General features: G+C 46.8%; 4 protein-coding genes across 5 annotated transcripts in view; 2 read left to right on the top strand and 2 right to left on the bottom strand.

Annotated features, from left to right (window-relative positions):
- The first annotated feature begins 15,141 nt into the window (after positions 1 to 15,141).
- Positions 15,142 to 30,583, top strand: LOC121533225 (E3 ubiquitin-protein ligase TRIM35). Of its 2 annotated transcripts, none has more exons than XM_045226734.1 (8): positions 15,142 to 15,489; positions 27,466 to 27,561; positions 27,852 to 28,088; positions 28,169 to 28,191; positions 28,452 to 28,570; positions 28,724 to 28,908; positions 29,160 to 29,345; positions 29,825 to 30,006. In XM_045226734.1, exons 1-8 carry the CDS (start codon positions 15,235 to 15,237, stop codon positions 29,903 to 29,905), a joined length of 1,182 nt encoding a protein of 393 aa, XP_045082669.1. In that variant the 5' UTR covers positions 15,142 to 15,234; the 3' UTR covers positions 29,906 to 30,006. The 2 variants fall into 2 exon arrangements, with proteins under 2 accessions (XP_045082669.1, XP_045082667.1); XM_045226732.1 differs by having other exon boundaries at positions 15,145 to 15,489; positions 29,737 to 30,583.
- LOC123493058 (zinc finger protein 709-like) lies at positions 17,118 to 24,622 on the top strand. Its single transcript, XM_045226739.1, has 3 exons — positions 17,118 to 17,231; positions 17,389 to 17,619; positions 22,436 to 24,622. Exons 1-3 carry the CDS (start codon positions 17,204 to 17,206, stop codon positions 23,206 to 23,208), a joined length of 1,032 nt encoding a protein of 343 aa, XP_045082674.1. The 5' UTR covers positions 17,118 to 17,203; the 3' UTR covers positions 23,209 to 24,622.
- A 1,507-nt stretch (positions 30,584 to 32,090) lies between the features above and the next one.
- LOC121532650 (long-chain fatty acid transport protein 1-like) lies at positions 32,091 to 53,282 on the bottom strand. The gene is made up of 15 exons (XM_045226994.1): positions 53,265 to 53,282; positions 52,055 to 52,220; positions 51,768 to 51,906; positions 50,291 to 50,434; positions 49,930 to 50,041; positions 49,574 to 49,747; positions 43,975 to 44,044; positions 43,572 to 43,663; positions 43,266 to 43,375; positions 41,419 to 41,628; positions 41,131 to 41,257; positions 37,095 to 37,232; positions 33,498 to 33,662; positions 32,350 to 32,496; positions 32,091 to 32,248 (listed from the first exon to the last, which is right to left on the bottom strand). The coding sequence occupies exons 1-15, from the start codon at positions 53,275 to 53,277 to the stop codon at positions 32,091 to 32,093; spliced, it is 1,965 nt and encodes a 654-aa protein (XP_045082929.1). The 5' UTR covers positions 53,278 to 53,282.
- A 15,183-nt stretch (positions 53,283 to 68,465) lies between these two features.
- Positions 68,466 to 71,369, bottom strand: part of LOC121564738 (adhesion G protein-coupled receptor E5-like) — a 65,764-nt gene continuing 62,860 nt past the window's right edge. The window contains exons 17-21 of the mRNA XM_045227041.1: positions 71,061 to 71,156; positions 70,337 to 70,495; positions 68,967 to 69,138; positions 68,787 to 68,888; positions 68,466 to 68,679 (exon numbers count right to left, since the gene is read on the bottom strand). Coding sequence (XP_045082976.1) covers positions 68,581 to 68,679; positions 68,787 to 68,888; positions 68,967 to 69,138; positions 70,337 to 70,495; positions 71,061 to 71,156 — 628 coding nt within the window. The 3' untranslated portion in view covers positions 68,466 to 68,580. The remainder of the gene's footprint in view (positions 68,680 to 68,786; positions 68,889 to 68,966; positions 69,139 to 70,336; positions 70,496 to 71,060; positions 71,157 to 71,369) is intronic.

Below are 71,369 nucleotides of genomic sequence, written 5' to 3' on the forward strand. Positions count from 1 at the left end.
CTCACTATCCCTCTCTTCCTCACTCCCCCCTCCCCTCACTATCCCTCTCTTCCTCACTCCCCCTCTCCCCTCACTATCCCTCTCTTCCCTCACTCCCCCTCCCCTCACTCCCCCCTCACTCCCCCTTTCCCTGTCTCGCCCTCTCTCCCTCACTCTCACTCTCCCCCTCACTCAGTCTTTCTTTCTGTTATTCCATGATTCTTTATCTTGTCTTCACAGTGTTTTCCCTCCCTCTCTCTCTTTATCTCTCTGTCCCTGTGTCTGTCTCCCTGTCGCCTCCTCTCTCCTCCCCCTAGAGTGGGAGAACAGCCGGGTGAGAACAGTGGGGTGAGTCAGACACTGAGAATATTACCTGTGTGGGAGACAGAGAGAGAGAGAGAGAGAGAGAGAGAGAGAGAGAGAGAGAGAGAGAGAGAGAGAGAGAGAGAGAGAGAGAGAGAGAGAGAGAGGGATAGATGGACAGAGAGAAAGAGAGAGACAGAGAGAGGTTAGTCAGCTAAACCCCAGCGGATCAATTACACTAATCACATTATATCAGGAGAGGGGGAGAGAGAGAGAGAGAGAGAGAGAGAGTGAGTGATGGGTGGTGGTGCTTTGTCCAGACTGTGTGTGTGCGTGCGTGCATGGTCCTCTGTAGCTCAGCTGGTAGAGCACAGCGCTTGTAACGCCAAGGTAGTGGGTTCGATCCCCGGGACCACCCATACACAAAAATGTATGCACGCATGACTGTAAGTCGCTTTGGATAAAAGCGTCTGCTAAATGGCATATTATTATTATTATTATCATGCATGCTGTCTGTCTGTGTTGTTAAGTGATTACAATGAAGTGTGTTAATGTTAATCCATTAAGAAACACAGGCTGAAAATACCTGCACACTAATCTCAAATAGAGAGAGGAGAGAGAGAGAGAGAGAGAGAGAGAGAGAGAGAGAGAGAGAGAGAGAGAGGAGAGAGAGAGGGATCCACCCTTCCCTTGGCTTGCTCTTGGACTCAAAAGAGGACGCCCCCTGTAGGCCCTGCAGGGGAAGGCAACTAGATTCAACTGCGAGACGATTTTTGCAATACAGACTCAAAAGAGATGAAGCGCCTCCATGTGGTGTGATATGGGATTGCAGAGCGAATAGTGTGCAAAGCTGTCATCAAGGCAAAGGGTGGCTATTTGAAGAATTTCAAATATAAAATATATTTTGATTTGTTTAAAACTTTTTTGGGTTACTACATGATTCCATAAGTGTTATTTCATAGTTTTGATGTCTTCACTATTATTCTACAATGTAGAAAATAGTACAAAATAAAGAAAAACCCTTGAATGAGTAGGTGTTCTAAAACTTTTGACCGGTAGTATGTATATATACGTACATTGTGTAGTGTACATTGCTTGCTTACTTGCTCTCTCTGTCTCACACACAAACTATCACACACACACACATACACACACACACACTCTCTTCCCTGTGTTCCTAGACTGTAGGAGGGTTGGCAAGGTGAGCTGCAGCAGAGACTCCAGAACCAACTGGGTCCGAACCGTCCTCAGCTCCAGATCCAGTTTCTATGTGCGTGTGCATGTGTGCGTGTGCATGTGCGTGTGCGTGTGCGTGCGAAAGACAGAGAGTTTCAATGTTAATGTTAATGTACACTTTAGAGGAAGTTAAACACAGACACACACACACACACACACATCTTGCCCACTCTGTCTCGGACCCTACATAGGACACCAGTCAGTTCTGCTTGGTCGAGAGAAAAACAGATATGACGAGAAACAAGCCTCCGGAACATCAATGCTGAACTGTCAATCACCTGAGATAGATAGAGAGAGAGAGAGAGAGAGAGAAGGAGAGAGAGAGAGAGAGAGAGAGAGAGAGAGAGAGAGAGAGAGAAATAAGGGGGGAGAGAGAGAGAGAGAGAGAGAGAGAGAGAAATAAGGGGGAGAGAGAGAGAGAGAGAGAGAGAGAGAGAGAGAGAGAGAGAGAGAGAGCGGGAGCGGGAGCAATAGTGAGAGAGGAGATTAGAACGGAGGAATATAATGGGAGTAAGCGTTTGTGTCTATACCAATGTCCTCTCTCGGTCTCGGTCTCGGCTCGGTCTTTGTCTTTGTCTCTGTCTCTGTCTCTGTCTCTGTCTCTGTCTCTGTCTCTGTCTCTGTCCCGTCCCGTCCTGTCTTGTCCTGTCCTGCAGGTGTGTGTATACTCTGTACCCTGTAGAGAGCACTCTGACCTCCAGCGGTCTCCAGGAACCTCCATGGACCCCTCAGCTATCCTCCAGCCATGCCCGCCTTGCAGGCCCCATCTCCAACCTCCTGAGGTACTGCCACACCCTGGCTGAGCCCAGGGCTAGGCTGCACAAAGGCCTTAGCAGCTAGAGCACAGACACACACACACACACACACACACACAAAATAGTTCAACCATAAAACCAAAAATAGCTCCATGTCACCTTCTCTCTGTCTCTCTGTCACCTTCTCTCCCTGTCTCTCTGTCTCTCTGTCACCTTCTCTCCCTGTCTCTTTCACCTTCTCTCCCTGTCTCTCTGTCACCTTCTCTCCCTGTCTCTCTGTCTCTCTGTCACCTTCTCTCCCTGTCTCTCTGTCACCTTCTCTCTCTGTCTCTCTGTCACCTTCTCTCCCTGTCTCTCTGTCACCTTCTCTCCCTGTCTCTGTCACCTTCTCTCCCTGTCTCTCTGTCACCTTCTCTCCCTGTCTCTCTGTCACCTTCTCTCCCTGTCTCTGTCACCTTCTCTCCCTGTCTCTCTGTCACCTTCTCTCCCTGTCTCCCTGTCTCTCTGCCACCTTCTCTCCCTGTCTCTCTGTCTCTCTGTCACCTTCTCTCCCTGTCTCTCTGTCACCTTCTCTCTCTGTCTCTCTGCCACCTTCTCTCCCTGTCTCTCTGTCTCTCTGTCACCTTCTCTCCCTGTCTCTCTGTCACCTTCTCTCCCTGTCTCTCTGTCACCTTCCCTCACTGTCTCTCTGTCTCTCTGTCACCTTCTCTCTCTGTCTCCCTGTCTCTCTGTCACCTTCCATCCCTGTCTCTCTGTCTCTCTGTCACCTTCCCTCCCTGTCTCTCTGTCTCTCTGTCACCTTCTCTCCCTGTCTCTCTGTCACCTTCTCTCCATGTCTCTCTTTCACCTTCTCTCTCTGTCTCTCTGTCACCTTCTCTCCCTGTCTCTCTGTCTCTCTGTCACCTTCTCTCTCTGTCTCTCTGTCACCTTCTCTCCCTGTCTCTCTGTCTCTCTGTCACCATCTCTCCCTGTCTCTCTGTCACCTCTCTCCATGTCTCTCTGTCACCTTCTCTCCCTGTCTCTCTGTCACCTTCTCTCTCTGTCTCTCTGTCACCTTCTCTCCCTGTCTCTCTGTCACCTTCTCTCCATGTCTCTCTTTCACCTTCTCTCTCTGTCTCTCTGTCACCTTCTCTCCCTGTCTCTCTGTCTCTCTGTCACCTTCTCTCTCTGTCTCTCTGTCACCTTCTCTCCCTGTCTCTCTGTCTCTCTGTCACCATCTCTCCCTGTCTCTCTGTCACCTCTCTCCATGTCTCTCTGTCACCTTCTCTCCCTGTCTCTCTGTCACCTTCTCTCCCTGTCTCTCTGTCACCTTCTCTCCCTGTCTCTCTGTCACCTTCTCTCCCTGTCTCTCTGTCACCTTCCTCCCTGTCTCTCTGTCACCTTCTCTCTCTGTCTCCCTGTCTCTCTGTCACCTTCCCTCCCTGTCTCTCTGTCTCTCTGTCACCTTCTCTCCCTGTCTCTCTGTCACCTTCCCTCCCTGTCTCTCTGTCTCTCTGTCACCTTCTCTCTCTGTCTCTCTGTCACCTTCTCTCTCTGTCTCTCTGTCACCTTCTCTCCCTGTCTCTCTGTCTCTCTGTCACCTTCTCTCCCTGTCTCTCTGTCACCTTCTCTCCCTGTCTCTCTGTCTCTCTGTCACCTTCTCTCCCTCTCTCTGTCACCTTCTCTCCCTGTCTCTCTGTCTCTCTGTCACCTTCTCTCTCTGTCTCTCTGTCTCCTTCTCTCCCTGTCTCCCTGTCTCTCTGTCACCTTCTCTCTCTGTCTCTCTGTCACCTTCTCTCCCTGTCTCTGTGTCTCTCTGTCACCTTCCCTCCCTGTCTCTCTGTCTCTCTGTCACCTTCTCTCCCTGTCTCTCTGTCACCTTCTCTCCCTGTCTCTCTGTCACCTTCTCTCCCTGTCTCTGTGTCTCTCTGTCACCTTCTCTCCCTCTCTCTCTGTCTCTCTGTCACCTTCTCTCTCTGTCTCTCTGTCACCTTCCCTCCCTGTCTCTCTGTCTCTCTGTCACCTTCTCTCCCTGTCTCTCTGTCACCTTCTCTCTCTGTACCTCTGTCACCTTCTCTCTCTGTCTCTCTGTCACCTTCTCTCTCTGTCTCTCTGTCAGACATGGCTCATTTAACTCATTAGTATTCTACCATATTGACTGTAAACACTCAGCCTGTATCTCAAATGGCCTGTCTCTTCCTTATATAGTGCACTACTTTTGACCAAGGTGTACAGGGCTCTGGTAAAAAGTAGTGAACTCTATAGGGAATAGGTTGCCATTTGGGGGGTAGACAGAGCATCCTTCGTACAACAACAGCCTCCAGCAACACACTGTTAACTACACACTGCTATTTCTGTCCTGCTCTTGACACACACACACACACACACACACACATTCATCCATAACATGTTCCTACCGTGCAAGTAGGTACTGTGTACTGTATGTTCGAAAGCACGTATCACTTTCCAAATGTCATAGCTCTAAGGTGCATCCCAAATGGCACCCTGTTCCCTTTATAGTGCCCTAATTCAGACCAGGGCCCATAGGGATGCCGGCACTAATCCTTGTTTTGACTGGCTAACATCCTCAGCTAGTAAACTGTATGATGTGTGAGGTAGGAACAGACCTGGGTTCAAATAGTATTCAAAATCACTTCAAACACGTCACCTGGGCTTGGTTGAGCTTGTCTGGTGCAGCGCAACCAATGAACCAGTTCCCCAAAGTGCAGACCCACTAAACCAGGCAGGCTAGGGGAAAATGTCAATCATTTATTTTTTAAAAGATTTAGAATAGAGTTTGAACCCAGGTGTAAATAGGAGACAAGGGTTTTAATGGGTATAATGGTTATTGATTTACTGTTGGCTCTCTTTAAACATAGAAGCTACAGTCAAACTAAGTTAACAGTCGGATAGCGACAGGTTTGGACTTTTATTTTGACTTGATACTTTGAGTTGAACATTTCTCAATACACTCTTTATAGTGCAATCTATGGACATATAAACCCCCTTATTTCCATACACAGTATATTCTGATTGGTCAGACAGACGACTACTGTAAGGTGATGGATGATCTGGTGACTGAGTTTTGCATCCCAAATGGCACCCTATTCCCTATATAGTGCACTACCCTATGGGTCCTGGTCAAAAGTAGTACACTGCATAGGGAATAGGGTGCCATTTGGGACGAAACCTACAGTGAGTTTTGCTCAGCTCAGATCACAGCCCTGCCACTGTATCTGGTTGATGTACATTTGGGTCATGCAAACTGTACATTGAGTCCAGCCACTGACATATGGTACACACACACACACACACACACAGAAACATACTCACACACACTCACACTGGCAGACAAAGGCACTATCAGACACAGACAAACAAACACACACACACACATACACACACACATACACACACACACACACACACTGGCAGACAGACACACACAGAAACATACTCACACACACTCACACTGGCAGACAAAGGCACTATCAGACACAGACAAACAAACACACACACACACATACACACACACACACACACACTGGCAGACAGACACACACAGAAACATACTCACACACACTCACACTGGCAGACACAGGCACTATCAGACACAGACAAACAAACACACACACACACACATACACACACACACACACACACACACACACACACACACACACACACACACATACAGACACACTAAAACTTGATTTCCAATGTCTCCACCCCCTGGTATCTTTGAACTTGTTTTTCTACGTGTCTGCCCAACCACACCCTGTTATCACAAGCCCTACCCACAAGCCAGCAATGAGGAAATACCCTGTTATCACAAGCCCTGCCCACAAGCCAGCAATGAGGAAATACCCTGTTATCATAAGCCCTGCCCACAAGCCAGCAATGAGGAAATACCTTTGCAGCCCTCTTTGAAACAATATCTATCGTCTCTCATGCCCACAATTCAGACAGACACAACTTCTGGGAAGGAAAGAGTTGATTTGAGTACATTTTGTGTTGCTTTTGTTGCTCAGGGGTTTCTGTGGTTTGATCGTCAGGGAAAGTCAATATTCTGGGGGTATTTTAAGTTTCATTTCTGTGAAAAGTGAGAGAGTGTATTGTTCGACGGAGTTGCTCTGACGCGGACTTTGACACACACACACACACTCCGGCACACAGCTTTGAAACAGCCATGGCAACCAGCAGTCTCTCTCCCCTAGAAGAGGACCTGTCCTGTCCTGTGTGCCATGGCAACCAGCAGTCTCTCTCCCCTAGAAGAGGACCTGTCCTGTCCTGTGTGCCATGGCAACCAGCAGTCTCTCTCCCCTAGAAGAGGACCTGTCCTGTCCTGTGTGCCATGGCAACCAGCAGTCTCTCTCCCCTAGAAGAGGACCTGTCCTGTCCTGTGTTCCATGGCAACCAGCAGTCTCTCTCCCCTAGAAGAGGACCTGTCCTGTCCTGTGTGCCATGGCAACCAGCAGTCTCTCTCCCCTAGAAGAGGACCTGTCCTGTCCTGTGTGCCATGGCAACCAGCAGTCTCTCTCCCCTAGAAGAGGACCTGTCCTGTCCTGTGTGCCATGGCAACCAGCAGTCTCTCTCCCCTAGAAGAGGACCTGTCCTGTCCTGTGTGCCATGGCAACCAGCAGTCTCTCTCCCCTAGAAGAGGACCTGTCCTGTCCTGTGTGCCATGGCAACCAGCAGTCTCTCTCCCCTAGTAGAGGACCTGTCCTGTCCTGTGTGCCATGGCAACCAGCAGTCTCTCTCCCCTAGAAGAGGACCTGTCCTGTCCTGTGTGCCATGGCAACAAGCAGTCTCTCTCCCCTAGAAGAGGACCTGTCCTGTCCTGTGTGCCATGGCAACCAGCAGTCTCTCTCCCCTAGAAGAGGACCTGTCCTGTCCTGTGTGCTGTACTATCTTCAGGGACCCTGTCCTCCTCTCCTGCAGCCACAGCTTCTGGAAGACCTGCCTGGAGGAGACCTGGAGGTCAGGGGGGAGCCAGGACTGCCCCGTCTGCAGACGGAGGTCCTCCAAGGTAATAGCTAATACTGTCATGTAAACACCATTTATTTTGCCTTTGAATTCTCATCATATCGTTTTGGTATTTTTCTTATGTGCAAATAAATAAATACATTAAATAAATAAAGGTGCATACATGTGCCATCTTATCCTTCACCGTAGATGATTTTTTATTAGTACTTAACTATCTGCTTTTGATATTATAAGATATTTGTCAAGGGCTGAGGTGTATGGAGTGTGGAAGTCAGGCGCAGGACACCGAAGTTTAGTCCAACAAAGTTTACTGTGAAAACCACTGGGCAAAAATACAGTAAACGGCCTCAACAACAAAACCGAGGCGAGCAATACGCAAACCATGCGTATAACAAATAAACAAGAAAACAAATACAAAACACGCAGCACTACGGACAGGCGGAAAACAACACACAACCTAACCAATACAACACAGGCAACTTATAGGAACACGTAATCAGACACAAACGGACATAGGTGTGACAGACAGACAAAAGCAATCACACATAGAAACATTCAACGGTGGCAGCTAGTACTCCGGGGACGACAACGCCGAAGCCTGCCCGAACCAGGAGGAGGAGCAGCCTCGGCAGAATCCGTGACAGTACCCCCCTTGACGCGCGGCTCCAGCCGTGCGCCGACCCCGGCCTCGGGGACGGCCAGGAGGACGCGGACCCGGGCGCGTGGGTTGCCCACGGTGGAACTCCGTCAGGAGGGATGGATCTAGGATGTCCCTCCTAGGCACCCAGCACCGTTCCTCCGGACCGTACCCCTCCCACTCCACGAGATACTGGAGACCACCCATCCGGCGCCTCGAGTCCAAGATGGTCCGGACTCTGTACGCCGGGACCCCCTCGATGTCCAAAGGGGGCGGAGGGGTCTCTCCTATCTCATGTTCTTGGAGTGGGCCAGCTACCACCGGCCTGAGAAGAGACACATGGAACGAGGGGTTAATATTATTGTACTCAATAGGCAATTGTAACCTGTAACACACCTCGTTCAATCTTCTCAGGACTTTAAAGGGCCCCACAAACCGCCGACCCAGCTTCCGGCAGGGCAGGCGGAGGGGCAGGTTTCGAGTCGAGAGCCAGACTCGATCTCCCGGTGCGTATACCGGTCCCTCACTGCGGTGGCGATCGGCGCTCGCCTTTTGTTGACGGATGGCCCGCTGCAGATGGACATGGGCAGCCTCCCACGTCTCCTCCGAGCGCCGAATCCACTCATCCACCGCAGGGGCCTCGATCTGGCTCTCGTGCCATGGTGCCAGGACCGGCTGATAACCTAAAACACACTGGAAAGGTGTTAAATTGGTGGAGGAGTGGCGGAGAGAGTTCTGGGCCATCTCTGCCCAGGGGATATACCTAGACCACTCCTCCGGCCGGTCCTGGCAATAGGACCTCAGAAACCTACCCACATCCTGGTTGACTCGTTCAACCTGCCCATTGCTTTCTGGGTGGTACCCCGAGGTAAGGCTCACCGAGACCCCCAAGCGTTCCATGAACGCCCCCCAGACTCTGGAGGTGAACTGGGGACCTCGGTCAGACACTATATCCTCGGGGACCCCATAGTGCCGGAACACGTGGGTAAATAGGGCCTCAGCGGTCTGTAGGGCAGTAGGGAGACCCGGCATTGGGAGGAGACGACAGGCCTTGGAAAACCGATCCACAACGACCAAAATGGTGGTATTCCCCTGGGAGGGGGGTAGGTCGGTCACAAAATCCACCGAGAGGTGGGACCATGGTCGTTGTGGAACGGGCAGGGGATGTAACTTTCCCCTGGGCAAATGTCTAGGCGCCTTACACTGGGCGCACACCGAGCAGGAGGAGACATAAACCCTCACATCCCTAGCTAACGTTGGCCACCAGTATTTCACGCTAAGGCAGTGCACTGTCTGGCCAATACCTGGATGTCCAGAGGAGGGTGATGTATGAGCCCAATAAATAAGGCGATCACGAACCTCGAGCGGAACGTACGTCCGCCCCACCGGACACTCGGGGGGAGTAGGGTCGGTACGCAGTGCCCGCTCGATCTCCGCATCGACCTCCCACACCACCGGAGCCACCAGACAAGACTCCGGCAGTATGGGAGTAGGCTCAATGGACCTCTCCTCTGTGTCATACCGCCGGGACAGGGCGTCTGCCTTACCGTTCTGGGACCCTGGGATGTATGTGATCTTAAAAACAAACCGGGTCAGGAACATGTTCCACCTAGCCTGACGAGGGTTCAATCTCCTAGCTGCCCGGATGTACTCCAGGTTACGGTGATCAGTCAGAATGAGGAAAGGGTGTTGAGCCCCCTCAAGCCAATGCCTCCACACCTTTAGGGCCTGGACTACAGCTAACAGCTCCCTGTCCCCAACGTCATAATTACGCTCCGCCGAGCTGAGCTTCTTAGAGTAGAACGCACAGGGGCGGAGCTTAGGTGGCGTGCCGGACCGTTGCGACAGGACTGCCCCAATTCCGGCCTCGGACGCGTCTACCTCTACTTGGAATGGTAAAGAGGGATCCGGATGCGCCAGCACCGGGGCCGAGGTGAACAGGTTCTTCAGTTTGACAAATGCCCTGTCCGCCTCAGCTGACCACTGCAAACGAACCGGACCCCCCTTTAGCAGGGACGTAATGGGAGCTGCAACCTGTCCAAAGCCCCGGATAAACCTCCGGTAGTAATTAGCAAAACCCAAGAACTGCTGCACCTCTTTTACAGTGGTTGGAGTTTGCCAATTACGCACGGCCGACCACGGTCTACCTCTATCTCCACACCAGACGCGGACAACCGATAACCCAAAAAGGAGACGGACTCCTGGAAGAACAGGCATTTCTCTGCCTTGACATACAAGTCATGCTCCAACAGTCTTCTCAACACTCGGCGCACCAGGGCTACATGCTCGGCTCGTGTAGAAGAGTACACTAGGATGTCGTCGATGTATACTACCACACCCTGCCCATGCATGTCCCGGAAAATCTCGTCAACAAAGGATTGGAAGACTGAAGGAGCATTCATTAACCCGTAAGGCATGACGAGATACTCGTAATGACCCGAGGTGGTGCTAAATGCAGTTTTCCATTCATCCCCCTCCCTAATGCGCACCAGATTGTACGCGCTCCTGAGATCCAACTTTGTGAAGAACCGCGCTCCGCGTAATGATTCTGTCATAGTCGCAATCAGTGGAAGAGGGTAGCTGTACTTAACCGTGATCTGATTGAGACTACGGTAATCAATACACGGGCGCAAACCCCCGTCCTTCTTCTTCACAAAGAAGAAACTCGAGGAAACCGGGGAAGTGGAGGACCGTATGTATCCCTGTGCCAAGGACTCGGCTATGTAAGTCTCCATAGCCGCTGTCTCCTCTTGAGACAGGGGATACACACGGCTCCGCGGAAGTGCCGCTCCTGTTTGGAGATTTATCGCACAATCCCCCCTGTCTATGAGGTGGTAGCCGTGTTGCCCTCGTTTTTGCTGAACACAAGTGCTAAATCCTCATACTCAGGGGGGAATGCGCATTGCGGGCACTTGGTTCGGGCTCTCTACCGAGGTCGCCCCTAAGGAAACACCTAGACATCTCCCTACACACTGGGCAGACCACTCCATAAGAGCCCTCTGTTGCCACGCAATGGTAGGATCATGGGAGCTTAACCAGGAAGCCCCAACACCACGGGATACGCAGGAGAGTCAATCAGATAAAACTGAATGATCTCCTCATGACCCCCTGCGTAGTCATCTTAAGTGGTGCTGTGACTTCTCTGATCAGCCCCGACCCCAACGGCCGGCTGTCTAGGGCGTGAACAGGAAAGGGGGCTTCTACCGGCCGAAGGGGAATTCCTAACCTAATACAAAATGCACGATCAACAAAATTCCCAGCTGCGCCTGAATCTACTAGCGCCTTATGCTGGGAATGAGGTGCCACCTGTGGAAATCTCACAGGTATACTCATGTGACCAACAGAGAGCTCTGGGTAAGTGGGGCGCCTACTCACCTGAAATGACTCCCCAGTGCGTGACCTGTTGTCCCCTCTCCCAGGAGACCCTCCCCAGCACCTGGCCGTGGTGTGTCCTCCACGGCCACAGTTGGTACAGGGGATGGCCCCCTCGGGTTCTCTCTCCTCCTCTCTCTAGCGCCAGCACCCCGAGCTCCATGGGAATCGGCTCGGAGGTGCTGGAGGGTGGAATGGACGACCCCCCACTCGGGGACGTCCGCGGGTAGCCAGCAGGGTGTCGAGCCGGATGGAGATGTCCACCAACTGGTCGAAGGCTAGGTTGGTGTCCCTGCAGGCCAGCTCACGACGAACGTCCTCTCGTAGGCTACACCGGTAATGGTCGATGAGGGCCCTCGCATTCCACCCCGCATCCGCCGCTAGAGTCCGGAACTCCAGGGCGAACTCCTGTGCGCTCCTCTTCCCCTGTCGGAGGTGGAACAGACGCTCCCCCGCCGCCTTCCCCTCAGGTGGGTGATCAAAGACAGCCCTGAAGCAGCGGGAGAACTCCGCATAGGTGATGGTAGCTGCATCTATTCCCCTCCATTCGGCGTTGGCCCACTCCAACGCCTTGCCGGATAGACAGGAGATGAGGGCGGAGACGCTCTCGTATCCCGAGGGCGTAGGGTGTATGATAGCCAGGTAGAGTTCCACCTGCAGGAGGAACCCCTGACACCCTGCTGCAGAACCGTCATATGCCCTCGGGAGCGAGAGCCGAACGCCACTGGGTTCCGGTGCTGAGAGAGGAGGACTGGCCGTTGGTGATGGGATGGTGTGAGAAGGCGTGGGCACCTCTCCAGTAACCAACCGGCGCAGAGTGTTGGACACCTCGTTCATGGCGGCCCCAAGTCGCCGGATCATGGTGTCTTGGTTGCTGATCCGATCCTCCAGCGACTTGGGTGCCGCCACTGTTCCTGCTGACTCCATAAAGGTGTGTTGTTCTGTCAAGGGCTGAGGTGTATGGAGTGTGGAAGTCAGGCACAGGACACCAAAGTTTAGTCCAACAAAGTTTACTGTGAAAACCACTGGGCAAAAATACAGTAAACGGCCTCAACAACAAAACCGAGGCGAGCAATACGCAAACCATGCGTATAACAAATAAGCAAGAAAACAAATACAAAACACGCAGCACTACGGACAGGCGGAAAACAACACACAACCTAACCAATACAACACAGGCAACTTATAGAACACGTAATCAGACACAAACGGACACAGGTGTGACAGACAGACAAAAGCAATCACACATAGAAACATTCAACGGTGGCAGCTAGTACTCCGGGGACGACGAACGCCGAAGCCTGCCCGAACCAGGAGGAGGAGCAGCCTCGGCAGAATCCGTGACAATATTAGAATATGTACACTACCGGTCAAAGGTTTTAGAACACCTACTCATTCAAGGGTTTTTCTTTATTTGTACTATTTTCTACAATAATAGTGAAGACATCAAAACTATGATATAACACATATGGAATCATGTAGTAACCAACAAAGTGTTAAACAAATCAAAATATATGCTATATTTGAGATTCTTCAAATAGCCACCGTTTGCCTTCATGACAGCTTTGCACGCTCTTGGCATTCTCTCAACCAGCTTCATGAGGTAGTCACCTGGAATGCATTTCAATTAACAGGTGTGCTTTCTTAAAAGTTAATTTGTGGAATTTATATCCTTCTTAATGCGTTTGAGCCAATCAGTTGTGTTGTGACAAGGTAGGGGTGGTATACAGAAGATAGCCCTATTTGGTAAAAGACCAAGTCCATATTATGGCAAGAACAGCTCAAATAAGCAAAGAGGAATGACAGTCCATCATTACTTTAAGACATGAAGGTCAGTCAATACGGAAAATGTAAAGAACTTTTAAAGTTTCTTCAAGTGCAGTCGCAAAAACTATCAAGCGCTATGATGAAACTGGCTCTCATGAGGACTGCCACAGGAATGGAAGACCCAACGTCACCTCTGCTGCAGAGGATAAGTTCATTAGAGTTACCAGCCTCAGAAAATGCAGCCCAAATAAATACTTCACAGAGTTCAAGTAGCAGACACATCTCAACATCAACTGTTCAGAGGAGACTGCGTGAGTCAGGCCTTCATGGTCGAATTGCTACAAAGAAACCACTACTAAAGGACACCAATACGAAGAAGAGACATGCTTGGACCAAGAAACACGAGCAATGGACATTAGACCGGTGGAAATTTGTCCTTTGGTCTGGAGTCCTAAATCTTGAAATGTCCTATATCTTGAAAACTTGACTGCTGACATGCAAAACATGTTGGGGCTGAATCAACAGTGGACTAGTTAAAAAAACACAAAAATATTTTTCCTTTAGGTTGAATGAATGAACTGAAAGTCCCTCTAGATAGGAGCGTCCACTAACGACTGAAATGTAAACGTAACGTGCCAGTCAGGTGAATCCGGAAAACTTTATTCTCTTTTTACATTTTATGCCAATGATGTGTGTGTGACACCGTGACCCTGTCACTAGCATTTAAAAAACGATCTATGTGAAATATGATATTATAATATGAGTACATTACTATTACATTACAGTACATTACCATTACATTTATATATTATTAATATTATGTGATAATTGTATCTTAAGTATATGGTATAGTAATGCACTTACTGTAGAGCACTTACTGTATAGACATACGTATACGCTGTAGTGCACTACATAGGGAATAGGGTGCCATTTGAGTGCACAGACTTTCAGTTGCAACGAAGTCACGTCCGTGGTTGGTATCTGTGGGTTGAATCCTAATTTAAGCAGGAGACTCGGACTGACACTCATGCTTGATTTAAGGGTATGTTCAGGTTACAAGCGACCATACCTGGGTTCAAATAGTATTTCCTTTCTTTCAAATACTTTGGTTGGTTGCTTTAGCCTGGCTGGAATGCCAGATGGGCGGGGTTCATATTTTTTTTTAGGCTAGCCTGTGCGTTCCATTGCTGTCAGGCAAGCTCAATCAAGCCCAGATAAAGTATTTGAAAGAAAGGAAATACTATTTGAACCCAGGTATAGTTGCTCGTAACCTGAACAAGCATTAAATCAAGCATTAAAGTCAGTTTGAGTCTCCAGTTATGTGTGCATGTGAGGTATAGCTTCCATGTGCACTGCTTAAATTAGGATTCAACCCACAGATACCAACCACTGACGTGGTAAGGATTGGGGCCCTATGGATTGGTTTGTCTGGTGAGAGAGAGAGAGAGAGAGAGAGAGAGAGAGAGAGAGAGAGAGAGAGAGAGAGAGAGAGAGAGAGAGAGAGAGAGAGAGAGAGAGAGAGAGAGAGAGAGAGAGAGAGAGAGAGAGAGATGGGGAGAGAGGGAGAGAGAGAGAGAGATAGAGAGAGAGATGGGGGAGAGAGAGAGATGGGGGAGATAGAGAGAGAGAGAGAGAGATGGGGGAGGGAGAGAAGAGGAGGAGAGAGAGAGAGTGGGAGGGGGAGAGAGAGACAGAGAGTGAGAGAGAGTGAAGGGGGGAGAGAGAGAAGAGGGGGGGTTGTAACTTGACCTACTCTGGATTCAAAACATCTTTATCTGTGATTGCCTGGCGTTAAGGACCAATAGAATAGTCCCAAAAAGGTCAACCCCGCCCATCTGGCACATGTAGGCTAATGCAAACGCTCAAAGTATTTGAAAGAGTTCAGATACTATTAGAACCCACGTCTGGATTTGACCTCTATGGCACACATACATCTTACATTCATTTCATGGAGTTGTACACAGGTACTGATATAGACACACACACTCAAACACACACAAACACACACACACACCCATACACACACAAACACATGTATACGCACACACAAACACACATGAACACAAAATACCAACGCAACGTATACACACATACTGCTTTCCCTCCCCTCTCCCTCCCACTCTCTCTCTCCCTCCCACTCTCTCCCTCTCTCTCTTTCTCTCCTCCCCTCTTTTCATTCCTCTCGCTACCTTCTTCCACTCTTGCTCAGAAAAAGAATCCATGATGGCTCTCAGACTAGAAGCTCCAGCCTTAGGGTCCCTCTCAGGGGATTCCACCTCGCTCAAGGCCCTTCTCCCTGGGGCAGAGGACTCCGTCCTTCCCCCTGGAGATCCAGAGCTGTGCCGGGAGCATGGAGAGAAGTTGACCTTGTTCTGTGTGGATGACCTGGAGCCGGTGTGCAGTCAGTGTGGACCGACTGAGACCCACGAGGGGCACAGAGTCTACCCCATAACGGAGGCTGTACCTGACTGTAAGGTAGGAGACAGACTAACGGACGGACGGACAGACAGGCAGACAGACAGACAGAAAGGCAGAAAAACAGACAGAAAAACAGACAGATAGATAGACAGACAGTCAGACAGGCAGACAGGTTTTAACATTCAGTCCATAATGTTGCTTGATCGGTGGTTTGGCTATTAGCTGGCCAAAATTAGGCTACATGAAAAGTGTGATACTGTTAATATAACCCTGTGTATGTGCAGGTTTTCAGTGAATTTATGTAAATCATTAAGCTCATCTGCATTTCCTGTGGTGCAGGAAAATTCTCAGCAACAAAAGAGTTATGAAATTAAGATCCTACACCTGTAGATGTTTGACTCATGAAGTGTTATTTTGGTTCCTGTCTCCATGTGCTTGACACCTTACTGACATAGAGTAACATGACCTAGTCCATGAGGCCACACAGAACCACAAGCAGGGGTGGACTGGCCATCTGGCAATTCAGGCAAATACCAGATAGGCTGGTCCACTTTTAGCCCAGTGGGCCAGTCTAACTTGTTCGTTTTTTAGCAAAATGATCATTATCTGGGTAATAATGGGGGGTTCACAAAAAAGGCTTCAAGGTAAAAAAAAAAAAAAAATGGGCCAGTGTGGGGGCCTTAAAGAAAAATATAACTCAAAAACGATATTTTGGTATTTGTTTCATTAGTCCACTGTTGATACAGTCCCAAAATGTTTTGCATGTCATCAATCAAGTTGTCAAGAACTTTCTAAATGTGTGAAGCAAAACGGATCATACTGTGACACTTTTTGTATTTTGAAAGTTCTTCAGTAGATAGTTTTTGAGTGCAATTCCACCACTTTGCAACCTCATTTTCATTATCTCCAGCACAATACCAGTGTCTACATATGTGAAAACGGCAAATTTCTACGTTTTGCAGAAGAAAAAAAATAAAGTAAGAAATGTCTATTGATGACATCATCAATAGTTTAAACATTTTAAAAACAGTTATTTTCAAACACTATGAGATTCGTGGTGACCTGGGGAGTAGGAGAATACCCTCCCTCTGGCTAGAAACTCTTTGCAGGTTTTGAAAATCACAGTTTTTCTTACTTTTAATCATTTACATTTACATTTACATTTTAGTCATTTAGCAGACACTCTTATCCAGAGCGACTTACAGTTAGTGAGTGTATATATTTTCATACTGTGATGTAATCCTACCCTGTGATGTCACAGAGAAGCATTTTTTTTTAAAATCACAGATCATAGAGAATATCATTCACGATTGACAATGATGATGGCCTATTTTGAAATTAGGTAGACCTAATTTGGTATTTGAGGGTATTAAAAATACAAACATTTCTTCAAGTCAATGTGTGTAGGCATAGGATGATATAAAATTTTATTATTCAATAGGCTATGGTGCAAACTTTGATTCAGAAATTATGACACCATTTATTTATTTTTTTGTGCGCTGGCAACTAAAAAAGTTGTCACTAAACCACTGTTTAAAGAGCATACTAAGTAGAACATAATGATATACAGTCTCCAATCTTATTTTTAAAGGGCCGGCAGGATTTAATTCCTCCCGGTCTCTGGCCCACACTCCAGTACAGTAGGTGGCGGTAATGCACCATTAACGTTGGATGCCAACCGCCTATAAACCCCCGAAGAAGAAGAAGAAGCAGGTCATGCTCCTCCGTAGCTTGCTAGCCAACATAGCAGCTCTTTAGACGGTTTCGGTGTATGGGAAGTCGCTGTATTTTAAACACAGGTCTGTCGTATCTACTAGTTACCCTGTTTAATTTCGTATTTACGTTGTTAGTCATCTAGCTGGCTGGTTAAGTTAGCACTAGGCTAGTTGTTTATGCTAACTAGCTAGCTAACATCCACGACCATGAGCTCACTAAGCTACTCCCCCACTGCTAAAGAACAGGAGGTCTGCTGGACGGAGAAAGAGGGTCTGTGGCTTAATATTGTCGTGAAAGAAGAGGAGGAAGAGGAGGACGTCACAGTGAAAGGAGATAAAGAAGCGCTCAGAGTGAAAGAGAAGGCGGGGGATGAGAAAGAGGAGGATGTCGTTTTTGGAGTGAAGGAGCAGGGGGAGGTTACTGTCACATTGGAAGACGAAGAAGAAAAGACAGGAGATGTGATTAACACCGGTAAGTAAAGTTAGCTAGTGGAGTGATAGCCCAATAATGAGCTAAATGAGCCTGACCTTTAATGTTCTGTTTAGAGGCGAATTGGCTCTGGCAGCCAAAACAGCCAAAAACGCCATCTAAACGTGAATCGGTTCTCAATTTCTGTACGGTTCTAGAAACATAAATCCCAATAGTTTCATATCACATCAAAATCATTTCACAAATGCAAAATATACACTTACTGTACACCAGAAGAGGCTGTTGGGAGGAGCTATAGGAGGACAGGCTCATTGTAATGGCTGGAATGGAATTAATGGAATGGGCGGCAGGTAGCTTAGTGGGTAAGAGCGTTGTGCCAGTAACCGAAAGGTCGCTGGTTCTAATCCCCGAGCCGACTAGGTGAAAAATCTGTCGATGTGCCCTTAAGCACTAGCCGCCGAAATTGTCGCAACCCCTATTACTAGCCTGTTCAACCTCTCTTTCGTAACGTCTGAGATCCCCAGAGATTGGAAAGCTGCCGCGGTCATCCCCCTCTTCAAAGGGGGTGACACTCTAGATCCAAACTGTTACAGACCCATATCCATCCTGCCCTGCCTTTCAAAAGTTTTTGAAAGCCAAGTCAACAAACAGATCACCCGACCATTTGAATCCCACCGTACCTTCTCCGCTATGCAATCCGGTTTCGAGCTGGTCATGGGTGCACTTCAGCCACGCTCAAGGTCCTAAACGATATTATAACCCGCGTTCGATAATAGACAGTACTGTGCGCGTTTTCATTGACCTGGCCAAGGCTTTTCGACTCTGTCAACCACCGCATTCTTATTGGCAGACTAAATAGCCTTGGTTTCTCAAATGACTGCCTCGCCTGGTTCACCAACTACTTCTCAGATAGAGTTCAATGTGTCAAATCGGAGGGCCTGTTGTCTGGACCTATGGCAGTCTCTATGGGGGGTGCCACAGGGTTCAATTCTTGGGCGACTCTTTCTCTGTGTATATCAATGACGTCGCTCTTGCTGCTGGTGACTCTCAGATCCACCTCTACGCAGACGACACCATTTTGTATACATCTGGCCCTTCATTGGAAACTGTGTTAACAAACCTCCAAATGAGCTTCAATTCCATACAACACTCCTTCAGTAGCCTCCAACTGCTCTTAAACACTAGTAAAACTAAATGCATGCTCTTCAACCGAACGCTGCTTGCACCCGCCCACCCGACTAGAATCACTACTCTCGACGGGTCTGACCTAGAGTATGTGGACAACTACCTAGGTGTCTGGTTAGACTGTAAACTCTCCTTCCAGACTCACATTAAGAATCTCCAATCCAAAGTTAAATCTAGAATCGGTTTCCTATTTCGCAACAAAGCCTCCTTCACTCATGCTGCCAAACATGCCCTCGTAAAACTGACTATCCTACCGATCCTTGACTTCGGCGATGTCATTTACAAAATAGCCTCCAACACTCTACTCAGCAAATTGGATGTAGTCTATCACAGTGCCATCCGTTTTGTCTCCAAAGCCCCATATAATACCCACCACTGTGACCGTGTACGCTCTTGTTGGCTGGTCCTCACTACATATTCGTCGCCAAACCCACTGGCTCCAGGCCATCTATAAATCACTGCTAGGCAAATCCCCGCCTTATCTTAGCTCATTGGTCACCATAGCAACACCCACCCGTAGTCCGCTCCAGCGGGTATATCTCACTGGTCATCCCCAAAGCCAACACCTCCTTTGGCCGCAATTCCTTCCAGTTCTCTGCTGCCAATGACTGGAACAAATTGCAAAAATCTCTGAAGCTGGAGACACTTATCTCCCTCACTAACTTTAAGCATCAGTTGTCAGAGCACCTTACCGATCACTGCACCTGTACACAGCCCATCTGAAATTAGCCCGCCCAACTACCTCATCCCTATATTGTTATCTATTTTGCTCATTTGTACCCCAGTATCTCTATTTGCACATCATCTCTTGCACATCTATCATTCCAGTGTTAATACTAATTGTAATTATTTTGCACTATAGCCTATTTTATTGCCTACCTCCATAACTTGCTAAATTTGCACACTGTATATTATATGTATTTCTGTTGTATTTTTGACTTTGTTTTGTTTTACCCCATATGTAACTCTGTGTTTGTTTTTATCGCACTGCTATGCTTTATCTTGGCCAGGTCGCAGTTGTAAATGAGAACTTGTTCTCAACTGGTTTACCTGGTTAAATAAAGGTGAAATAAAATAAAAATAAATAAACTTAACCCTAATTGCTCATGTAAGTCGCTCTGGATAAGAGCGTCTGCTAAATGACTAAATTGTAAATTGAATGGAAACCACGTTTGGCTCTGTTCCATTAATTCCATTCCGGCCATTACAATGAGCCCATTCTCCTATAGCTCCTCCCACCAGCCTCCACTGCTGTATACTGTTTTAACCATAGAGAGCGATAGAGGCCTCTAGTGGCCAAAAGGCTGTATTAGCATGGATAGCGCCATTGACGGCTTCCACCATTTTTTATGTAGTCAACTGGGTGGGACTTCCAACTTCATTGGCTGATCCCTCCTGGTGACCCAGTTGGGGTCATGTCCAACCGGGTCATCAGGAGGGATCAGCCAATTGTGAAGAAGAAAATGGACTACTTCAAAATGGATATAGACGCTATAATGGCACAGATACTAAGATGAGTCCTCCGTCTATCTCTGTAGTTTAAACAGTTGCAGCCAACAGTCTTTTTCAGTGACAACACGTTTGTGGCGTCCGTCTTCTGTTCACACACAGGTGTTAGGAGACACGGATGGCTAATTAGCACAAGTAGTCGACTCTGTCTTCCGTCTGTTATCTGTGACCACGCGCTGTAACCATGGCGATGGCCATGTGGGAACCCTAACCCTATAAAGGTGTGTCAATGGAACCTTAAAAAAAAAAAAATATATATATATATAATTTCTTGCTGATATGAAAAATAAGGTCCTTATGCTTCCAAAACCGTACCTCAAGTGATGCTTGTTAATGTTCAGACCGAGCGTCGGGGCTCTTAACAAAACTCCCCCATACAGAAGACGCCTTCGTCCAATGATTCTTTATCAAATAAAATAAAATGTTATTGGTCACTTACACACATTTAGCAGATGTTATTGCGGGTGTAGTGAAATGCTTGTGTTCCTAGCTCCAACAGTGCAGTAGTATCTAACAATTCACAACAATACACACATCTATAAGTAAAATAATGGAATGATGTGTAATGTAATGGAACTGAGAGTCATGATTAAGGCCTTGGCGGTTGATAAAGATAAAGAAAACAATACATTATTCAAATACTGAGCTAGCCTATAGTGTATGCTCACAAAATGGAGGAATTATTTGATACAATTGCTCAGAGAAAGTGATTTCTCAAAGGTAGTGTTCATTTTATTCGCAAAAAGTTAGGGGTCAAAATGATGGACACCTCTGTTTTCATTACCTTTCAATACTTCACCTTGTGAGAATAACAGCACTAAGCCTTTAAAAAAAATGTGTTTCTATAAAGTGTTGGCGAGCACGTTGTGAGGGATCTTAGACTATTCCTCCATACAGAATCCTTCCAGATCTTTGAAATATTTTTATCTCTTATGGACTGCCCTTTTCAATTCAAACCACAGCTTTTCAAATGGGTTTCAAGTCATTGAGATGGCCATTGCAAAATGTTGATTTTGTGGCCAATTATCAATTTCTTTATGGATTTTGATGTGTGCTTGGGGTTATTGTCTTGCAGGAAGATCCACTTGCGGCCAAGTGTCAGCCTCCTGGCAACCAGGTTTTTGGCTCAAATATCTTGGTACTGGGTAAAGTTCATGATACCGTTGACCTTAACAAGGGCCCCAGGACCAGTGGAAGCAAAACAGCCCCATAACATCAAAGATCCACCACCATATTTTACAGAAGGGATGGGGTTATTTTCTGCTCATGCATTCTCATTTCGACGCCAAACCCACCACTGGTGTGCGAGGTCAAAAGGCTCTATTTTCATGTCATCCAATACATGTAAAGGCCTGGAGTTTTCTAACCAGTATTGGCACTTGGATTGGAACCGGTGCTTTGGCCAGATTACGTTAAAATAGAGCTCTTTGGCCATGCACACCAGTGGTATTGAGAACAGAGGAGTCCATTTCAGGAATTGAAAACCAAGATGTCCATAATTTTGACCCCTTCCTTTTTGAGAACGTTTTATTACTTGTTAAACAAAATCAATTGTAATAGTATAAAATAATATAATTTCCCAATTTTTTGGAGCAGACAATATAGCTCAGAATTGTAATTATTTATTATAGACAGTCATTTTTCTTCATCTTTATCAATGGTGTACACACTTTAACAGGGGCTCAAACCTTAAATAATTAGTTTTTAAAATCTCAATTGTGTTATCATTATCTACTTCCCCAGTGTCAGATGAACTTGTGAATACAATTTTTATGTCTCTGTGTCAAGTATGAAGGAAGTTGGAGGTAGTTTCTGCAATCATGTTAGCAGATACCATAGACTTCTAGTCATTATGCTAACACTAGTTAGCAATTCTGCTAGGGCTAGTTAGCAACTTCCTTCAGACTGCACACATAGACAAAACAATGGTATCCATGAGTTCATCTGACTCTGGGGAAGTAGATATTGTGAAAATCCCGAAATATCCCTTTAACAGGCATTACCTGTGGATTATTGTGAATAACTAACGGCTATCAACCAATCAGCATCCAGGATCCAAATTTACCATTTGGGATCTAGTCTGGATTAAACCTCATAGGAAGATAGTTTAATAATGTGGCGGTTTCATTTCTGTTTAACTAAATACTCTGTTTGTCTTTGGCAGGAGAGAGGCCAGACTCTCCCTCTGACAGTGGGAAGTGTCCTTCAGGGGAACCAGACCCAGAGACGCCTAAACCAGTGAGACCACACCACTGCTCCCACTGTGGAAAGAGTTTCACCTGGTTATCAAAGCTGAAAGAGCATGAGAGAACACACACTGGAGAAAAGCCCTACCAATGTGCCATTTGTGGAAAGACTTTTACCCAGTTAGGGGGCTTTCAATATCATGAGCGGACACACAGAGAAAAAAATGCCTACCACTGCTCTCAGAATGGAAAGACATTTACCCAGTTAGGGAACCTGAAAAATAATGAGAGAATACGCACACAGGAAGAGAAGACAAACCACTGCTCCCAGTGCGGAAAGAGTTTTAAATGGTTATCAAAGCTGAAAGAGCATGAGAGGACGCATACAGGAGAAAAGCCTTTCCAATGCTCCCATTGTGAAAAGAAATTTAACCAGTCATCCCATCTGAAAGAGCATGAGAGGACGCACACAGGAGAGAAGCCTTTCCAATGCTCCCAGTGTGGAAAGGGTTTTACCTGGTTATGGAACCTGAAAACACACGAGAGGACACACACAGGAGAAAAGCCCTACCAGTGCTCCCTGTGTGGAAAGACTTTTACCCAGTTAGGGGGCTTTAAATATCACGAGAGAACACACACAGAAAAAAAGACCTACCACTGCTCTCAGTGTGAAAAGATATTTACCCGGTTAGGGAACCTGAAAAAGCATGAGACAATACACACACTGGAGGAGAAGACATTAGTCAGTTAGGGAACCTGAAAGAGCATGAAATAACACATACAGGATAGAAGCCAGATTTATTTTGTTGGGTGGGCTGGTTGAAATTGACACACACATGTATATTGTTTTTTATATAAAAATACAAAAATGAAAAGGGTGACATGGCCTGCGGCCCATGGACCTGTTAATACACATATATTTTTACCATTTTTGCACAATTTCTCAGTTATACTAATGAGCCTTTGGCTGATCAGTGCAATGGACCCTTCTCGATCAGTGGGCAACAGCTGGCCCCCCTACCAAGTTGGGCTGGCCCATTTTCTGATAGGCTGAGCTGAGGTCAAACTCACATTCAAAGTCAAACGCGCCATCAACAAAGAGATGTGCTCCGACTGTCATCAGTTAGACAGCCAATATAGACTGTCATCAGTTAGACAGCCAATATAGACTGTCATCAGTTAGACAGCCAAGATCATGGGTCGTAATAAAGGATAAACGCTACAACCTTCTCTGACTGTTGTAACTAAGGATATTACAGTAGCAGAAGGCTACAACCTTCTCTGACTGTTGTAACTAAGGGTATTACAGTAGCAGAAGGCTACAACCTTCTCTGTCTGTTGTAACTAAGGATATTACAGTAGCAGAAGGCTACAACCTTCTCTGTCTGTCGTAACTAAGGGTATTACAGTAGCAGAAGGCTACAACCTTCTCTGACTGTTGTAACTAAGGATATTACAGTAGAAGAAGTATACAACCTTCTCTGACTGTTGTAACTAAGGATATTACAGTAGAAGAAGGCTACAACCTTCTCTGTCTGTCGTAACTAAGGATATTACAGTAGCAAAAGACTACAACCTTCTCTGACTGTTGTAACTAAGGATATTACAGTAGAAGAAGGCTACAACCTTCTCTGACTGTTGTAACTAAGGATATTACAGTAGCAGAAGGCTACAACCTTCTCTGACTGTTGCAACTAAGGATATTACAGTAGCAGAAGGCTACAACCTTCTCTGTCTGTTGTAACTAAGGATATTACAGTAGCAGAAGGCTACAACCTTCTCTGACTGTTGTAACTAAGGATATTACAGTAGCAGAAGGCTACAACCTTCTCTGACTGTTGTAACTAAGGATATTACAGTAGCAGAAGGCTACAACCTTCTCTCTGTCGTAACTAAGGATATTACAGTAGCAAAAGGCTACAACCTTCTCTGTCTGGTGTAACTAAGGATATTGCAGAAGCAGGGCGTTGCATTGGGGCAAAATAATCTGCGTTTTAACCACACGTTTACCTTTGTGATTATGTAATCTTTATAGTAATGGTGTCATATCTTAGCCTGAGATGCTGAAAAAGAACACTACTATTTTGACTGCTTGTCTGTCCCCTGCTTAGCCAGTGTTTGTAATGATGCTGAAATCAGAACATTAAATTGCTGTGTAGACTGCCTGTCTGTGTCTTGCTTGTGTGGAATATGCTGCCGAGATAGCTGCATGTAACTCCCCACCTGGCATGAGTTTTGCATTGGGGGAAAAACAGTCTGTGTAACCTAGGCTACAACTGTTATTTTGCTTCTCAAGTGAAGTACCACACGATTTGATAGACGGCACATGATTTAAATTGTCCACCTCTGGGCAGCCACTCCGTATCCAGTAGTAAGCAGAGTCTTACAGTGGCGAGTTGGTTCTGCATGGCCTGGTGCCCTGGATGGGTGGAGTTAGTACATTTTAGACCATTCCATTGGTCCTTAAGTGAAATCTCCACCCACCTGGGGTTCTACTAAACTAACATATGGAATTGTGTTAAGATGGTCACACCATGGATCAAATAGCTATTTGATTTGGAATTGTAGGACCCCTGTAGGTATATATATAAAAAAATATATATGCAAAGATTACTTGATAAAATATGGAATTTGTCCTTTGCTACAAAAGCCCATAGAAACACATTGAATAACACATTTTTAAATGGCAAAAAAGACAGTCCAAAATGACATCATAATGAATAAGGTTTTGAAGTGTCTGTCCTATATCTAGGAGCAAAAAAATGTGGGACACATTTAACACCTTTTTTTTTGTTGCCACAAAACTACCATACATTTTTAAAACCGGTATTGGGTTACCTTTAGACGACTCCCATGACACTGGTGGGGTCATATTAGTCTGGAGCCCAAATGGTTTGGATGCTACAGACCGAAGTTGGCACATCGATGGTACCGACTTCAGACGAGTCCCCGTGGGGGTCGTAGAGCATAGAGTGGTCAATCTTTCCATAAAGTGGTCGTATTAGTTCATAGTTCTCACGTTTTCTGTCTTCTCACGATTTTCGGGATGTCTCGTGGTCTGACAAACACTGCTGTAGCTCGGCCACCTTTCACCACAGATGCTGAAGGCCGACATCGGCGGATGGGGTGGATTGAGACGCAGCCCATTAAATAAAAACAGATATCTGTAGCTTAAACAGACAGATTTTGATGGGGAACTCGTCTGAGGTCGGTACCGCCGATCTGCCAACTTCTGTCTTTAGCGTCTGAACAGTTTGGGCTATATAGTAATATGACCCCTCTATGGAAAGGTGAGACTCACGGACACGTACATGACGGTTGTTTCGCTCTGGGACAGCGACAAGCCTCACAAGACTCGTCTGAAGGTACCCCAGTACCAGTTTTAAAAAAATGAATGGAAGTATACATGGAAGTAGTTTAGTGCCTAAAAAAGGGGGTAAATATGTGTAAAAAAAAAAAAATCCTGATCTCTCAGATATAGGACAGACACTTCAAAACAAACTTATTTTAGATTTTTTTGTGGGGGACTGTCTGTATGAATTCAATGTATTTCTATGGGCTAATAGCAGTAAGGCCAAATTCAACGTTTAATCAAATAGTTTCTCCCCGGCTTAGACTCTAGGAGGATAACACTTAGGGGAGGCGTTGATTCAGGGGAACACATAACTGGCACTCATTGGCAATATAGCCTATGTCATTAGCGTGACTTTTATAACATACAGGCAGAACAAGAAGAAGCACAGAGTGACAGCAGAGAAGATGCTGAGACAGGTAGACGCCACAACAGGGAGGCAAACAAAATAAGTAGAGCAGAGGCACAGTGATAGTGGTGAGTTGTAGCTCCAGCAGTGGAGGCTGGTGGGGAGAGCTATAGGAGGACGGGCCCATTGTAATGGCTGGACTGGAATAATTGGAACGGAGTCTAACACGTGGTTTCCATATGTTTGATGCCGTTCCATTTATTCCATTCTAGCCATTACAATGAGCCCGTCCTCCTATAGCTCCTCCCACCAGCCTCCAGTGATGTTTTTACATATTGTATATGTTTTAAACATGAGCTGGTTAAACAAGAGGAGGAGGACCCTGTCTCTGCCAGTCACTGGTACAGAAATGGTTTAGAAACACAATACTGTACTGCCAATATTGAATATGGCCTGTCAAGTGACCGGGCGAACCCGTAGCATGGGTCAATGACTGTAAAAAGAATGGGCAAAGCCATCGAGTGACACCATTCATTCCTATGGGAAGAGTCAATAGCACATTGAAGCCAAATGAAGTCAGTTAAGATGGCATTTCATGGAGACATAACATGTGCAGTTTGCTACTCCAGGAAGTGACGTTGCAGGCTAGCTCAGTGCTGCCCCCTCTGAGTAACTCAAGTTGAAGGCCGACCGGGGTACTGCAGGCTTCCAGTATCAACCAAAAGATCCTTATAACTTCTTATGTGTACGATTTTAAAATAGTCGGTTCAAGGACATACATCTGGTGTATTAGAAGCAATTATTGGTACCATGATTGTCCTCAATTTTTTTTTTTTTTTGGTGGGGGGGATTGACCATGAAGATTGCTATTTCCCCATTCACTATAATGGAGGATCCTGTTTTCTGCTAACAATGTCTGCGGTGCCGCGGTCGAACTTCCGTGGCTTCAATGAGAGGGAGTAGTTCTCCCCTGGGTATGGTGCGTCGTTCAGAAACGTACCAAAACATATATTTTCCACAAAATATATGTTCACATTTTTTAACTAGTTTGCATTGGGGAGGCAGATAAAGCGTTTATCATAATCAATCACTTTTTTTGGGGGGGTTTATTTGGACAGGGACAAGTACAAACACATTGACACGTTGCACAAAAAATCGTCCGATGCATTGCGCTTTAGTATTACTAGCAAATGTTCAACACCAGTCCCTATATGGGCTTTTATGGACACAAAAATAAAGAACGAAAACATTTTATACATGTATTGTATTGTGATACGCTCGTTGTCATTCTTCCTGCTGCCCACCAGGGGGAGCTGAACTCTTCACTGGGTAAGCTGCTAGGGAAGAGCAGGAGGTTTGAGAAGGTTACGCGGATCTTTGAACACGCCTCCCAACACAACCAGGTACGACTTGCATTGTCGGTCTGTCAATTAATCAATCAAAATTAAACAATCAATGTATTTATAAAGCCCTTTTTACATGAGTTGCCACAAATGCAGCTGTCAAAAAGTTATCACATTTGTGCACCTCTCAACAATGTGTCCTCCCTCTCCCTGCCTCCCCCTCCTTTCCTCCACTCCTCCCTCCCTCTCCCTGCCTCCCCCTCCATTCCTCCACTCCTCCCTCCCTCTCCCTGCTTCCTCCCTCCCTCCCTCTCCCTGCCTCCCCCCTCCATTCCTCCCTCCCTCCCCAGAGCCACGCCCAGCAGACAGAGAGGCAGATCAAGGAGGAGTTTAAACAGCTGCACCAGTTCCTGAGAGAGGAGGAGGAGGCCAGGCTAGCCAGGCTGAGGGAGGAAGAGGAGGAGAGGAAGAAAGGGATGAAGGAGAAGAGAGAAAGAATGAGAAAAGAGATGGAGTTCCTGGCTAAAACCATCCGAGAGATTGAGGAGGAGATCAAGGAAGAGGGGGATGACATCACCTTTCTGCAGGTGTGTGTGTGTGTGTGTGTGTGATGGCATACTGTGCATTGGCGTAATTGTGATAATAAGACATTGCTTTTGTCTTACAGAATTACCAGGAGACAGTAAAGAGGTATGCAGACTCTATCTCTCTATTTATCTCTGTCTATTTCTCACTCTCTCTGTATGCCTCTTTCATTTTCCTTTTGACACACACACACTCACACAGACACACACACACACAGACACACACACACACACACACACACACACACACACACACACAGACACACACACACAGACACACAGACACACACAGAGACACACACACAGACACACACACACACTGAGCCCTGTAACAGAATAGAGCGTGTGTGTGTGTGTGGTGTGTAGGACGTGGCAGAGTCATGGGGAGCCAGAGAAGGTGTGTGGTCCTCTGATAGACCCGTCCAAACACCTGGCCAACCTCCGATACACCGTCTGGAACAACATGCTGCACATAGCCCCCTACAGTGAGTCTGGGGGGAGAGGCGGAGTGGTGTGTGTGTGTGTGTGCATGTGTCCTATCTCCCCCCTCTCACTTTCCCCTCCCCATTCCCCATCTCTTCCCCCCCACACACCTCCTCCCCCCACACCACTTCTTCCCCCAACCCCTCCCCTTCCAGCTCCAGTAACCCTGGACCCGACCACGTCCTGCCCGTCTCTGGTCCTCTCCCCTGGGCTAACCTCTGTCCAGCTGGGCAAGGAGATGATCCAGATCCAGCCTGCTAACCCGGAGAGATTCGACCCGTACGCCTGCACTCTGGGCTGGGAAGGATTCAGCGCCGGCACCCACTGCTGGACCGTGGAGGTGGGGCACTTAATGACTGAGGATGCATCCCAAATGGCACACTATTCACTATTTGGTGCACTACATTTGACCAGGGTCCATACACGCACACTGATGGAGGTTCTTGCAGTTTTATTGATGCAATAGGAGGAATATTCAACAGTGTGCAGGTATCAGGGCTGTTACGTTTGTCATTACAATTCAAAATATAATTTTAAATATACATGAGTATAATAATACTATTAAAAATAACAAATATATCCTGCTTCAAGGTTGGCGAGAGCAGCAACTGGACAGTTGGTGTGGCCAGCCAATCGGTGCGTAGGAGGGAGGAGTTTGAGGCGTGTCCGGAGGAGGGGCTATGGACCCTCAGCCTACGGAACGGAACGTACCGTGCCATGACCACACCCTGTACCACCCTCCCTCTGGACTGGTCCCGCCCCTTTCACAGGATCAAGGTGGGGCCATAGTTAGATAGAGGGGGCACTTGAGGGGGTGGAGAGGCACATCCACAAGTATTAGAATATAATAAAATAGATTTACTTAATGAACTGTTGACCCTGTGTGTCTAACTTAGTCTTCTGCCTGTTTCTGTCTGTTGCTGTAGTTTTACCCTGTAAACCAGAGCGCCAACAACAGATGTCCTGTTTCTGTCTGTTGCTGTAGTTTTACCCTGTAAACCAGAGCGCCAACAACAGATGTCCTTTTTTCTTAATTGATCATTTGTTACAGAAAAGTCCATCATCTCCTAGCCTGGAGGGGACACACAAGAAAAAATGTCAACTTCATTTCAAATAACCAGTTTCCATTTAGTGGCTAATGGACAATGACGTTTTATGTTATCTTTAGGTGTTACTGGACTGGGAGGAGGGTCAGGTGGAATTCTGGGACGCGATGAGGGACAAACTCCTGTTCACCTTTACTCACCGCTTCACAGAGACGCTGTACCCGTACTTCGAGAGCAGCTGTTCTAAGTGCTGGCTGGTGGTGTTACCCCAGAGAGTGTGTGTGGAGGTAGAGCTAGATCCTATCCCTGGGGAGGACGATGGAGACCAGATCCCACACGACGGATCATCCAATGGGGGAGAGGATTCCGGGACTAGATCCACTGATGACAGCAAGCTGACAGAAACCGGATCCCCTGTCAAAGCTCACATCCCAATGACCGAATCTCCCAAGATCCCAACCACTGACCAGAACCAAGAGGCAAGATCCCCTGACAAAACGTCAAATACCGGATCCGCTCAAAAGATGGTCCGGATCCCAAAGACTAAATCCACCGGAAAGGGAAAGGGCAAGATCCCACAGACTGGATCCACTGTTCCAAAGCAGATCACCAACACCAGATCCAATGGAAGCTACCACATCACGAAGGACAGGCCACTAGTCCAGGTCCGGAGGACAGGATCCACTGAGAGATCCAAAAGCAACAACACAGAGATCAAGTCGCCCTGCAGCCCAGCCCAGATCATCCGACACACGAGATCACCCAACACAGACTAGATCCCCTACCTCCACAGACTAGATCTCTGATCTGCTGTCATTGATTAGATCAACACACTATATTTGGTATGTCTTACAAGCATTTCTGTGTAATGTTGTAATACACACATTGTTGAGTGTATTATAGTGGAGGTAATGTTGCATCTCAGGTCTCCCAATGTAATGTGTTTTGAATAAAGACAAAATAAATGTATATTGTTTGAGTGATTAACACATACAAACACTATGCTTTACAAATTCACACACAAATTAATACATCCCAATAGTCACTTTTTTTATACAAACATTTATTCATATCAAATTCATAATTCTCCCCCCAACCCAACCCAAGACAAGACAAAACAGACTACTAGACACTACAGTAAAGTGCAGTGTAGTGTCTCACAAGCACAGCTACAATGGCACCCTATTCTCTATTGGGCTAAGATCAAAAGTAGTGCACTATATAGGGAATAGGGTGCCATTTGGGATGCAGTCATGTAAGAAATAGACAAGCCCTAGAAGACCTGTATCGGTTCTTCCATCACATTATAGTCAAACAAAATGGCCACCGATTTCCGTGCCCTTAAAGGGACATCTGCAGTTCAAACAACGATGAAGCGGCCGCCACTGTTTTCTGTGAGGAATGGAACCATTCTCAAATTCAAAAGACAAGGACTGACCATCCATGATATCAACATTATAGTTTGAACCATGTTATGAGGCTATACAGTGTTTAAATTAACATTGTTTACTAACACTGGAGTCAAACAAGCTTATATTTTGGGTTCTGATGTGGGTTACACAGTTAGACTAAGCATTTGTAAGTTATATTCTTCAAGGATCAATGGCTATATGTCATGAATTTAAAAGCACAAAAATGGATGTAGCAATCGCAGATTGCCCCTTTAAACATGGCAAACACTGAATATGGCCATGATCAGAAGGTAAGGACGTTAGACACAAGTGGCACCCTATTCCCTATATAGTTCACTACTTTTGACCCAGCAGAGCCCTATGGCCCCTGGTCTAAAGTAGTGCACTACATAGGGAATAGGGTGCCACTTGGGTCTCCCCCTGAGCCTTACGAAGGCACATGTTAGCTGAGTATAAGGCTGCGTTTACACAGGCAGCCCAAATCTGAACTTTGGCCAATTATTGACAATAGAGCTGATCTGATTGGTCAAAATACCAATTAGTGGGAAAAGATCAGAATTGGGCTGCCTGTGTAAACGCAGCCTATGAAGGCAGGCATTAGCTGGGTACACGTGTGTAGATATCTCAGAAAGAACTTAAAGAAGGCAGGTGTTCACTGGTAGAGAATCTCTATTGGATTGTAATGACAGCTGCCTAACGCTGACTTTCAGTTTATTATGGCTTTCTGAAGTACGTTAAGTCTCATATTTTATATTGTCCATTTATGTGCCTACCCAGACTACTAGACTCAGGCCAGCAGTAATAGATTCATTCTAGCAGCAACACACGCATGGGCACACACACACACACACACACGTACGCAGACACACACAGCTTTTTGGACTCGTAAGGCCATTGACCTTAAGTACATCACAATCTGGTCTCACTATTGCCATAGCAACGAAGACCATCCTGAGTCAAGGTGTTCAGTATATCCCCTCTCCCCAAAAGTTCACTACTCCCTCCCTCCCTCCCTCCCTCCCTCCCTCCCTCCCTCCCTCCCTCCCTCCCTCCCTCCCTCCCTCTCATAGAGACATTCTTCCCTCTGTAATGGCAATATACAACTCCTCAGTAACAACCTCATAACATCCTGCACGGCTGTTGAGGAAGTAGATCCGGTCAGCAGAGTGCCGAGGGTCGTATCCCTCCTTCTGCAGACGGGTCTTCTGGATTTTGAAGGTGCCTAAAGAGAGAGGGGGGGGGGGAATGAGGAAGTGTGTGTGTGTGTGTGTGTGTGTGTGTGTGTGTGTCCACTGGACTGCATGTTGCGTGCGCCCGTCTCACCTGTGGTGTCGACCTGGGGAAGGAGCCGGAGGAAGAGTGGGCGTGCGTAGGGAGGCAGGGCTTTCTGCACCGCCCCCAAGAACACATCAAAGTCAAACTGATCCGCACCCTCAGCAATGGCTGCCATCCCAGCCTTTCCCTCCACACCTGTAGACAGACACAGGTACATTTAAAAAGAGGTCAGTATAGTGTCTTTTTTTTACCATCTCATGTTTATTACCTGGCAAAGGGACTTCATTGTCATGTTTCTTTGTCATATTTAGTATATAGCCTGGTAGTATATAAAGTACAGGGACTGTCTTGTTTTAACTATACTATGTATATAACCTGACACAGGCACTACATAGACCATATGTCATGTATATAACCTGACACAGGCACTACATAGACCATATGTCATGTATATAACCTGACACAGGCACTACATAGACCATATGTCATGTATATAACCTGACACAGGCACTACATAGACCATATGTCATGTATATAACCTGACACAGGCACTACATAGACCATATGTCATGTATATAACCTGACATAGGCACTACATAGACCTTATGTCATGTATATAACCTGACACAAGCACTACATAGACCTTTTGTCATGTATATAACCTGACACAGGCACTACATAGACCATATGTCATGTATATAACCTGACACAGGCACTACATAGACCATATGTCATGTATATAACCTGACACAGGCACTACATAGACCATATGTCATGTATATAACCTGACACAGGCACTACATAGACCATATGTCATGTATATAACCTGACACAGGCACTACATAGACCTTTTGTCATGTATATAACCTGACACAGGCACTACATAGACCATATGTCATGTATATAACCTGACACAGGCACTACATAGACCATATGTCATGTATATAACCTGTCACAGGCACTACATAGACCATATGTCATGTATATAACCTGACACAGGCACTACATAGACCATATGTCATGTATATAACCTGACACAGGCACTACATAGACCATATGTCATGTATATAACCTGACACAGGCACTACATAGACCATATGTCATGTATATAACCTGACACAGGCACTACATAGACCATATGTCATGTATATAACCTGACACAGGCACTACATAGACACCTATGTCATGTGCATTACCTGGCAGAGTGACTCCATAGACTGCTACGTCAGTCTGTCCCAGCAGACCGCTGAGTGTTGCCTCGACCTCCGTAGTCGAGACGTTCTCTCCTCTCCAGCGATACGTGTCTCCACTACGGTCCCGGAAATACATGTACCCCAAATCATCCATCACCAACACATCACCTAGAGGGAGGGAGAGAGAGAGAGAGAGAGAAAGAGAGAGAGAGAGAGAGAGAGAGCGAGAGAGAGACAGAGAAAGAGAAGAGGGGGGCAGAAAGAGTGTTTATACGTGAGATGTGTAACCCTCTCCACTACGGCCCCAGAAGTAAATATAACCCAGATCATCCATCATCAACACATCACCTAGAGAGAGGAGAGAGGAGGGAGGGGAGAGGAGGCAGGGGAGAGGAGAGAGAGGAGGGAGGGGAGAGAGGGGAGAAAGGGAGAGAGAGAGGGAGAGAGGGAGAGAGAGAGGGGAGAGGGAGGAGAGAGGGAGGGGAGAGAGGAGGGATGGGAGAGGGAGGAGAGAGATGTGTGGGGACCAGTGGAGGCTGCTGAGGGGAGGACGGCTCATAATATTGGCTGGAATGGAGCAAATGGAATGGCATCAAACACCTTGACACCATGTGTTTGATGTATTTGATACCATTCCACTGATTCTGCTCCAGTCATTACCATGAGCCCGTCCTCCCCAATTAAGGTGCCACCAACCTCCTGTTGTGGGGACAGGTGAAGGTGGGATAGAGAGGTTTAATTCAGTACAGAAAACCAACATTAGTGTGTGAAGATGTAGAGGAGGGTGTCATGGAGCTGGTGTCAGTCTGATACCTTACTGTTTAATAGCCCCAGACACCGAAACGATTTCTGGCTTTCTGAAAAGGCAGTTTATTGAATATGTCTATGATGTCATGTGTTTATGATGTCATGTGTTTATGATGTCATGTGTCTACGATGTCATGTGTTTATGATGTCATGTGTTTCTGATGTCATGTGTTTCTGATGTCATGTGTTTATGATGTCATGTGTCTATGATGTAATGTCCTTCTGTGGTGTGTTATTTAGTCTTTCCATTCATGTCTTTTCATCAGTTTGCCTTCCAAAGTGCACATCGTATTGACATCACTATTTCTACTGGAATATATATATGTTACAAACTTCCCTGTTTACTTCCTCATTTATTGAAGAGGTGAATTATTTCTTCCTGCTGCGTTAGGGGGTGCCAATTGTCAAACGAGGTCCGTGGTCTGAAGCACGATTTATCCTGTTGTTGGGTTATGTTATTGTTGGCCATTCCCAGGGGGACAGGTTGCTACAGGCATGGTTCAAGCCTGGTTCATTTGAGAGCTCAGTAATTATTGGATGTATTCATTCATCCCCAGTTTTCCTGTTCAGTCATGGTTTATGTTTGTTATTGTACACTGCTCAAAAAAACAAAAATTATCAATGGAAATCAAATGTATCAACCCATGGAGGTCTGGATTTGGAGTCACCCTCAAAATTAAAGTGGAAAACCACACTACAGGCTGATCCAACTTTGATGTAATGTCCTTAAAACAAGTCAAAATTAGGCTCAGTAGTGTGTGTGGCCTCCACGTGCCTGTATGACCTCCCTACAACGCCTGGGCATGCTCCTGATGAGGTGGCGGATGGTCTCCTGAGGGATCTCCTCCCAGACCTGGACTAAAGCATCCGCCAACTCCTGGACAGTCTGTGGTGCAACGTGGCGTTAGTGGATGGAGCGAGACATGATGTCCCAGATGTGCTCAATTGGATTAAGGTCTGGGGAACGGGCGGGCCAGTCCATAGCATCAATGCCTTCCTCTTGCAGGAACTGCTGACACACTCCAGCCACATGAGGTCTAGCATTGTCTTGCATTAGAGGAACCCAGGGCCAACCGCACCAGCATATGGTCTCACAAGGGGTCTGAGGATCTCATCTCGGTACCTAATGGCAGTCAGGCTACCTCTAGCGAGCACATGGAGGGCTGTGCGCCCTCCCAAAGAAATGCCACCCCACACCATGACTGACCCACCGCCAAACCGGTCATGCTGGAGGATGTTGCAGGCAGCAGAACGTTCTCCACGGCGTCTCCAGACTCTGTCACGTCTGTCACATGTGCTCAGTGTGAACCTGCTTTCATCTGTGAAGAGTGGCAAATTTGCCAATCTTGGTGTTCTCTGGCAAATGCCAAACGTCCTGCACGGTGTTGGGCTGTAAGCACAACCCCCACCTGTGGACGTCGGGCCCTCATACCACCCTCATGGAGTCTGTTTCTGACCGTTTGAGCAGACACATTCACATTTGTGGCCTGCTGGAGGTCATTTTGCAGGGCTCTGGCAGTGCTCCTCCTGCTCCTCCTTGCACAAAGGCGGAGGTAGCAGTCCTGCTGCTGGGTTGTTGCCCTCCTACGGCCTCGTCCCACGTCTCCTGATGTACTGGCCTGTCTCCTGGTAGCGCCTCCATGCTCTGGACACTACGCTGACAGACACCGCAAACCTTCTTGCCACAGCTCGCATTGATGTGCCATCCTGGATGAGCTGCACTACCTGAGCCACTTGTGTGGGTTGTAGACTCCGTCTCATGCTACCACTAGAGTGAAAGCACCGCCAGCATTCAAAAGTGACCAAAACATCAGCCAGGAAGCATAGGAACTGAGAAGTGGTCTGTGGTCACCACCTGCAATACCAGTCCTTTATTGGGGGTGTCTTGCTAATTGCCTATAATTTCCACCTGTTGTCTATTCCATTTGCACAACAGCATGTGAAATGTATTGTCAATCAGTGTTGCTTCCTAAGTGGACAGATTGATTTCACAGAAGTGTGATTGACTTGGAGTTACATTGTGTTGTTTAAGTGTTCCCTTTATTTTTTTGAGCAGTGTATATAGCATGGCACTGTGATTTCCCCATTAAAAGCCCTCACCACGGGCAATGCACTGGGTCCATTTGTCTACCTCCTCACTGAAACCTCCAACAGTACCTCCAGTACTGGTCTCTATTACACAGGGGTCCTCAAGTGGTCCGGTCATACAAATGTCCTAGGTGGCAAAGGTTCAGATTGAACCCCAAACTGTTCACACCACTCTTGTTGGTGGAGAGAAGATTTTGCTGTTTTAATGCTCATTTCCTACAATGCTACACATTTTGCCATGCGGCAGAGAGAACATTGTGAAGTTTTAAAGCTCATCTCCTGCAACTCTACACTTTGAGATGGAGCGTTAGTTTGAGAGAGAGACCGCAAGAGGGAACGAGATGGAGAGTGACACAGAAAAAGAGAAAAAAGAGAGAGGGGAGAAGAGAAAGGAGGAGATGTATCTCTGTGTATCTAAAGAGGAGATGTATCTCGATGTATCTAAAGAGGAGATATATCTCTGTGTCTCTAAAGAGGAGATGTATCTCTATGTCTCTAAAGAGGAGATGTATCTCTGTGTATCTAAAGAGGAGATGTATCTCTATATCTCTAAAGAGGAGATGTATCTCTATGTCTCTAAAGAGGAGATGTATCTCTGTGTATCTAAAGAGGAGATGTATCTCTGTGTATCTAAAGAGGAGATGTATCTCTATGTATCTAAAGAGGAGATGTATCTCTATGTATCTAAAGAGGAGATGTATCTACCTGAGAGATATGCCATGTCTCCCTTCCTGAAGACGTTGTGAGCTATCTTCTTATTGGTGGCGCTCTGGTCGGCATAACCATCAAACCTCCTCAAAGGATCATTCTGGTTTATACAACCAACCAGGAGACCTGGTTCACCTGGGGGGGTATAGAGTTAGATACAGAGCATTCAGAAAGTATTCAGTCCCCTTCCCTTTTTCAAAATGTTGTTATGTTTACAGCCTTATTCTAAAATGTCCTCATAAAAAAATGTATATATTATTTGCAAATTTATTAAAAATGAAAAACAGAAACACCTTATTTACATAAGTATTCAGAGCTTTTGCTATGAGACTCGAAATTGAGCTCAAATGCATCCTGTTTCCATTGATCATCCTTGAGATGTTTCCAACTGTGGTAAATTCAATTGATTGGACATGATTTGGAAAAGGCACACACCTGTCTATATAAGGTCCCACAGTTGACAGTATATGTCAGAGAAAAAACCAAGCCATGAGGTCGAAGGAATTGTCCGTAGTGCTCCAAGACAGGATTGTGTCGAGGCACAGATCTGGGGAAGGGTACCAAAAAAAAATCTGCAGCATTGAAGTTCCCCAAGAACAATGGCCTCCATCATTCTTAAATGGAAGAAGTTTGGAACCACCAAGATTCTTCATAGAGCTGGCCTCCCGGCCAAACTGAGCAATCGGGGGAGAAGGGCCTTGGTCAGGGAGGTGACCAAGAACCCGATGGTCACTCTCACAGAGCTCTAAAGTTCCTCTGTGGAGATGGGAGAACCTTCCAGAAGGACAACCATCTCTGCAGCACTCCACCAATCAGGCCTTTATGGTAGAGTGGCCCGACGGAAGCCACTCCTCAGTAAAAGGCACATGACAGCCCGCTTGGAGTTTGCCAAAAGGCACGTAAAGACTCTCAGACCATGAGAAACAAGATTCTCTGGTCTGATGAAACCAAGATGGAACTCTTTGGCCTGAATGCCAAGCGTCACGTCTGGAGGAAACCTGGCACTATCCCTACGGTGAAGCATGGTGGTGGCAGCATCATGCTGCGGGGATGTTTTGCAGTGGCAGACAAGTCAATATCGAGGGAAAGATGAATGGAGCAAAGTACAGAGAGATCCTTGATGAAAACCTGCTCCAGAGCGCTGAGGACCTCAGACTGGGGTGACAGTTCACCTTCCAACAGGACAATGACCCTAAGCACACAGCCAAGACAACGCAGGAGTGGCTTCGGGAAAAGTCTCAATGTCCTTGAGTGGCCCAGCCAGATCCCGGACTTGAACCCGATTGAACATCTCTGGAGAGACCTGAAAATAGCTGTGCAGCAACGCTCCCCATCCAACCTGACAGAGCTTGAGGATCTGCAGAAAATAATGGGAGAAACTCCCCAAATACAGGTGTGTGTCACGCCCTGGCTCTGGGGGCTCTTAAATGTTGAGCCAGGGTGTGGATTTTCATTGTTTAGTTTTCTATGTTTTTGTTCTAGATCGTGTTGATCTATGTTGGCCAGGGTGGTTCCCAATCAGAGACAGCTGTAGCTCGTTGTCTCTGATTGGGGACCATACTTAGGCAGCCTGTTGGCACCAGTTAGTTTGTGGGATCTTGATCCGTAAAGGTTTGGTGTGTGTAACCTCAGGACTTCACGTATCGTTGGTTTGTTGTTTTGGTTTTGTTCGTGTGTTAAGTACTAATTAAAGATGTACGCTTATCACGCTGCGCCTTGGTTCCACGAGTCATCAGTCAACGTGCGTGACAGAAGATCCCACCTAAAGTGGACCAAGCAGCGTGTCCAGGAACAGACAGCCTGGACTTGGGAGGAGATCCTGGACGGGAAGGGTTCCTGGACTTGGGAAGAGATTCAGGCCGGAATGGATCGCCGTCCTTGGGAGGAGACTGTGGAGGCGCGCTACAGAGAGGAGCAGCGGCAACGCAGAGGGTACCCGGCCGAGGAGGAAGCCCGAGAGACAGCCCCAATAATTTTTTTTGGGGGGGCTAAAAGGGTGGTTGGCGGAGCCTAGAGTTAGAGCAGAGCCAACTCCCCGTACTCAGGCTAGGAAGCGTGAGACTGAGCAGGCTCCGTGTTATGCGGAGCCACGTACTGTGCCGCGAGTGTTCCGGCACAGTCCTGTACGTCCGGTGCTAGCACCACGCACGTGTCGTGCTAAGATGGGCATGCAGCCAGGACGGGGTGTGCCAGCTCAACGCTCGTGGCCTCCAGTACGCCTCCTCGGTCCCGTATATCCTGCGCCAGTGCCACGTGCTGTAGCGCCAGTACGAGTGCACAGCCCTGTACGTCCTGTGCTGATGCCTCACACATATTGTGTGGAAATAGGCATTCAGCCAGGACGGGTTGTGTCAGCTCTCCGCTCCAGACCTCCAGTCCGCCTCCACAGTCCGGCCCGGCCCGTTCCGGTTCCCCGCATCAAGCCAGTGGTGCGTGTTCCCAGTCACGGCCCGCACCAGCCAGTGGTGCGTGTCCAGCCACCCGGCGTTGTCCCGCGCACCAAGCCAGTGGTGCGCGTCGCCAGCCCGGTCCGGCCTGTTCCTGCCCCTCGCACCAAGCCAGTGGTGCGCGTCGCCAGCCCGGTCCAGCCTGGTCCTGCTCCCCGCACCAAGCCAGTGGTGCGCGTCGTCAGCCCGGTCCGGCCCGTTCCTGCTCCCCGCACCAAGCCAGTGGTGCGTGTTCCCAGTCCAGCCCGGCCTGTTCCTGCTCCCCGCACAAAGCCAGTGGTGCATGTTCCCAGTCCAGCCCGGCCTGTTCCTGTCCCTCGCACCAAGCCAGTGGTGCGCGTCGCCAGCCCGGTCCGGCCTGGTCCTGCTCCCCGCACCAAGCCAGTGGTGCGCGTCGTCAGCCCGGTCCGGCCCGTTCCTGCTCCCCGCACCAAGCCAGTGGTGCGCGTCGTCAGCCCGGTCCAGCCCATTCCTGCTCCCCGCGCCAAGCCAGTGGTGCGTGTGTCCAGTCCGGCATGGCCCGTGCCTGTTCCACCGGTGCCTGGTCCGGCACCGGTCAGCTGCTCCACTCCGGAGTCAGAGCAATCCGCTCCACCGGTGTCCAGTCCAGCTCCGGCCAGCGGCTCCAGTCCGGAGCTGGTAAGGTTTGGTCCACCGTCGTCGAGTCCAGCTCCAGTCAGCGGGGCCAGACCAGACCAGGGGCGCAACGGGGAGGTGGAGAAAAGGTGGTGGTCATGCCCGGAGCCGGATCCGCCTCCGAGGCAGAATGCCCACCCGGCCCCTACCCTCTTGTGTTTGTGTAGCGCGGTCGCAGTCCGTGCCTTTGGGGGGGGGGTACTGTCACGCCCTGGCTCTGGGGACTCTTAAATGTTGAGCCAGGGTGTGGATTTTCATTGTTTAGTTTTCTATGTTTTTGTTCTAGATCGTGTTGATCTATGTTGGCCAGGGTGGTTCCCAATCAGAGACAGCTGTAGCTCGTTGTCTCTGATTGGGGACCATACTTAGGCAGCCTGTTGGCACCAGTTAGTTGGTGGGATCTTGATCCGTAAAGGTTTGGTGTGTGTAACCTCAGGACTTCACGTATCGTTGGTTTGTTGTTTTGGTTTTGTTCGTGTGTTAAGTACTAATTAAAGATGTACGCTTATCACGCTGCGCCTTGGTTCCACGAGTCATCAGTCAACGTGCGTGACAGTGTGCCAAGCTTGTAGCGTCATACCCAAGACTCGAGGCAGTAATTGCTGCCAAAGGTGTTTCAACAAAGTACTGAGTAAAGTGTCTGAATACTTATGTAAATGTTCTATTTCAGTTTTTTATTTGTAATACATTTGCAAACATTTATAAAAACCCATTATGGGGTATTGTGTGTAGATTGATGAGGGGAAAAAACAATTGAATCCATTTTAGAATAAGGCTGTAACGTAACAAAATGTGGAAAAAGTCAAGGGGTCTGAATACTTTCCGAATGCACGACAGACAGACAGACAGACAGACAGACAGACAGACAGACAGACAGACAGACAGACAGACAGACAGACAGACAGATAGATAGATAGATAGATAGAAAGATAGATAGTGTGTGTTCTCACCAGGTTGACAGGGTATACAGAGCCCGTGTCTGTCCCGTACTAGCTCCACCGTCCCCTCGTTCACCTGAATCAGTCTGATGGGGTACACACTGGGCAGGATGCGACTGTTGAACCCACACGCACCCACCTGGCACACACACACACACACACACACACACACACACGGATGGACACACGCCCAGAGGGCCACATGCCGAAACACACAACACACCATTACATTTACATCACAGATAATAATGACATGACATAACATAAGAACACACACACACCCCCCCCCCACACACACACCTTTCCGTCCATATTTGCGATGCTACAGTTACACTCGGTGGCGCCGTAGAACTCTGCCACCTGGTGAATCCTGAAGCGCTGTGTAAACTCCTCCCACACGGCGGGGCGGAGCCCGTTACCCACGGCAACACGCACACGGTGACACACCTGGGAGGGACGTTCTGGCTGGGCCAACAGGTACCTGCACATCTCACCTATATACTGAACCACCTGTGGATGGAGAGAAACACCCTGGTGGGAGGAGCTATAGGAGGACGGGGTCATTGTAATGAGCCCATCCTCCTATAGCTCCTCCCATCAGCCTCCACTGATACACACACAAACACACATACACTGAGTATACCAAACATTAAGAACATCTAATATTGAGTCGCCCCGCACCCTCCCCTTTTGCCCTCAGAATAGCCTCAATTTGTCGGGGCATGGACTATGCTTCCCATAGTTGTGTCAAGTTGGATGGATGTCCTTTGGGTGGTGGACCATTCGTGATGCACACAGGAAACTGTTGAGCGTGCAAAACCCAGCAACGTTGCAGTTCTTGACACAAACCGGTGCGCCTGGCACCTACTACCATACCCCGTTCAAAGGCACTTCAATCTTTTGTCTTGCTAATTCACCCTCTGAATGGCACACGTACACAATCCATGTCTCAATTGTCTCAAGGCTTAAAAATCCTGCTTTAACCTGTCTCCTCCCCTTCATCTACACTGATCGAAGTGGATTTAACAAGTGACATCAATAAGGGATCATAGCTTTCACCTGGTCAATCTATGTCATGGAAAGGGTTCTTAATGTTTTGTACACTCAGTGTATATGCATACACACACAAAGTAGAATTGAAGTGGGCACAAATCTCTTGCACAACCACACCATCTTGTGGCAAAAGGATACACTTGGAGCAGTGGTATTCAAACCTTTTCAGCGGGGACCCCATTTTTTTCACCCCAAACCCCAAATCTAATGACAACCTTAAATCTCTCGCTCATACATATATATATATATATATATATATATATATATATACAAATAAAAATGTAATAAATTGAAGGTTCTCTCTTTTCAAAATTAAGATAACCAATAAATAAATGTACTCAATAAAATTGTATTTTTCTAATTATCTTTCAAGAAACTTTGTATATTGTCCGATGCAAAAATTAAGAATACAGATTATTGTAATTCTCCCGCCACCCCACTATAAATCAATCAATCAAATGTATTGATAAAGCCCTTTTTACATCAGCAGATGTCACAAAGTGCTATACACGACCCCAACCACTGACTGGTATTAAAGGCCCAGTGCAGTCAAAAACGTGATTTTCCTGTGTTTTATATTTCCACACTATAAAGTTGGAATAATACTGTGAAATTGTGATAATGCCCTTTTAGTGTAAGAGCTGTTTGAAAAGACTGGCTGAAATATCAGCTTGTTTTAGTGGGATGGAGTTTTGGCCTGCCTGGTGACATCACCATGCGGTAAATTAGTTAATAGACCAATAAGAAAGAGAGTTCCAAACCTCTCTGCCAATAACAGCACGTTTTCAGTTTTCCCCTCCCCACTCAGACCACTCCCAGACAGTCCTAGCAAAGTTCTTGCTTGAGAAAGTTCCCTTTGCTAAGAAGCTATTTTTGTTCCTTTTTGACCATTTTAATTGAAAATTGTTACCCAGAAATGATTTGATATTGAGAAAAATGGCTGAATTGGACCTTTAACAAAACAATTATGTTACATCAACAACAGAAAAACAACCTATTAAACAAAACCCTGTCTGAACGGCTCATTCACCTCAGTTGGGTTCAAGGTCTCAGACCTCCCATTGTTGTTGTGTGTGATTGGCTGATAAACTCACCGTGCAGTTGTACTTGACACAGTCGTCCCAGAAACGGCTAGCAGAGAATTTACTCCTCACTACAACAGTTAACCCATGGAGCAGACACTGTCCCACACCCATAATGTTACCTAGAGAGAGGTCACACACACACACACACACACACACACACACACACACAGAGACAGAGACAGATAGTGATGGAGGGGGGTAGAGGATGACATGCAAGAGCTTGCTACTGTAACTCTATAGCTGTTCTCTGTTGCTATGAGCATGTTGTAATAATACTCCAAGATCCTATCACACACACACATGATGAGTACATACCAGCGGAGTGGTAGAGAGGCAAACAGTTGTAGATTATGTCATCGTGACGCAGGCCGAAGGAATGGAACCCAAAGGCAGCGATGCGATAGTACCTGATAACATACACACAGAACAATCTAGAACCATTCTAGAACAAACTACACACATTTCTAGAACACACTAACACCATTCTAGAACACTCTAGAACACACTAACACCATTCTAGAACACACTAGAACACACTAACACCATTCTAGAACACACTATAACACACTAACACCATTCTAGAACACACTAGAACACACTAACACCATTCTAGAACACACTAGAACACACTAACACCATTCTAGAACACACTAGAACACACTAACACCAATCTAGAACACTAGGTGTCACTCACTAGAACACACTAGGTGTCACTCACCTACTATGCACCACAATAGCAGCCTTAGGCATTCCTGTTGTACCAGAGGTATAGATATAGAATAGTCTATCTGGAGGGAGGGAGGGGAATGGTTATTACAGCAGTTGTAAGATGTTAATCACAAAGTTAACACACACACACATTTTCATGTTATTATTCTACCTTTTCAGACTCTTACTCACTCAGACAAGTATATCACATTATGAGTCATAGTGACTCATTATCATTGAATTGAATGATTCATTCGTAGTCACAGATCCAATTGTCAGTGTGTGTTTGTGTTTGTGTGTGTGTTTGTGTGTGTGTGTGCGTTTGCGTTTGCGTGTGCGTGTATGTCTGTGTGTATGTCTGTGTCTGTGTGTGTCTGTGTGTCTCTGTGTCTTTGTGTCTCTGTGTGTGTCTGTGTCTGTGTGTCTGTCTGTCTGTGTGTCTCTGTGTGTCTGTCTGTGTGTCTGTCTGTGTGTCTGTGTGTTTCTGTCTGAGTGTCTGTGTGTCTTTATGTCTGTGTGTCTGTCTGTGTGTCTGTGTGTCTGTCTGTGTGTCTGTGTGTCTGTCTGTGTGTCTGTCTGTGTGTCTGTGTGTTTCTGTCTGAGTGTCTGTGTGTCTGTGTGTCTCTGTGTCTGTCTGTCCGTCTGTCTGTCTGTGTGTCTCTGTGTCTATGTGTCTGTCGGTGTGTCTGTCGGTGGGTCTGTCTGTGGGTATGTGTGTCTGTGGGTGTCTATGTGTCTGTCTGTCTGTCTGTCTGTCTGTCTGTCTGTGTCTGTCTGTGGGTCTGTCTGTGTGTATGTGTGTCTGTGTGTCTCAGTGTGTGTCTGTGTGTCTCTGTGTCTGTGTGTCTCTATGTCTGTGTGTCTCTGTGTGTGTCTGTGTGTCTCTGTGTGTCTGTGTGTCTCAGTGTCTGTCTGTCTGTGTGTCTGTCTGTCTGTGTGTCTGTGTGTGTCTGTGTGTGTCTGTGTGTCTGTCTGTCTGTGTGTCTGTGTGTCTGTGTGTGTGTGTCTCTGTGTGTGTCTGTCTGTGTGTCTGTGTCTGTGTGTGTGTGTCTCTCTGTGTGTCTCTCTGTGTGTCTCTCTGTGTGTCTCTGTGTGTCTCTGTGTCTGTCTGTATGTCTGTGTCTGTGTGTGTGTCTGTGTGTGTGTCTGTGTGTCTCTGTGTCTCTGTGTGTCTCTGTGTCTATGTGTCTGTCTCTGTGTGTCTGTGTGTCTCTGTGTGTGTGTTGAACTCAAACCCACTACATGACATATTCTGAGGGTGAAGAGGGTACACCCACACACACACACAGACACAGACACAGACACACACACAGACACACACACACAGACACACACACAGAGAGAGAACTGGTCCAGTCTGAATGCTTGTTTGAAGTCAGTGTGTGTTTGTCCTTTAGATAACACTATACAAACACTGAGAACCCATGTGTGTGTTTGTGTGTGTAGGGAGGGAGGGACATCTAGGGTAAACATACAGAAATACAGACAGAGGGAGAGAGGGGAGAGAGAGAGAGATACAGGAAGAGATTTGGGGTGGGGGGGGATAGGCAGGCAGAAAAATACGGAAATACAAACAGAGGGGAGAGAGAGATTGAGCGAGAGAGCGGGAGACCGAGAGAGACAAGCTGTTCACAAACAGAAATAGACCCCACGGAGCCCCAGGACAGCAACACAATTAGACCCAACCAAATCATGAGAACAAAAAGATAATTACTTGACACATTGGAGAGAATTTACAAAAAAACAGAGCAAACTAGAATGCTATTTGGCCCTAAACAGAGAGTACACAGTGGCAGAATACCTGACCACTGTGACTGACCCAAACTTAAGGAAAGCTTTGACTATGTACAGACTCAGTGAGCATAGCCTTGCTATTGAGAAAGGCCACCATAGGCAGACCTGGCTCTCAAGAGAAGACAGGCTATGTGCACACTGCCCACAAAATGAGGTAGAAACTGAGCTGCACTTCCTAACCTCCTGCGATCCACAAAGAATTCGAAAACAAACCCAATTTTGATAAACTCCCTTATCTACTGGGTGAAATACCACAGTGTGCCATCACAGCTGCAACATTTGTGACCTGTTGCCACAAGAAAAGGGCAACCAGTGAAGAACAAACACCATTGTAAATACAACCTATATTTATGTTTATTTATTTTCCCTTTTGTACTTTGTTACAACACTGTATATATACATAATATGACATTTGAAATGTCTTTATTCTTTTGGAACTTCTGAGTGTAATGTTTACTGTTAATATTTATTGTTTATTTCACTTTTGTTTACTATCTACTTCACTTGCTTTGGCAATGTTCACATACATTTCCCATGCCAATAAAGCCCTTAAATTGAAATTGATACAGACAGACATAAAGGGGAGGGGCCTAGGGAAGTGGGGTAAAGGTTGCATACCAATCAAGTGTGGGCCAGTACAGAATGAATGAGAGAGAGAGAGAGAAACTGGGAGGGAGAGATGGGTAGAGAGAGAGAGAGAGAGAGAGAGAGAGAGAGAGAGAGAGAGAGAGAGAGAGAGAGAGAGAGAGAGAGAGAGAGAGAGAGAGAGAGAGAGAGAGAGAGAGAGAGAGAGAGAGAGAGAGAGAGAGAGAGAGCGAGAGGGAGAGAAAGAGAGAGAGAGAGAGAGAGAGAGAGAGAGAGAGAGAGAGAGAGAGAGAGAGAGAGAGAGAAAGGTATATATCCAGTATGTGTCAAAGGTCAAGACCCGGTCTGTCACGCTACACAGTGTAGTGTGTGTGTGTGTGTGTGTGTGTTGACCTAAAGGTCCTCACAAGGATAGTAAAACAAGGAAAATTGTCCCTTGTGGGGACATTTCCCACCTCCCCATGAGGAAAAAGGCTAGTTTAAGCTTAGGGGTTAGGGTTAGGGTTAGGGTAAGGGGGTTAGGGTTAGGGGGTTAGGGGAAATACCATTTTGAAAATCTATTTTACGAGGATAGAAGAACAAAACATGTGCATGATACAGTGAGGGAAAAAAGTATTTGATACCCTGCTGATTTTGTACGTTTGCCCACTGACAAAGAAATGATCAGTCTATAATTTTAATTTAATTTGACCCCCTCTCAATCAGAAAGATTTCTGGCTCCCAGGTGTCTTTTATAAATCAAATCAAATCAAATCAAATCAAATCAAATCAAATTTTATTGGTCACATGCGCCGAATACAACAGGTGCAGACATTACAGTGAAATGCTTACTTACAGCCCTTAACCAACAGTGCATTTATTTTAAACAAAAAAGTAAGAATAAAACAACAACAAAAAAGTGTTGAGAAAAAAAGAGCAGAAGTAAAAATAAAGTGACAGTAGGGAGGCTATATATACAATAGAATAAAGTGACAGTAGGGAGGCTATATATACAGGGGGGTACCGTTGCATAGTCAATGTGCGGGGGCACCGGCTAGTTGAGGTAGTTGAGGTAATATGTACATGTGGGTAGAGTTAATGTGACTATGCATAAATACTTAACAGAGGCAGACCTGGCTCTTAAAGGGAGTGCTCCTAATCTCAGCTTGTTACCTGTATAAAAGATACCTGTCCACAGAAGCAATCAATCAATCAGATTCCAAACTATCCACCATGGCCAAGACCAAAGAGGATGTCAGGGACAAGATTGTAGACCTACACAAGGCTGGAATGGGCTACAAGACCATCGTCAAGCAGCTTGGTGAGAAGGTGACAACAGTTGGTGCGATTATTTGCAAATGGAAGAAACACAAAATAACTGTCAATCTCCCTCGGCCTGGGGCTCCATGCAAGATCTCACCTCGTGGAGTTGCAATGATCATGAGAACAGTGAGGAATCAGCCCAGAACTACACGGGAGGATCTTATCAATGATCTCAAGGCAGCTGGGACCATAGTCACCAAGAAAACAATTGGTAACACACTACGCTGTGAAGGACTGAAATCCTGCAGCGCCCGCAGGGTCCCCTTGCTCAAGAAAGCACATATACAGGCCCGTCTGAAGTTTGCCAATGAACATCTGAATGATTCAGAAGAGAACTGGGTGAAAGTGTTGTGGTCAGATGAGACCAAAATTGAGCTCTTTGGCATCAACTCAACTCGCCGTGTTTGGAGGAGGAGGAATGCTGCCTATGACCCCAAGAACACCATCCCCACCGTCAAATATGGAGGTGGAAACATTATGCTTTGGGGGTGTTTTTCTGCTAAGGGGATAGGACAACTTCACCGCATCAAAGGGACGATGGACGGGGTCATGTACCATCAAATTTTGGGTGAGAACCTCCTTCCCTCAGCCAGGGCATTGAAAATGGGTCGTGGATGGGTATTCCAGCATGACAATGACCCAAAACACACACGTTCAAGGCAACAAAGGAGTGACTCAAGAAGAAGCACATTAAGGTCCTGGAGTGGCCTAGCCAGTCTCCAGACCTTAATCACATAGAAAATCTGTGTAGGGAGCTGAAGGTTCGAGTTGCCAAACGTCAGCCTCGAAACCTTAATGACTTGGAGAAGATCTGCAAAGAGGAGTGGGACAAAATCCCTCCTGAGATGTGTGCAAACCTGGTGGCCAACTACAAGAAACGTCTGACCTCTGTGGTTGCCAACAAGGGTTTTGCCACCAAGTACTAAGTCATGTTTTGCAGAGGGGTCAAATACTTATTTCCCTAATTAAAATGCAAATCAATTTATAACATTTTTTATATGCGTTTTTCTGAATTGTTTTGTTGTTTTTCTGTCTCTCACTGTTCAAATAAACCTACCATTAAAATTATAGACTGATCATGTCTTTGTCAGTTGGCAAACGTACTAAATCAGCAGGGGATCAAATCCTTTTCCCCCCACTGTACAGACAGGCTGCTACCTGTAGATAGTTGGAATACAGTAAGAGTGTCAGCAAATGAACATGAACAGGCTTGATCATCATCACCTTAGGAATGATGGGGAGATAGAGTCAACACACAGAGAGAGCGAGAGAGAGGGGGAGAGAGGGAGAGAGGGGGGGAGAGGGAGAGAGAGAGAGAGGGGGAGAGGGAGAGAGAGGGGGGGGAGAGAGAGGGGGGGAGAGAGAGAGAGAGAGGGGGGAGAGAGAGAGAGAGGGAGAAAGAGAGTTGAATTGAGAGAGAGAGAGAGAGAGAGAGGGAGAGAAAGAGGGAGACAAAGAGAGAAAGTGATGGAGGGGGGTAGAGGATGACATGCAAGAGCTTGCTACTGTAACTCTATAGCTGTTCTCTGTTGCTATGAGCATGTTGTAATAATACTCCAAGATCCTATCACACACCAGTCCCACACACACACCAGTCCCACACACACACCAGTCCCACACACACACCAGTCCCACACACACACCAGTCCCACACACACCAGTCCCACACACACCAGTCCTACACACACACCAGTCCAACACACACACCAGTCCCACACACACACCAGTCCCACACACACACCAGTCCCACACACACACCAGTCCCACACACACACCAGTCCCACACACACACCAGTCCAACACACACACCAGTCCCACACACACCAGTCCTACACACACACCAGTCCCACACACACACCAGTCCAACACACACACCAGTCCCACACACACCAGTCCTACACACATCCACCCTGGGGCCAATGTCTCACCATTGAATCCCTTGATGTGTGTGACAGGAGGGGGGTCCCGGGGAAAGGAGGTCAGTAAAGAGTCCAGGTTTTGGGCTGAGAGGGTAGAGAGGGCAGGGTGGTCCTCACCCAGACCAGCCCCAGTACTGAACAGTACCATAGACTGGTCTAGAGAACAAGACACCTCCAACACAGATATAGAGGGAGGGAGGGAGGGAGGGAGGGAGGGAGGGGGAGGACATTGGTCATTAGTATCCAAAGTAGATTTGACTGACAGAAGCTGCTCTCAAAATTGAACAATTAGGTCCCTTCTCCTCTCCTCCCTCACCCTCTTCTGCTCTCCTCCCTAACCCTATCCTCCTCTTCTCCCTTCTTACCTTCTGCTAGCTCCACCCCAAACACCACCCCCTTCGCTCTGGACACACCCACACAGTGAAGCAGCGAATCACTGCGCAGGTTGAAGTTGATGAGGGCCGCTTCCACACCCACCTCCAATGAAACCAGACCAAACTTTACTTAAATATCGCTTTCAAAACATCACATTAACAAAACACTTTTACTGAACAAAACAGAGTTCTCCCTCGTAAAATACATATGTGATCTCAATGGGATATACCTCTATAAATAAATGTATAAAAGAAAGTGAGACATTGAAATCCAAATAAAATTACTATTAAATAAAAGTAAATTAAAATTAAATAAACTTTAAAATGGAATTGAATGAAAAACAAAGCCTACCTGCGCCAGGCCCATCCACAGCACCACCACTAGGGGGCGACTCTCCAGGTAGAGGGCTACCACGTCCCCCTTTCCCCAGCCCTGTGTCCGTGCCCAATGGGCAACCTGGTGGCATCGCCCTGCCAGCTCCCTGAAGGTCCACACCTGAAGGAAGAAATGTTTTTATTTCACAAATATAAAAAAGACTGTAGCGAACCTTAAGGCCATCACCTAGCAACCTCGTCAAGGGGTTCAGATCACTTGACGTTAATGGCTAAAGTGTTGGGTGGACAGTCACTGGAACCATGGAGTTCCAGTCAAGGCCACCACCCTGAGTTCTCTACAATACATATAAGCCTGATTCACAGAAACCAAACCGAGCCACACTGAGCTGCGCTAGGCTCCAAACCGAGCCACACTGAGCTGCGCTAGGCTCCAAACCGAGCCACACTGAGCTGCGCTAGGCTCCAAACCGAGCCACACTGAGCTGCGCTAGGCTCCAAACCGAGCCACACTGAGCTGCGCTAGGCTCCAAACCGAGCCACACTGAGCTGCGCTAGGCTCCAAACCGAGCCACACTGAGCTGCGCTAGGCTCCAAACCGAGCCACACTGAGCTGCGCTAGGCTCCAAACCGAGCCACACTGAGCTGCGCTAGGCTCCAAACCGAGCCACACTGAGCTGCGCTAGGCTCCAAACCGAGCCACACTGAGCTGCGCTAGGCTGGCCTGGTTACACGTCCACTCAATCCAATAGCCTACTTGCAATGACTGTGATAAAATACGGTTGCAAAGCTACCGTTAACTTACCAAAGTTACCCGGAATCTTCTGTAATTTTAGTAACTAACAGGTAATCTATGGCAATCAATTCTAACTTTGGTAATTTATGCTTGAATAACGTTTAAAGAATGTATTCGTATATTATTAATTTTTTTATATCTGTGTAATATATTCATTTTGTATATTACCCATGAGTTTCTAGTGGATAGACCAGACGGTTCAAAAGTAAATAGCCTAATTAATGAAAAAAAAGCATCTTATCAACAATAGCATTATTTTCACTTAACTCTTCCAACTGTTGACTTTTTTCACAGCTGCCACCAGTTTGGCGCCAAAACATTTACAACAAAGGCATATTAGCAAACACAACGTGCCACTGGAACACAGGACTGATGGTTGCTGACAATGGGCCTCTGTACGCCTATGTAGATATTGCATAAAAAAATCAGCCATTTCCAGCTACAATAGCCATTTACAACATTAACAATGTCTACACTGTATTTCTGATCAATTTGATGTTATTTTAATGGACAAAACTATTGTTTTTCTTTCGAAAACAAGGACATTTCTAAGTGACCCCAAACTTTTGAACGGTAGTGTATATTCAACAATGTAAATGTAAATCATATCACAATGTATTTAAAGTGTATTTCACCAGGACTCACACTTTACAGTAAAAACTATAATTTGTTTGTTGTTGATATAATTAATATAACATACCTCTCCGGTAGACTCCCAGACCAGCGCAGGCTTGTCTGGGTATAGCGCCACCGTATGGGCAAACATGGAAGGTACAGTACTGTTGTTACGGAGGTGCTGCCGGATGCAGTATTTAACACGCAGCAGCACATATAGACCTCTGCTGGGGAGAGAGGAGAGAGGGAGAGAGGGGGGAGAGAGGGAGGGAGGGAGGGAGGGCGATAGCAAGTCAGACAGATAGACATCCCACCCAACCACTCCTCCCTCCCTCCCTCCCTCCCTCCCTCTCTCTCTACAGCCATACTAACATTAGGTCTCTCTTGGCGGTTCGTAGAGCCACATAGAGGAACCTCCATCCCCCCGCGGTGAGGTACAGTCCTAACCCAGCCGCCAGGGTCCATGACCAGGGTACAGAACTGAGCACCACCCCTATGGATCTCAGAGATGCAGACACACTGCCAAGTAGCATTATTACTGGTGGGGAGGGGAGAGAGGAGGTGGGGGAGAGGGGAGGAGAGAGAGGGGAGGGAGGGGAGGGAGGGAGGGAGGGAGGGGAGGGAGGGGAGGGAGGTGAGAGAGTGGCGAGGGGAGGAGAAAGGGGGAGGAGAGGGGTGAAATGGAGAGGGGGGAGAAATGGAGAGGGGGAGGATGGAGAGGGGGAGGAATGGAGAGGGGGTGAAATGGAGAGGGGGTGATATGGAGAGCGGGAGGAATGGAGAGGGGGAGGAAGCAAGGGAGCGGGTGAGAAAGGGTACAGGGGGAGTTGAGAAGAGGAGAGGGATAGGAGAGAGAGGGGAAAAGCAGATGTAGAAGAGAGGAGGAAGGTGAGGGGAAGAGGAGAGAGGGGAGGGGAGGCGTAGAAGAGAGGAGGAATGTGAGGGGAGGAGGAGAGAGGGGAGGGGAGGCGTAGAAGAGAGGAGGAAGGTGAGGGGAAGAGGAGAGAGGGGAGGGGAGGCATAGAAGAGAGGAGGAATGTGAGGGGAAAGTGTGGGACGGAAGAACAGAGAGGGGAGAGATGGAGATACAACAAGGAGGAAGTAAGGAGGAAAGTGGAGGAGAGAGGAGAACAACAACAGAGGATTATTAGGTAATACACTACATCCTTCATTATATTACCCTGGTCAACAGAGGATTATTAGGTAATACACTACATCCTTCATTATATTACCCTGGTCAACAGAGGATTATTAGGTAATACACTACATCCTTCATTATATTACCCTGGTCAACAGAGGATTATTAGGTAATACACTACATCCTTCATTATATTGCACTATAAAGAGAAAGTCGTTATGGGCCCTGGTCAAAAGTAGTGCACTACATAGGGAATAGGGTTCCTTAGGCCCTGGGCAAAAGTAGTACACTATAACTACACACAATAACTATCTATGACTGAATGAATTCATTGTATATGACAAATGTAAAATACATATATTATTGCCTAGGAAGTTAGCCTATAACAAAACACACATTGAAATGTATTGAGGATTTTTTTTTTAAACAATGAAGTCAACATACTGATTTCCATCATATCCAAGAGATTCTGAGGGAAAGTCAACCACAGTTAGTCAATGTACAACCACAGTTAGTCAACGCCTTACACTGGTTAATCTTGAAACTTTCTCTGTAAAGCTAACTTCCAGCAAGTTTTTATCTGGTCTACAACTGGGTTTCTCTCTTTCCATTGTCAGTATTCTTTTTTCAGGGTTATGTTCAGTCTCCCCAAGAACCTTGTCCATTTCATGTAACATCCATAATGTTTCTTATTTGCTTCACATCTCCAACATGCCAATATTTTGGGGGGGGGTATACACTCCCCCCAAGGCGTACTATAGACACACACATCAAACATGTATCAACCCTATGGCAAAATGTGTAGAATTGCAGGAAATTAGTTATAGAATTGCAAAATCTTTAACTTAAAATCTTTAACTCTAAAACGTCAAAATGTTCTCTCCGCTGATGTTTTGTTGCCTCATTAAAGTTGCCCATCCATTTTACATTTACATTTTAGTCATTTAGCAGACGCTCTTATCCAGAGCGACTTACAGTTAGTGAATACATTATTATTATTTTATTTTTTTATACTGGCCCCCGTGTGAATCGAACCGCAACCTGGCGTTGCAAACGCATCTCTATCAACTGAGCTAAATCCCTGCCGGCCATTCCCTCCTAGGACGACGCTGGGCCAATTGTGCGCGGAGTCTCCTGGTGCGGGGCTGGACAGAGCCTGGATTCGAACCAGGATCTCTAGTGACAAAGTTACACTGCGCCACTCAGGAGTAATCCCTTGCTCTAAATGGTATATACATGTAATTGTTAAAAGACAATATCCAAATGTAAATGTTTATTATTAATATCATGAATTTGGCGCTACCCCCAATGTTTATGAATAGTGGTGCTCACCTGTATGATAGTTTGACCGGCTACGTGATGTGTTCAACCCCTGTTCAGGGTGCTACGTATCCGTTGCAGATAGCGGACTCTGTGTGTCGGCGGCCACGATAAGAGCACTCTCTCTCGGCTACACCTGACTACTCTCACCGGTACCCCTAGGTTACTGTTGCTTATTTCGTTTAACTGAGCTAGAAACAGCAAGCTAAACTTCACTGTTGATGTACAGTAGCCTATCGCATATACTACAACCAACAGAAAGTAACCTATGAATGTAAGAAAGTAACGCAATAGATCAATAAAACACCAAAGTGAAAACTAAAATCTTTACAAAGTTCAGCCGCGGATAACACAGGTATCTCTCTCTATCTCTTCTCTCACTCTTTCAGCAAATCCTCCCAAAATAAACCCGGCTCAAAACGTCACGGGCATCGAGCTCATAATTGGCTCCGGTAGCTGTCAGTCAAACGGAGCCCGTTCGCTATTGGTCGACGGTACCAGAGAGTTGTGGTAAGGGTAGTCAGGTCACGCACTCTTCTGCCAGCACAATTCAGTTCAGTTATTTCGAAATGTAAAGTTGATCGCTGGCGGTGGAACAGTTGTGCAACCACAAGCCGCAGGAAGATGTTCTGTAGGGGGTGCTGAGTGTTTCTCTCTCTCTCTCTCTGACTCTCTCTCTCCTCCCCTCTCTCCCAACCTCTTTATAATAAAGTATTTGCAGGCTAACAATAAAATACAACTCCTAATGTGATGAGTAGCCTAAGCATAGGACAATATTCGATAACAGTAGTCACTGCAGCCTAAAGTAAATTAAAATACATTTGCCAAAATTGTATAATTACTCCTGTCTATACAGAAATAAATAAAATAATTCCAAACTTCACCAGACAGCATGCCTTAGCCACAGAGGATCATTAGCTCCTTTTAAAGCTGTTAAAGCTGTGGATTGTTTAAAATCACAAGCGTGTTTCCCCTTTGATTGTTGATTTTTTTAATCAATTCTCCCATTACACATTTCACCAGTAGTAAATGTACCATTAATACCATAATTTGGTTACATTAATTTATGTTAATGCATGGATTGATTAAGCCTACAGTCACTTACCGTTCTCATTCTCGGAGTGGAAACGTTGTTTGCAGAATTCACAACCTGCTACACTTGTGAGAAACAAGTTTTGGTTTATTTCATACCATTATTTATGCATTTTGGACCCAGTTGATTGATTTGATACAATGTTGCACTTCACTAGCAATAGCTCAAGTCAAGACAGATAGAAAGGGAGGCAGACAGGCGGAGTAGAGAGATGAATGTGATTGAATGAACCTGCATTTTCATCTGGATATTTTCTACTGTTTTTATTTTGTCGGTTTTATGTATTTTTACTTGATGATGGAAGTTTTAAGCCCACTGCTATGTTGGCCCAGGCTATCTCTTAGTTCCATGCACTCACTACTTTAGCCGCAAATGCAGCCTGGTATCATGGACTAGACGTAACATAGTCAATGTAAATCCGGCACACTGAAATTAGTGTGATATGTTACATTTGGTTTGGTTACATAAAACAGATGGATACTTAATAGGGTGGTTGGTTAGGGTGGACAGGTGGGTATATAACCCAAAGGTTGCGAGTTCGAATCTCATCATGGACAACTTTAGCATTTTAGCTAATTAGCAACTTTTTAACTACTTACTCCTTTTTAGCTACTTTGCAACTACTTAGCATGTTAGCTAACCCTTCCCCTAACCCTAACCTTAACCATTTTAGCTAATCCTAACCCTAACATTAACCCTTTTAGCTAATCCTTCCCCTAACCCTAACCTTAACCCTTTTAGCTAATCCTTCCCCTAACCCTAACCTTAACCCTTTTAGCTAATCCTTCTCCTAATCATAACCTTAACACTTTTAGCTAATCCTAACCCTAACCTTAACCCTTTTAGCTAATCCTTCCCCTAACCCTAACCTTAACCCTTTTAGCTAATCCTTCTCCTAATCATAACCTTAACCCTTTTAGCTAACCCTTCTCCTAACCCTAACCTTAACTCTTTAACCTAACTCCTAAACTTAACCTTAACCCTAACCCCTAGCCTAGCTAATGTTAGCCAGCTTGCTAATGTTAGCCACCCAGCCACATAGCTAGAATTTGTAACATATCATCGTTTTGCAAATTAATAACATATAGTACATTTTGCAAATACTTAACATATTATATGTTTTCAAATTCGGAACATATAATACGAATTGTAGTTCGTAACATATCATACGAAATGGGTGATGGACATCCACAAACTTAAAATATCATACTAGGTGAGTGGCGCAGTGGTCTAAGGCTAGATCTCTGTGCCACTAGAGATCCTGGTTCGAATCCAGGCTCTGTCGTAGCCGGCCGAGACCCATGGGGCGGCACACAATTGGCCCAGCGTCGTCCAGGGTAGGGGAGGGATCTAGCTCATTTGGTAGAGCATGGTGTTTGCAACGCCAGGGTTGTGGGTTCGATTCCCACGGGGGGGCAGTATGAAAAAATAAATAAATAATGTATGCACTGGATAAGAGCGTCTGCTAAATTACTAAAAATGTAAACGGGAGTGTTACAGAGTTACATACAGAATAATACGAAATGCTCTGAGACCAGGTTGGCCAATGGCTCATGGTGAGTCAATGTGTCCATATGGGAGGGTCTGGTGCTCTCCTATTAATCATTTAAATTCCGATTTGTATTATCAATCACGTGACAGTGATTTTGCGAAATGAACACGTTATTATTGAAAGGAAACTGTTCCACGAAAATGCGCATATGAAAATCATAACTGGCACGTAGATCGGTAGAAATGGTAGGATAAAATGTAAGCTCTCCCAAACTTGAAACACCCAAACTGCCTAGGAATACATACGGTTGTGAACAGAGCGCACATTTATTTGTACTGCATAATTACAATGTGTGTGTGTGTGTGAGAGAGAGAGAGATAATGAGAGGGGTGTTGTAACTAAGATTGTGCTTATTAAAACTGAGCACAAATGGACAGCTGTGCGATCCATCGTGGAGAAAAGCGCCCACCTTGATCCAATACCAGCCGGTGGAAAGCACCACTCTCTGGGGGCTGCACCCAGCACTGTGTTGCTTACTAGATTAAAGGGCTAGTACACCTACATGTTTGACATGGGCAGGAGCACGCCTGCGAGCTGAGGGCGAGATAATGCCATGTTCCCTTTTCGCCAAGTTTAGAATTGTAAACTAATAGAAAATAGAAGTGGAAAACTATTGCGAGCACTGCCCCAGATCACTTGATATCCACCACAAGGGGGAGAGAGAGGGGAGAGGGATAGAGAGGGAGATAGGGAGACCCGACTTAACAAAAACTAAACTGTCTATCATATAGCAGAGCGTGTGTCCGACTCCAACCCCCCCACAACTGAATAGTTAAGAGCGCACCGCTTCCAAAACAGAGCTGAGAGCTCTCCATGCGAATGGGCTCCATATATAAATATCCCATGTTTTTTTTCTCTCCCCTACCCAAATCCCATTATCATTTATATCAATAACGCAACAGAAACATTGTTTAATCGTTTTTTTATTGAAACACACATTACTGCAGTTTTACCATTGACCACCAGGGGTGCTGCAGCACCTTCAGCGCCCGTAATTCCCACGGCTATGTTTGCAACTATAGGTTATGGAGAGAGAACGAGAGGGAGAGTGCACATTGTTACAACACTGTATATATACATAATATGACATTTGAAATGTCTTTATTCTTTTGAAACTTCTGAGTGTAATGTTTACTGTTAATATTTATTGTTTATTTCACTTTTGTTTACTATCTACTTCCCTTGCTTTGGCAATGTTAACACACGTTTCCCATGCCAATATAGCCCTTAAATTGAATTGAAATTGAATTGAAAGAAAGAGGGTGGGTGGAGAGGTGGGGGAGGGAGAGAGAGAGAGAGAAGGTAGAGAGAAAGGGTGGAGTAGAGGTGGGGAAAAGAGAGAGAGAGGGTGAAGGAGAGCAGTGGAGGCTGCTGAGGGGAGGACGGCTTATAATAATGGCTGGAACGGAGTAAATGGAATGGCATCAAACACATGGAAACCATGTGTTTGAAGGGGATGATGACGCAAGAATGAGGGAATCTGATTTCATTGGTCCTCAACCCAAGGCTCAGTCATTTCATTCAGGGTAAGTGTAGTTAGCCATGAGTTAGCCTAGCCCGGAAGCAGGTTAGTTCTGAAGGATTCGTTGCCATTGAAATTTACCTGGCTAAAAGGTGAGCCACTTTCGTATGACCGGTTATCCCGAGTTGAACTCAGAGTTGGCCAAAGTTACCTCGTTAACTCCTCAAACCAGGTATGTACAGTGAGGGAAAAAAGTATTTGATCCCCTGCTGATTTTGTACGTTTGCCCACTGACAAAGACATGATCAGTCTATAATTTTAATGGTAGGTTTATTTGAACAGTGAGAGACAGAATAACAACAACAAAATCCAGAAAAACGAATGTCAAAAATGTTATATATTGATTTGCATTTTAATGAGGGAAATAAGTATTTGACCCCTCTGCAAAACATGACTTAGTACTTGGTGGCAAAACCCTTGTTGGCAATCACAGAGATCAGACGTTTCTTGTAGTTGGCCACCAGGTTTGCACACATCTCAGGAGGGATTTTGTCCCACTCCTCTTTGCAGATCTTCTCCAAGTCATTAAGGTTTCGAGGCTGACGTTTGGCAACTCGAACCTTCAGCTCCCTCCAAAGATTTTCTATGGGATTAAGGTCTGGAGACTGGCAAGGCCACTCCAGGACCTTAATGTGCTTCTTCTTGAGCCACTCCTTTGTTGCCTTGGCCGTGTGTTTTGGGTCATTGTCATGCTGGAATACCCATCCACGACCCATTTTCAATGCCCTGGCTGAGGGAAGGAGGTACTCACCCAAGATTTGACGGTACATGGCCCCGTCCATCGTCCCTTTGATGCGGTGAAGTTGTCCTGTCCCCTTAGCAGAAAAAACACCCCCAAAGCATAATGTTTCCACCTCCATGTTTGACGGTGGGGATGGTGTTCTTGGGGTCATAGGCAGCATTCCTCCTCCTCCAAACACGGCGAGTTGAGTTGATGCCAAAGAGCTCGATTTTGGTCTCATCTGACCTCAACACTTTCACCCAGTTCTCCTCTGAATCATTCAGATGATAATTGGCAAACTTCAGACGGGCCTGTATATGTGCTTTCTTGAGCAGGGGGACCTTGCGGGTGCTGCAGGATTTCAGTCCATCACGGCGTAGTGTGTTACCAATTGTTTTCTTGGTGACTATGGTCCCAGCTGCCTTGAGATCATTGACAAGATCCTCCCGTGTAGTTCTGGGCTGATTCCTCACCGTTCTCATGATTATTGCAACTCCACGAGGTGAGATCTTGCATGGAGCCCCAGGCCGAGGGAGATTGACAGGTCTTTTGTGTTTCTTCCATTTGCGAATAATCGCACCAACTGTTGTCACCTTCTCACCAAGCTGCTTGGCAATGGTCTTGTAGCCCATTCCAGCCTTGTGTAGGTCTACAATCTTGCCCCTGACATCCTTGGAGAGCTCTTTGGTCTTGGCCATGGTGGAGAGTTTGGAATCTGATTGATTGATTGCTTCTGTGGACAGGTGTCTTTTATACAGGTAACAAACTGAGATTAGGAGCACTCCCTTTAAGAGTGTGCTCCTAATCTCATGTCAGTGTTTGCTGTAGGTGGGTGTGGTGTTGGAATCAGGCGCAGGACGCAGAAAATAAGTCCAAAAGACTTTAGTGAAGGCACAAACTAATACACGAGACAAAAGCCCTGAGGCGAGAAACTCCGCACGCAGGCGTAAAACAAAAGGGCGCACTAAACATGTGCGAGTATATTCTCCTTAACAGAGGAGAAAAGCTATAAAGAGTAAACGGTATACTGTAGAGCAAATACACGACATCGAAACAATCACACACAACACCTGACAAACACAACGAGAACTTATAGGACACTAATGACACTAAACGACAACAGGTGTACAATTCCAGACAAGACCAAACGAACATAGAAACATACAACGGTGGCAGCTAGTATTCCGGAGACGACGAACGCCGAAGCCTGCCCGAGCAAGGAAGAGAGGCAGCCTCGGCCGAAACGCGACAGTACCCCCCTTGGACGCGCGGCCCAGACGTGCGCCCGACTCGGCCTCGGGGGACGACCAGGAGGACGCGGAGCAGGGCGCGTCGGGTGACTACGATGGAATTCCGTCCAGAGAGACGGGTCCAAAATGTCTCTCCTCGGCACCCAGCACCGTTCCTCCGGGCGTGCACTCTCTCACTCCACCAGATATTGGAGACCCCCATCCGACGTCTCAAATCCAAGATGGACCGCACGGAGTACGCCGGTGCCCCTCGATGTCCAATGGGGGCGGAGGAGTCTCCCTGATCTCATTTTCTTGGAGTGGGCCAGCTACCACCGGCCTGAGAAGAGACACATGGAACGAGGGGTTAATACTTTTATACTCAACAGGTAGTTGTAATCTGTAAAACACCTCGTTCAATCTTCTCAGGACTTTAAACGCCCCACAAACCGCCGACCCAGTTTCCGACAGGGCAGGCGGAGGGGCAGGTTTCTGGTAGAGAGCCAGACTCGATCACCAGGTGCGTACACCGGTCCCTCACTGCGGTGGAGATCGGCGCTCCGCCTTTTGACGACGGAGGCCCGCTGCAGGTGGACGTGTGCAGCGTTCCACGTCTCCTCCGAGCGCCGCACCCACTCATCCACCGCAGGAGCCTCGATCTGGCTCTGCTGCCAAGGTGCCAGAACTCGGCTGGTAACCTAACACACATTGGAAAGGGGTTAGGTTAGTGGAGGAATGGCGTAGGGAATTCTGGGCCATTTCTGCCCAGGGAACGCCTCGTGCCCACTCCTCCGGCCGGTCCTGGCAGTATGATCTAAGAAACCTACCCACATCCTGGTTCACACGTTCCACCTGCCCATTACTCTCCGGATGGTAACCCGAGGGTGAGGCTCACCGAGACCCCCAACCGCTCCATAAAGGCTCTCCAGACTCTGGAGGTAAATTGGGGACCTCGATCAGACACAATATCCCTCGGGTACCCCGTAGTGCCGGAATACATGGGTGAATAGCGCTTCGCGGTCTGTAGGGCAGTAGGAAGGCCCGGCATAGGGAGCAAACGACAGGCCTTAGAGAACCGGTCCACAACGACCAGTATAGTAGTATTCCCCTGTGAGGGAGGAAGGTCAGTGATGAAATCCACCGAGAGGTGAGACCATGGTCGTTGTGGAACGGGCAGGGTAGTAACTTACCCCTAGGCAGATGTCTAGGCGCCTTACACTGGGCGCACACCGAGCAGGAGGAGACATAAACCTCACATCCCTCGCCAACGTGGGCCACCAGTACTTAGCACTAAGGCAGTGCACTGTCCGGCCGATACCAGGATGTCCAGAGGAGGGTGACGTGTGAGCCCAATAGATCAATCGATCCCGAACCTCGAGCGGAACGTACTTCCGACCCTCCGGGCATTGAGGTGGACTAGGGTCGGTGCGCAACGCCCGCTCGAGTTCAGCATCGACCTCCCACACTACCGGTGCCACCAGACAAGACTCCGGCAGTATGGGAGTGGGCTCCACGGACCTCTCCTCCGTGTCATACCACCGAGACAGTGCGTCTGCCTTACCGTTCTGTGACCCAGGGATGTACGTGATCTTAAATACGAACCGGGTCAAAAACATATTCCACCGCGCCTGGCGAGGGTTCAGTCTCCTAGCTGCCCGGATGTACTCCAGGTTACGGTGGTCCGTCAAAATGAGGAAAGGGGTGTTGAGCCCCCTCAAGCCAGTGCCTCCACACCTTTAGGGCCTGTACCACGGCTAACAGCTCCCCTGTCCCCTACGTCATAATTTCGCTCCGCCGGACTGAGCTTCTTGGAATAAAAGGCACAGGGGCGGAGTTTAGGGGCGTGCCGGACCGTTGCGGCACGGCTCCTATACCCGGCCTCTGACGCGTCCACCTCCACCTGAAATGGTAAAGAGGATCCGGATGCGCCAGCACCGGAGCCGAGGTAAACAGGTCCTTCAGCCTCCCAAACGCCCTGTCCGCCTCGGCCTACCACTGCAAACGCACCGGACCCCCTTCAAAAGAGACGTTACGGGAGCTGCCACCTGTCCAAAACCCCGGATAAACCTCCGGTACTAAGCAAACCCCAAAAACTGCTGCACCTCCTTCACAGTGGTTGGCGTTTGCCAATTACACACGGCTGACACCCGGTCTACCTCCATCTTCACCCCTGACGCAGACAACTGATAACCCAAAAAAGGAGACCGACTCCTGGAAAAACAGACACTTCTCTGCCTTGACATACAGGTCGTACTCCAACAGCCTCCGCAACACTCGGCGCACCAGAGCCACATGCTCGACTCGGGTAGACGAGTACACGAGAATGTCATCTATGTACACGACCACCCCCTGCCCCTGCAAGTCCCTGAATATCTCATCCACGAATGATTGGAAAACTGAAGGAGCGTTCATCAACCCGTATGGCATGACAAGATACTCGTAATGGCCCGAGGTGGTACTAAAGGCTGTCTTCCATTCATCGCCCCCTAATGCGCACCAAGTTGTACGGCGCTCCTGAGATCTAATTTAGTGAAGAACGCCGCGTGCAATGACTCCGTCATGGTCGCAATCAGCGGGAGTGGATAACTGTACTTCACCGTGATCTGATTGAGACTACGGTAATCAATGCACGGGCGTAACCCACCATCCTTTTTCTTCACAAAAAAGAAACTCGAGGACGCAGGGGAAGTGGAGGGCCGTATGTATCCTTGTCTCAGAGATTCGTCTATCTAAGTCTCCATAGCTCTCTTCTCCTCCTGAGACAGAGGATACACATGGCTCCGTGGGAGCGCAGCTCCTGCCTGGAGGTCTATCGCACAATCTCCCTGCCTATGGGGAGGCAACTGCGTCGCCCTCGACTTACAGAACACAATAGCCAAATCCCCATACTCAGGGGGAACGTGCAATGCGGGCACCTGGTTTGGACTCTCCACCGAGGTAGCCCCTACGGAAACGCCTAAACATCGACCCACACACTGGTCAGACCACTCCATCAGAGCCCTCTCCTGCCACGAAATAGACGGGTTATGGGTACTCAACCAGGGCATGCCCAGCACCACCGGATACGCAGGCGAGTCGATCAGAAATAGCTGGATCATCTCCTGATGACCCCCCTGCGCACACATCCTAAGTGGCGCCGTGACCTCCCTGATCAAGTCCGATCCCAACGGACGGCTATCTAGGGCATGAACGGGGAAGAGGACGTCAACAGGAAGAAGGGGAATCCCTAAATCTAAACAAAATGTCCTATCCACAAAATTCCCAGCCGCGCCTGAATCTACCAGCGCCTTATGCTGGGAATGAGGTGCTACCTGTGGAAAACGCACAGGTATACAGAAGTGCGCAACAGAGAGCTCTGGGTGAGTGGGGCGCCTACTCACCTGGAAGGACTCCCCAGTGCGGGGCCTGTCGTCTTCTCCCCTAGGAGGCCATCCCCAGCACCTAGCCGCGGTGTGTCCTCCCCGACCACAGTTGGTGCAGGAGATGGACACCCTCGTACTCCGACCCCTCCTCTCTCTAGCGCCAGCGCCCCCAAGCTCCATGGGGCTCGGCTCGGAGGCGCTGGAGGGTGAAATGGACGGACCTCCCTCGGGACGTCCACGGGTAGCCAGCAGGGTGTCCAGCCTGATGGACATGTCGACTAACTGGTCGAAAGAGAGGCTGGTGTCCCGACAGGCCAGCTCCCGACGGACGTCCTCACGTAGACTACAGCGGTAGGGATCGATGAGGGCCCGCTCATTCCACCCTGCATCCGCCGCTAGAGTACGGAATTCCAACGCGAACTCCTGGGCACTCCTCTTCCCCTGCCGGAGGCAGAACAGACGCTCCCCGCCGCTTTCCCCTCCGGTGGATGGTCAAACACCGCCCCTGAAGCGGCGGGAGAACTCAGCGTATGTGATGGTGGTAGCGTCTATCCTCCTCCACTCGGCGTTGGCCCATTCTAACGCCTTGCCGGAAAGGCAGGAGAAAGGGCGGACACGCTCTCGTGTCCCGAGGGCGCCGGGTGCACGGTGGCCAGGTAAAGCTCCACCTGGAGAAGGAAGCCCTGACACCCGGCAGCGGTCCCATCGTAGGCCCTCGGGAGCGAGAGTCGAATTCCTCTGGGTTCCGGAGCGGGAATGGGCTGACTTGCTGATGGTGATGGCAGGGAAGGTGGCGTTGGGGGTGTCCTCGGGTCTCCCAGCGTTGGAGTGTGTTGATCACATCCTGCAGGGGCGGTCCCGATCCGCAGGATCTGGTCATTCTGCTCCCGGACCCGATCCTCCAACGTCTCCGGTGCTGCTGCGGCTCCTGCTGATTCCATTCAGAATGGTGTGTGATTCTGTCAGTGTTTGCTGTAGGTGGGTGTGGTGTTGGAATCAGGCGCAGGACGCAGAAAATAAGTCCAAAAGACTTTAGTGAAGGCACAAACTAATACACGAGACAAAAGCCCTGAGGCGAGAAACTCCGCACGCAGGCGTAAAACAAAAGGGCGCACTAAACATGTGCGAGTATATTCTCCTTAACAGAGGAGAAAAGCTACAAAGAGCAAATGGTATACTGTAGAGCAAATACACGACATCGAAACAATCACACACAACACCTGACAAACACAACGAGAACTTATAGGACACTAATGACACTAAACGACAACAGGTGTACAATTCCAGACAAGACCAAACGAACATAGAAACATACAACGGTGGCAGCTAGTATTCCGGAGACGACGAACGCCGAAGCCTGCCCGAGCAAGGAAGAGAGGCAGCCTCGGCCGAAACCGCGACATCTCAGCTCGTTACCTGTATAAAAGACACCTGGTAGCCAGAAATCTTTCTGATTGAGAGGGGGTCAAATACTTATTTACCTCATTAAAATGCAAATCAATTTATAACATTTTTGACATGCGTTTTTCTGCATTTTGTTGTTGTTATTCTGTCTCTCACTGTTCAAATAAACCTACCATTAAAATGATATACTGATCATGTCTTTGTCAGTGGGCAAACGTACAAAATCAGCAGGGGATCAAATACTTTTTTCCCTCACTGTAGGACACCCCTCAGTAGTCTTCACAAGGATAGTAAAACAAGGACAATTCTGACAAGTGGGGACATTTCGCCGGAACACACAAGGAAAAAGGCTTTTTTAGATTTAGGGTTAGAATTAGGGTTAGAATTAGGTTAGAATTAGCGTTACAATTAGGGTTAGAATTAGGGTTAGAATTAGGGTTAGAATTCAGGTAAGAGATTTAGGGTTAGGAGTTAGGTTTAGTTTTGAGGTTAGGGTTTTGGGGTAAGTTTAGGATTAGGTTAAGGAAAATATAATTTTGAATGGGAATCAATTGTCCCCACAAGGATAGTAAAACAAATTTGTGTGTTTATGTATGTGTGTGTGTGTGTGTGTATGTGTATGTGTATGTGTATGTGTATGTGTGTGTGTGTGTGTGTGTGTGTGTGTGTGTCTGTGTGTGTGTCTCTGTGTGTGTGTGGCAAGAAGACATCTACAGTAGGTTCTTTGTAACAATAATTTAATTGTGGCTAAAATGACAGATGTACCGAAACATACCCACCCACGCAGACCCACACACACACAGCTGCTGCAGAGTACACAGTCAAGTACAACACTAAGTGCTTACATTCAGAACTCTGCTCATAAAAGGACATAACAATCGTACGTTCTAAAAATATAGATAATTGCTTAAAATTCTTCTTCATTTAATACAAAGTCATTTTTTAAATAAACTAAAGCAAACTGATTGTTGAAGTAAAACTGCAACAGAATAGAATAGAAATACATAAAATATTGAATGCAGACACTTGTTTTGGTTATCAGCTGAGGGACGGGGCTGGAGAAATGGGACCACTTTCAAATTATAGACGGCGCTATGGATGCAACAGAACATCCATGAGATCAAAATTATAGTTTTTAACCATGTGACATTATTTACAAACAATGGATTAACACAAGCTTATATTTTGGGCTCTGATTGGGGTACGTCAGTTCAACTAAACATATTAGGCATTTAAAATTAATATTCATCAAGAATCAATGGCTATAAATCCCTAATTTAAAAGTTTACAAATATAAAATAGATTTACCAATCCCGGATTGGCCCTTGAAGTTAGGTTTTGGGGTGGGTAAACTGATCCTAGATCTGTGGCTAAAGACAACCTCTACCATGACTGAACTGTACAGTACTTTATTCATAATATTATTGTATTATCTATTGTAGCGACCTTCACCCAACACCTAGCGACCTCGTCAGGCGGTTCGGATCTCTTGGCATAACAACTAAGGTGTTGAGTTCACAGTCGCTGGACCCGGGTCAGAAATAGACAAACCTTTAAGACAGAGCCACGAGTGACAACAAATCACTCATTTTGTCCAACAAACAAACTTTTAGCTGCGGTTTCCCAGACCCAGATTAAGTTTAATCCTGGACTGAAAAGCATTTTCCCGGACTAGGCTTAATCTGTGTCCAGGAAAACTGCAGTTTATTTAAACTTTTCATTTATTTTATCTTTAAAAAATAAAAATAAAACATTGTAGAATAATAGTGAAGACATCAAAACTATGAAATAACACATATGGAATCATGTAGTAACCAAAAAAGTGTTAAACAAATCAAAATATATTTTATATTTAAGATTCTTCTAATAGCCACCCTTTGCCTTGATGACAGCTTTTGCACACTCTTTGACTGGTACTGTATATATACAGATAAAATACATCTGTAATACTACTAGCCACTTAGCAATTTCATGAAGTTGGCTTTAGCCCAGATATGTTCCCAATCTCCCAACCTCATAACTAGCTACCAAGAAGCCATTTCAGGCTATCGATCGAGTTAGAGTAGCTAGCTTGTCTAATTGTCTTAGCTGGCATGTCTGCTGGCAAGGTTGGTAGACTATAGAAAAACAAGCAATAACTAAATGTACTGAATAAGACTCACATTCCTTTCAATCTTTTACCCAGATTTGAGCAGAGATACAGAGAAGCATATTTAGTTTCATTAAAAATAAGCACCAGTCAGGAGGATGCAGACAGCTGAAGAGGTAAATTAGATATGAAGAAAAATAGACATATATATTTTTTTACATAGAATCAAACATGATGATTATGGCTCTAGATTGCAGGAAAAAGCTGTTTCAGGTGTTTGAAAAATGCACAATTATCCAACTAGCCCCCTCCAGACCATTCTCTCATACTTTGTGCCCCCTCAGATTTTTGGGGTGCATGAAGCCCCTGATAGAGGTTGCTATGGTAACACTTCACAGTAACTATAATGAATAAGCATTTTAACAAGCGATTTATGAACTATAAAAAAATACATATTTGTAAGCATTTATAAAGATTTATAAGAATGTGTAAGCATTACAAGCCTTCCATTCCATTAGCATTTAAACAACATTTGAAATAATAATTATAAGTATTTATAAATATGTATCATCATTTAAAAAGGCTTATTCTTGAAAGTTATTATGAAGTGTTAATGACTGCAGGAAATACACACATTTACAGTATAACACTCCATTAGGTCACAACTAACACATATCTTCACATAATCTTACTTTTTTCTAAATCCCTCTGGATTTATTTGTGTAGAAAAGTCACCATATCTTGTGCTCTTGGTAATAAATATGACTATAAATCTATCACATAAATGTAAAGGAAGAAAGCTTATGTTCATGATTATGGTTTCATCTGTCTATTTGATGAGTTGGTGTAAAATAGTACCTTTCTTTTGTGGCTGTAAAAATGACATAAAGATTATATAACTTCTGATTGGATGACATAAAGATCACATAACTTCTGATTGGATGACAGAGATCATAGGACCTTCTTTATTTTCTGGCTGTAAGCTACTCTGGATAGGAGCGTCTGCTTAGTGACCGAAATGTAAATGTAATGTTGGTGAAAATGGAACTACTGTGAAAAAGTTGCATCATTGTCACTTCCTACTCCCTCTTATCCTATTGGATGACGTAAAGAGAATATGGATTCCTATTGGATGACAAAGATCATATGGATTCCTATTGGATGACTTCTGATAACATAACGCTTGATAAGACAGTGGTTAACATCAAGTGTGGTATGACCAGTCGGGCTGCTACACTCTTAGAAAAAAGGGTTCCAAAAGGGTTCTTCGGCTGTCCCCACAGAAGCACCTTTTTGGTTTCAGGTAGAACCCTCAGTGGAAAGGGATCAAGATGGAACCCAAAAAGGTTCTACCTGGAACCAAAAAGGGTTCTTCAAAGGGTTCTCCTATGGGGACAGCCGAAGAACCCTTTTAGGTTCTAGATAGGGCACATTTGTACTAACCAGCCGGGCTAGTAGGGCACATTTTCTACTGACCAGGCCTGGAAAGGAGGGGGGAGTAAAGAGGTGCATTGTGGGGGATTGGTGATGTCATCATATCTGCGACTCCCTGGGCACTCCCTGACCCCTAGGACACACAATGGTACAAGGACAGAGGTTAACCTACTGAAAGTGGTCTCTCTCTCTCTCTGTTTGTGTTTGTGTGAGTGTGTGTGTGTGTGTGTGTGTGTGTACCTGGGAGTGGCTGGAGGAAGGATTGGTTGTGCTGAATTCTGAGTATCTCTTCTTCTGTGGTGTGCAGATACAGGACAGGAGCGTGCAATACTCCTCTCTCACCTGATGGGGGCAGCAAAGCACAGTGTTAAACACACACACACACACACACACACACACACACACACACACACACCTTACCGTTTTGTTCAGTAGGCAGTGCATGATGAACAGCAGAGCTCCCTGTAGAGAGTTGAGGATGGTGAAGAGATATGTCATGACCACTGTCCCCTCCTCTTGGAACTGGAACACTCCAAATATCCACATAGTACCCAACACACACAGCTGGGCCACTGCTGTCACTGTGAACACCCTGGAGAGAGAGAGGAGGGAGGAGGGAGGGAGGGGAGGAGGGGAGGGAGGAGGGGGAGGGGGAGGGAGGGAGGAGGGAGGGAGAGGGAGGAGGAGGAGGGAGGAGGGGAGGGGGAGGGGGGAGGAGGGGGAGGGGGAGGAGAGTGAGAGGGGGGCGAGGGAGGAGGGGGAAAGTGGGGGGGGGGGAGAGGAGGGGGAGGGGGGAGTGAGGGAGGAGGAGGAGGGAGGAGGGGGGAGGAGGAGGAGGGAGGGGTGAGGAGGAGAAGGAGGGAGGAGGGAGGGAGGTTTGGGAGGGGGAGGAGGGAGGAGGAGGAAGGGTGGGAGGGAGGGAGGGAGAGAGGAGGAAGGAGGGGAGGGAGGAGGGGAGGAGGGGTGGAGGAGGAAGGAGGAGGGGAGGAGGGAGGAGGGAGGAGGAAGGAGAGGAGGGAGGAGGGAGAGGAGGAGGAGGAGGTGAGGAGGGAGAGGGGAGGAGGGTGGAGGAGGAAGGAGCAGGAGGAGAAGGAGGGGAGGGAGGAGGAGGATAGGGTAGGAGGGGAGGAGGAGGATGGAGGAGGAGGGGAGAGAGGAGGGGAGAACAAGGGGAGAGATGAAGTGAGGGAAGACAAAGGGGGAGAAAGAGAGTTTTAGTTTTAGGAGGGAGGACAAGGGGAGGGAGGACAAGGGGAGGGAGGGAGGGAGGGAGGGAGGGAGGGAGGGAGGGAGAGAGGGAGGGAGGAGGGAGGGAGGGAGGGAGGAGGGAGAAATAGAGTTTTAGTGCTAAAAACTGAATTCCATTAATTCACTACATTTCTACATTCACCTATCTCTCCTTTCCTCTCTCTCTCCATCACTTTCTCTGCTCTCTTCCTCTCTCTCTTCTCTCTCTCTTCTCTCTCTCTCTCTCTCTCTCTCTCTCTCTCTCTCTCCCTCCATCCCTCTTTCTATCTCTCTGTCTCTCTCTCACATTCCCCCTCATTTCTCAATTCACTTCTTTCCATCCATCCCCTCTATCACTCCCTCACACACATTCTGTCCATTCATGTCAGAATTGCCTTCTCTACACCAGCATGGTACATCTACCAGTTGAGGATGTTTCATAACTTTTATCCTGATCTGTCTCTTTAACACACACACACACAAACACACACACACACACACACACACACACACACACACACACACACACACACACACACACACACACACACACACACCCTTACTTGATCTTGTGTAGGTTGGAGAGGTCAGGGTTGAGACTAGAGAACTTCTGGGCCAGCCTCCAGACAGTAATGAGGAAGAAGAAAGCGTTGAGGATGATGATGGTGCACACTGGGCCGAAGAAACTCCAGATTAATCCTCTCTCCAGAGACAACCAACAGCTGACAGAGACACACCGAGAGGATAACGTTAGATTTAGGTTATATACATGCTATATTTATTTTATGTTGTGTTAATTTTAAGTTAGGTTCAATTAAGGGTCTTTCTCTAGAGACAACCAACAGATGAAACACAGAGAGGATAACGTTAGAATAAGGTTAGATTAAAGTTGAATTAGGTTATCTGGTGTTATTTACATGTTATATTTATGTTTGATAAATCCTCTCTCCAGAGACAACCAACAGCTGACAGAGACGAAGTATATAAAAGTAGGATAACGTTAAAATAAGGTTGTCTGGTGTTATTTATATGGGATATGTGTTATGCAACAGGATAACGTTAAAATAAGGTTATCTGGTGTTATTTTTATGGGATATGTGTTATGCAACAGGATAACGTTAAAATAAGGTTATCTGGTGTTATTTATATGGGACATGACAGATTTGCTACACAGTCTCTTTTTCTTTCTTTCTTTCTCTCTCTCTCTCTCACACACACACACACACACACACACACAACACACACACACACACAGAGACTCAGACTCAGACTCAGACTCAGACCCACTGTTGTGTGGTACCGTATCCATCTGGGTAGGTGATAGCAGAGATGATGACTATAGCCAGTGGCAGTCCATATCCCACAGCATACAGGTACAGAGGTCTACAGTAAGAAGAAGAATCAAAGAGCTTCATAAAATACAGGTACAAAGGTTTACAGTAAGAAGAAGAATCAAAGAGCTTCATAAAATACAGGTACAAAGGTTTACAGTAAGAAGAAGAATCAAAGAGCTTCATAAAATACAGGTACAGAGGTTTACAGTAAGAAGGAGAATCAAAGAGCTTCATAAAATACAGGTACAGAGATCTACAGTAA

Source organism: Coregonus clupeaformis, chromosome 18 (genome assembly GCF_020615455.1).
Source record: "Coregonus clupeaformis isolate EN_2021a chromosome 18, ASM2061545v1, whole genome shotgun sequence".
Classification (NCBI taxonomy): domain Eukaryota; kingdom Metazoa; phylum Chordata; class Actinopteri; order Salmoniformes; family Salmonidae; genus Coregonus; species Coregonus clupeaformis.

Coding starts and splice junctions, on each gene's coding strand:
- LOC121532650 (XM_045226994.1), bottom strand. Junction 41,258..41,418: donor TCGCAAATATGGACGGAAAG/GTGTGTGTGTGG, acceptor TGTGTGTGCCAG/GTGGGTGCGTGTGGGTTCAA. Junction 32,249..32,349: donor TCCCCAGGTCGACACCACAG/GTGAGACGGGCG, acceptor CTCTCTCTTTAG/GCACCTTCAAAATCCAGAAG.
- LOC123493058 (XM_045226739.1), top strand. CDS start 17,204: ATGGGAAGTCGCTGTATTTTAAACACAG. Junction 17,232..17,388: donor TCGCTGTATTTTAAACACAG/GTCTGTCGTATC, acceptor CCACTGCTAAAG/AACAGGAGGTCTGCTGGACG. Junction 17,620..22,435: donor AGGAGATGTGATTAACACCG/GTAAGTAAAGTT, acceptor TGTCTTTGGCAG/GAGAGAGGCCAGACTCTCCC.
- LOC121533225 (XM_045226732.1), top strand. CDS start 15,235: ATGATGGCTCTCAGACTAGAAGCTCCAGCCTTAGGGTCCCTCTCAGGG. Junction 15,490..27,465: donor AGGCTGTACCTGACTGTAAG/GTAGGAGACAGA, acceptor GCTGCCCACCAG/GGGGAGCTGAACTCTTCACT. Junction 29,346..29,736: donor GCCCCTTTCACAGGATCAAG/GTGGGGCCATAG, acceptor TGTTATCTTTAG/GTGTTACTGGACTGGGAGGA.